This window comes from Nicotiana sylvestris, chromosome 4 (genome assembly GCF_000393655.2).
Source record: "Nicotiana sylvestris chromosome 4, ASM39365v2, whole genome shotgun sequence".
NCBI lineage: Eukaryota > Viridiplantae > Streptophyta > Magnoliopsida > Solanales > Solanaceae > Nicotiana > Nicotiana sylvestris.
This window is the reverse complement of record NC_091060.1, coordinates 158,172,815-158,244,903: the sequence shown is the minus strand read 5'-3', so window position 1 is coordinate 158,244,903 and position 72,089 is coordinate 158,172,815. Positions and strand designations below refer to the sequence as shown.

Sequence of the window (72,089 nt, the reverse complement as noted above, 5' to 3'; positions counted from 1 at the left end):
CCAGTCCAATTTTAAACAAATTGGCCCAAACAACTCAGCCCAAAACCCGTGCTTGCCCCGGTCCAGACCAGCCTACTTCAAGAACGTCCAAACGACGCCGTTTTAATCCAGTCTGATCTGGGCCGTTGATCTCAGATTGATCAACGGCCAAGATCACTTCCCCATAACCCACTGATGAACCCGACCCATTCCACCCGGACCGACCCAACCCCTCTAGTTTTGAAACGACACCGTTTCCTATTAGTTGAAGGATCCTGGCCCTTCATCGTGTCTCATCTGACGGCCAAGATCCGTTCATCCACTCCATATATAAACTCCCACTCGTACCCTGCCCCCTATCCAATACCCCAGCTTTCATCATCTTCACCCTTCCCCTCCAAACCCTAGCCGCCCCTGTATTCTTCACCATGAAAGCCGGCGGCATGAACGCCGGTGGCCTTCACCTTAACACCATAGGACCATCTCACCCCCCTGAACATGGATCTGTGGACCGTTTAGTTCGAATCATCCTCTAGGTCCTCGAATCTTCATTTGAAGATTCGAGCAAAACTCGATCTACACCGATCTGCCCTAGATTCATACCAGACAATCCCCGGACCCCCTCGTGACCAAACCATGCTTGGTTTGGTCCTAATCTAACCAAGAAAGCCCAAAACCCAAATCTGCCCCCTAGAACCCTAGGTTTCCTCGTGCATGTTCCGTGCCTGTTTGAACCAAGAGATTAGGGTCTAATGGACTTTAATCGAAGTGTTTCTCATTTTAGAAACACTTCGATTAAATTTCGTTCAACCTTGAGAAGGGTCTGTTCAAACACGAGTTGATTTTTCTATTTTCAAAGTTTTTAAGGTAAGTTTGTTTTCTCTTTGTTATTCAGTACGTGTGTGGTTTAAAGGTCTGTTCGTATGGCCGAATGTCTTGTGTAATTTGTTATCTTTGAATTTTTTATCAACTGTTGATTGTCCACCTTGCCTGTACCCCTTTTGTTTGATCGAATGTTTCCTCATTCACTGATAATGTGTGTGTATGTGAACTGCCTAATTGAGTGAATTAAAATTGTTTGAGTAATCAATCCCCAAGTTAACTTCTGTATTGACATGTGCAATCTGACCCCTAGTTGATACTGTTTGATTCTAATCCTTGGTTTTGATTGTGTATGTTGTAATTAGTATAGTCGATTCGATACATGTCGTCAAATAGTTTTAGCTGTTTGAATGGTATCAGCTTGATTTGTCTTGCTGAACATTGTTTGAATTAAAATTGAGAATCAACTATAGCTACTTACCTTTGATATATTTGAATCAGAAATATAAAGGGATTGGTTTTGTTTAATTGCAATCTGAATTGATGGCATGTGCACAGCATGTGCATAAAGGCCCTTTTTGAATTAAAATAGTTTGACAGCATATGCTGTCAGACTACATTCTTCTGCCCATACTCTGCTTTAGCTTCATAAATAATAAACCTTACTTAAAAGTGAGTTTGCCAGAGAATATCATGGGGGTACGTTATACTTAAATAGCTAAGTGGAAACTGAAAAAGGACAGCACATGTGAGGTGTACTGATTGTCTAACAGGCTGTTAAAGGGTGGAATTTAGGCTATAAAAGGGGGGACTTCCATCAGTTAGAGGGGAGATTAATACATCTGATATTAGGGAGGGAGAACTCAGACTGAATTTTGGGAACTGGATGTTCTGGAAAAACAGTAAAAATTGGAAAAGGTTTCTTTCTGATAACTCAAGTATAATCTCAAAACTGAAGACTGATATTGGATTTTGAAAAGAAAGGAGATAGGGAGAGGGATATACAGAAAGCAGAAACTGCTTTCTTCTTCTTGCTGTTTGTTCGATTCCCAGTTTGTTTGAACCTGTTCAGTCAGTTTTGTTTTCTTTTAAGTATCAGCTGAGTTTATTGGTTGGTTTGCATTGGTTGATTCTCTTGGAGTTGGTTTGTCTGAGTCCTGATCCTGCTCCCCTGTTTATTGCTGTCATTTTGCTGCCTCTTCCCTTGTCTATAATTGCATCTTGCATTGGAATTGGTCCTGCTGTTGTTCATCTGTTACTGCTGCTGTTTCGTTTACATTGCTGCTCAACTGACTCCCCTGCTTATTTCATTGTAAGCATCTCCTCAGGTACACACTTCGAATCTGTCTGATGTAACTGATGTCGCAATGAAAGTTGAATCGAAAGATCTGAAGAATTTTCAATCATCTGTTGCCTTACTTATAGCTTTGCGAATATTGTTAAAGTTGTATAAATCCTTTAATTTGTAGCCTAATAAAGAATACATTAGTAAGTTTGTACTTAATTAATGTTTATGTTGATTTGAAACTGTGGTATTTGATTCGTTTAGTAGCATACAGGATGTAAATATAACTCATGGAATGTGAACTATTTAGTGCGATTGTTAAAATTTAATTTACTCTTTCAGCATGCTTTGAATAAGTAGGGGAAAATGGTTGTTAAATCTAGCCAAATATAATACAGTTTTGAATCACCCAGTTTCGATTTCTTTAGGCAGTTTATAGGACTAGTTTTGAATATCATCGGTAACATTCTTTAATAAGGAATTCTATTAACCCTGTTTAAGCAAGTTAATCTAAATTCGACTTAAAGATGTTTATTCGGATTAAGTGTTGTATTTCGTTAGCTCGTATGTGATTTCTTTGTCAAATTAAAGCATTTTTCCATTGAAGTATAATGTTTTCTCAACTTTGTAAATAATTAATCATAAGAATCCGGATTAGGCCAAAACATATATTTAAATTAGCATGTACCTTTTTTCTTCTAGTTTTAGAGACAAACGCATTAGAAATGTAGCCACTTTAGGATATCCTTTCTAAAATAGAGACGAGCCTCGCCAAATAAAAACGCAAAATTGCGGGGCCCTCAATAACTGGCCATAATAAATACTTAGAATTCAGGACAGGCCGGTTAGTGAATTTCATGGCCTTCCCCAAGAATTATAACGCGTTAGACTCTTTAGGCGCGACTTAATTAAATTACATTCTTAAACTCGGGTGCACATTGATGTGACCCTAATCCAAATCTCAACGGAGCCGAAATGTGTTAACAACTACGGGTGCATTGATTGTGACGTGGTTCGAGATGCATTTTCACGATGTTGCAATTCTATAAAAATAGAAGATAATAATAAAAGCGATTTAAAATAAAAGCACATAAGTCACGACATGCGTTTAAATCAGATATTTAGCCATTATAACAATTTAAGTGACCGTGCTAGAACCACGGGATTCGAGGGTGCCTAACACCTTCCCTCGGGTCAACAGAATTCCTTACTTAGAATTTCTGGTTCGCAGACTTCATGTGGAAAAGTCGAAAATTTCCTCGATTTGGGATTCAAGATAAACCGGTGACTTGGGACACCGAAAGCCAAACCTTTCTCAAGTGGCGACTCTGAATTAAATAAATAATCTCATTTCGAATATTGTCACTTAAATTGGAAAAACTCCCTCGCGCATTTAACCCTTCGGGGCGGGCACGCAAAAAAGAGGTGTGACAGCTCTGGCGACTCTGCTGGGGAATAACCCAGAACCACTGGTTCAGGGTTCAAGAATTCGAGCTTAGAATAATTGTTATATTTGGCTTTATTATCTGATCTTTATTACATGTTCTTGCATAACGTGCTAAATGTTGTCTTTTACCGCTTTGATATTATCTGAACTGTATATAAACTGTGCCGAAACCCTTCTCTTCTTACCTCCGGGGAGAAGCTCGCTGGTCGAGACTCCCTATTCTGTTAGTGTCGATACCTGAAATAAGAAAGAGGTCGGACAAGTTACAAAGCCGGACGATCTCGCGGGTCCCCGGTATGTAGCCCCCTCCTCGACTCGAGTTGTCCGCTCGGGTACACAGTCTAGAACAAATACCCAGGGTATAAACCTAGTACAACGAAACTTCATGCCGGATCCCTAGTAGGAACGTTTATTTGCATCGTGTTGCATTTGACTTAGGGGGCTCAACACAGGGGTTGGGTCCGTCTAGGACAAGCAACCTGAAATGAAAAGACCACCCTACTGCATCCTATTTGTTTTGCGCATTTATTTGCTTCGGTTCCGCATGCTGACCGGTTTCTAAAAAAAGAGGAAAAATAGCAGCGTAGGGAGATAATTACTTATTTTGGGAAAATAAAACCAATGTCCAAGTAGTTTCACAACCTCGCCGGAATTTTTCTAAAAAAAAGAATAAAACCAACATTTGTCTTTTAGTTTGATTTATTAAAAAAAAACATATAAAATTTTTTCGTTTCTTTTAAAATCAAAAAGGGTATTTATTTAAAAGTAAAAAAAAATTTGGAAATTAATAATTCAAAAGAAATGTGTTGTTTCTTTCGTAGCACCTCTTTTTCAGACTAATAGTCCAAATACTTCCTTAAAAAAAAAATTTAGTCTTTATCTCTTTTCGAAAGAAAATAATAAAAAAAATATTCTTGCTTTCTGGGTTTAATTGATTTTCTCTATACATGATGTACCGAACTACGCCGGTTTGATTCTCACCGGATGTGAGATACGTAGGCAACCCTCGTCGGGTTCAACCCCATTTTTGCTAAAATAGCCAAAATCAATAAATAAAAAAAAAGAAAAAGAAAGGATGTGTCAAATTTTAAAAGAGTCATAAATAAGTCAAGTGATGCTGTTTTGTCATAGCCGAATGTTCCCGAAAGGGACGCCGGAAGGCTGACTTTGCATAAACGGCCACCTTTGAGTCATTTTTTAAAGGTTTGGTCCCGTTGACCCACACAGCCTTAAAATCTTCGTCACCGAGGCGTTGAAAGGTCGTGTTGGCAATATTTTGAGTTTTCTAATTTGAAAAACGATAAAAAAAAAGAGTCATAAATGAGTCAGGTGATGCTGTTTTGTCATAAATAGCCGAATGTTCCCGAAAGGGACGCCGGAAGGCTGACTTTGCATAAACAGCCACTTTTGGGTCTTGTTTAGTATTTTTGTCCAGTTGACCCACACGGCCTTAAAATCTTCGTCCCCGAAGTGCCTAAAGGTCGTGTTCAAAGCTTGGTCCCCTTTGAAAAATATTATTGAGTCAAGTCATTTTGTTAAAATCACCTTAATAAATGTGCAGGATGAGCACGATGCAAAATGAACATTTTTCAATAATGACCAAAATCCCTGTCAAGTTACGGCTATGGTGGAATGATCTAGGTGCTGAAGGACAAAATGAGGTCAAGAAACATCTGAAAGGTCTCGTGGGTTTGTTGGAAATCCAGCCTCGGGGAGATATCATAAGAGCTTTGGTTACCTACTGGGACCCGGCGCACAATGTTTTCCATTTCTCTGATTTTGAACTCACCCCGACTTTGGAAGAAATGGCCGGGTACATCGGGAATGCTGAACTTCCGTTGAGGCAAAAATACTTGGTCGCCCCAAGAGTTGTCACGGTACATCGGTTCCTAGATTCATTGAAGATACCCAGAACGGTCCACAACCCGGATCTGGCAGCCGGATTTTGTACTCCATGCTTCATATATGATAGGTACGGTCATGAGGGGGGATTCAATAATCCAATCAACAAACTGTGCAGCAAAGGTGTTCGTCAGAAGTGGGACAAACACAGACGGGTAGCTTTCATGATGATGTTCCTGGGCCTTCTGGTATTTCCAAGGAAAGACGGAAACATTGATTTGAAGATATCCGGGATCGTCAGCACTTTACTCACGCAAAGTGACAGCACTCTCGTGCCTATGGTGGTATCTGACATTTTTCGAGCTCTCACAGCTTGTAAAGCTGGGGGAAATTTCTTCGAAGGCTGTAACTTGCTCCTACAAATGTGGATGACCGAGCACCTCTGCCATCGTTCCGAGATTTTAAGCCATGGTTCCCCGGAAAAGACTTGCATAGAAGAATTTTACACGAGAACCAAAGAGGTCAGTTTGCCCAAAGGAGTCCTGGCATGGACCTCGTTCTTTCAAGCTCTTACTGCCAGCCAAATACAATGGACGCTGGGATGGTTGCCTGTTGAGGAAGTCGTATATATGCCGGCAGCTGAAACTCATTTCTTACTGATGGGGCTTAAGAGCATTCAACCGTACGCACCCTGCCGAGTTTTGAGACAGCTCGGAAGATGCCAGACAGTACCTTATGAGGAAGATCTTAGCACTCAAGCAGTTGAGATAAGTCCTAACGGACAGTTTCCAGAAGCGAAAATTCGCCAAATCTGGAGTGAGTGTCAATATTTGAAATCAGATACTTGCGTGCGGGATCGAGCCAAAGGAGAGACGGCGCTAGGTTACCTTGCATGGTATAGAAGGTAACTTGAGCATGAAAGGCCGGCTAAGAGACCCCACATCCTGAATTTCGCCGAATCGTCGCAAAAACAGTGGGATTGGTTAGCGAAAGAAAGAGGCTATTGCGCCGAAATCAGCAAGTTGAAGCAACAAGTGGAAAGCTTGAAATATGAGCATAACATGCAAGTTGCTACCAATCTGGGAGAGCGGAACAGGTTGATTCAGGAAAATGAAACACTCAGAGCCCGGATCAAACAGATAAGGATGGATGCGGATAAGCAGCCAAGGCGTCGATCAGATGAGTAGTTGATAAAAAGGCTAAAAGGCAAAGTCGGGGAATGGCAAGTGGATTTAGAGAAATCCAAAAACGTCATAGCAGAGCTCAGGGCACAGTGGAATACAAGAGCAGATAAGCATCGCCGATACTTGAATCAATTGGAAGGTGACCACGAGAAAACTGTTGCTAAAATAAAGAGAGAGATGGCTACACTTGAGATCAAAACAGCTAATCAGGCCAAGGATTTCCAAATTGAGAGCAGATACTGGTACGATTCATTGGCCCAGATGAAGTTAGAAGTACGGCAGCTAAAGCATCAGCATATACAGGATGCTCAGGTGTTCAAGATGTGTAGCGATCAGATAAAACGCCTACTCATAGAGAAGAAGCAAACCAGAGATAGGATCAAGGCCATTGCCCATGCCATCACCAGACAATGTCTACGATGTGAGAACATGACCAGTGTTACCGTCCTCTCGGCAGTGATGAGTTATGTCAAGCAGACCATGCATGAGCTGGAGCAACTTGAGAGGGATCTCACACCTAGGACCGCGGCGAGGCCGAACGATGCCCCGCGGACACAAATTGTCAAAACCATAATGTACTCATAAGTCGAGTCTGTATCTTAGCATCTTCTGCCTGTTTTCCCATCAGTTTGTTTAGTCTAGGATGAGTCTAGGTTTATCTTTAAAGTTTGCTCTTTCTTTTGCAAAATGTAGTTTTGTAATAGACCGTTTCAACAATAAAAGGTGTGTTTCTTTCATTTGTGTTTTGAACTACGTAACGATCTGATTCACGTGGCGTCGTGATACGTAGGCAATTCTCATCGGATCCGGTCGCATTTTTACCGCAAAAATAAAAAAAAACATAAAAGAAAAACAAAAAGAAAAAATGATAAGAAAAGGGAAGCCTAAAAAAGGAATGCCGGAATGACGCATGCTTTCGTCGCAAACATGTAGAATTCACTTAACTGTATAGGTGCATCATGCTCAACGTGAGGTTGCCTATCTGTTATCTTGTTTCAAATTAACCGTGCGTTTGTCGTTGAGTATCTCCAGGTTTTTTGGGAAAGACGGTTGGTTTGGTGAAAGTCTGGCCTCGCACTCATACTTCACGAGGTCAAAGAGGGGTGTTCAACTACCTTTTGTTAAGTCGAGAAGCAGTGCTCACTCTTACTTCACCAGGTCAAAAGGAAGTGTGGAAATGTCTACAGATATTCCGTTCCAAACGATCCCTGTTTCCGAGGAGAGCTCGATCTCAGCCGTCCTCACACCTGAATCCGCAACTGCGGAGGAAAATAGAATCCTATGGCTCCGCATGTTGGAAATGCTGGACGACTGGAATAATGGGAAAGAGCCGCCAAGCGTCGTCCCCGGATTCCCTGAGTTATTCTCCAGGTCAAGTGGGACTTCTAATGTCCCCATAAATTATCCTGCTACTCCATTCGGGTACCCGGCCACCTTAGCCTTCTCTGCTGGATCGCCTTCTGAGCCTCATCCCCGAATGTCAGCCACCGATGCAAGCATGAACATCTTTACTGCACCGCCCTACCCGATTACGGCACAGCCTGCTACGTACAAGCCAAGCTTTGACTCATCCTCGTTTACATTCCAAGCACCCTCGTTCTCAATGGAACCAACCAGGTTCACTACCAACACTAATCCTCCACCGCCTCAGTGCGAGCTTGCACCCGGGCAGGATCAGAACCCCAGAATTGCAGAACAAAATGAGATTGCCAAAAGAATGAGAAGCCTTGAACAAAGTTTGAAAAATATGCAAGGATTGAGCGGACAGAAGAGCGTCTCTTATGCCGACCTATGCATGTTCCCTCACGTTCACCTGCCAGTAGGTTTCAAGATCCCAAAGTTTGAGAAATACGATGGGCACGGTGACCCCATTGCACATCTTAAGAAATATTGCAACCAATTGCGGGGAGCCGATGGAAAAGAAGAACTGCTAATGGCATATTTTGGAGAAAGTCTAGTAGGGATAGCCTCGGAATGGTATATGGACCAGGAAATGTCCCGATGGCATATATGGGATGATCTCACCAGAGATTTTGTGAAACAATTCCAGTATAACATCGACATTGCACCAGATCGAAATTCTCTGTCGAATTTGAAGAAGAAACCTTCAGAAAGCTTCAGAGAATATGCTATTAAGTGGCGTGAGCAGGCGTCAAGGGTGAAGCCTCCCATGGATGAAGTGGAAATGGTCACTACCTTTCTCCAGGCTCAAGAGTCTGACTATTTCCAAAACATGATGTCAGCCATGGGAAAGCCATTCGCGGAAGCGATTAAGATTGGAGAGATGGTGGAGAATGGTCTGAAAATAGGTAGGATTCTGAGTCAAGCAGCCATAAGGGCGACCTCCCAAGCCGTCCAAAGCGGGTCCGGAGGAATGACAAAGGGGAAGAAGAAGGAAGAAACGACCATGGCAGCCTCGGAAGCAAGGGAATATCGTAATCCCAGGCCCCGTTTTCCGGAAAGAACCCCACAACACTACTATCCCCATTCAAATCTGGCATATGCTCATCAACCTTATATGGTCATGAATGCCCAGCCTTATGCCCATCCACCGCAACAAGATAACCGAGGCCCGGCTCCACCTTCCATAAATCAGCCTCCTTACCGCAACCACTATAACCCACAACCCCCGCAAAATAACTTTCGCCCTCAGGAGCCACCTCGAAGGCGGACTTTCACGCCCATCGGTGAGCCATACTCTACTTTGTTCCCGAAGCTAGTCCAGTTGGGTTTCTTGCAACCAATCCCTCAAACAAGGCAAAACCCGACGTCACCTTCTTACAAAGCTGGAGTCAGATGCGCCTATCATTCAGGGGCCGAGGGACATGATACAAATGACTGCTGGTCGTTGAAAAGAGTGGTCGAGAATTTGATAGAGCAAGGGAAAATAGTGCTAAGGGACGAGGAGATCCCAAATGTGACTAACAATCCGTTACCTGCTCACAATAATGGGCCGCTGATCGGAATGATTTGCGAAGACAAAGAATTCGACCCTGCTCTGAAAGCTATAATCGCCATTGTCGACACGGGGAAAAGGCCTGAGACAGACCAGAAACCAGAAAAGGGGGAGGAGGCCAAGGCTATAAAGAGCGAGCCTGAAAAGAAGGTGGAGAAGAAAGTGGTACCGGTAAAGGATGGAGTTCTTTACATACCACGAGGTCGAGCTGAGAAGACGCAGAACTTCGGGATCAAAAAGACAAAACCTATGTACGTGCCAAAAGGGGCCTATGTGGTCCGGGGGACGATTCAACCACCTCGGCTGAATGAGCAAGTGGTTATCGGACGCGTGCCACAAAAGCCGATGACCAACTCGTCCACAGTACCGTGGAATTATCAGAAGACTTTGGTAATGTACAAAGGTAAAGAGGTCATGGGAGAACTTCCAGAAAATACTTTCATTGGAAGGTATTCAAATACCCAAGAACTGAACAACGCCACACAAAAGCGCTTCCCACCAAAGAAGCCTGTGAGCGCTGAAGAAGCGGAAGTGTTCTTCCAACAAATGAAAATGCCGGATTACGAAGTGATAGATCAACTGCGCAAGTGCCCCGAGCAAGTGTTCATGCTGTCATTGTTGATGAGGTCGGCCGAACATCAAAAGATCTTACTGAAGACCCTGAATGAAGCATATGTGCCAGTTGAAACCTCGGTAGAACAACTGGAGCGGATGACAGAAAGATTCTTCGCCGTCAACCAAATCTCTTTCAGCAAGAATGATTTACCCCCGGAAGGAGCGGCACACAACAAGGCCTTGCATCTAACAGTTAAATGTGAGGACTACTATGTCAAGCGAGTAATGTTGGATGGGGGCTCAGGTGTTGATATTTGCCCGCTCTCCACGCTACAAAGAATGGAAATTGGGACCGGAAGAATCCGACCCAATAATGTCTGCGTAAGAGCTTTTGACGGCATCAAAAGAGATACCATGGGGGAAATAGACCTGTTGTTGGTCATAGGGCCAGTCGAATTCGAAGTGACCTTCCAGGTGCTCGACATGGATACATCCTACAATTTTCTCCTCGGCAGACCTTGGATCCATGCGGCAGGAGCCGTGCCTTCCACTCTTCACCAGATGGTGAAGTTCGAGTACGAAGACCGAGAGATCGTGGTCCATGGAGAAGATGAGCATGCTATTTATCGGGACCCATCCATCCCATATCTTGAACCAAGAGAAGGAAGCGAACATACGGTTTATCAAGCTTTCGAGATTGTACTGGCAGAGCAGCACGAAGAGGGAATACCCTGCCCCCAGCCTTTCTTGTCTAACGCCTCGGTTATGGTAGCCAAAGAGATGATCCGGCACGGATTTAGGCCAGGGAAAGGGCTTGGACGAACCCTGCAGGGAATAACCGAACCTATCACCTTACCGACCACCAAGAAACCTTTCGGACTAGGTTTCAAACCCACTCCAAGAGATGAAGAGTGGGCAAAGAAAAGGAGAAATGAGGGTTGAAAGTTACCTCAACCATTGCCGGATTTGTATGAAACCTTCATCAAGCCAAGATACACCGAAGAAGAGGACGACGAGGTCTTCACGGCTGAGGAAATCGAGGAGATATGTGGGGCAATGAGGGAAATGCTCTACGAGACTCACATGGTTCAACCAGGTGAAGGCACAAGCACTGCTGAGATGCTGTACGTGGGGCCGAACGCCAAACTTCGAAACTAGGAGGCCACGCCATTCCCGACTAGACGGAAGTCCGGGTAGACCTGTCCTGTCACCTTTCCTGTGTCGCAAGTTATCTCCAGGACATAACTTGAACGTTTTCTTCCTTTCAATTGTTGTTTTGAATTCCTAAGTTGTAAACATTGTTGTCTTCCAACTTCCCAAAGAAAAATAAAAAAATCATCGTTGTTTTCCCATTTTTTCTTTTGTTCTGATTTTTGTTATTTTTCCTTTTATCTTTCCTTTCAGTTATAATAATGCGGCTTTAAATATGACATGCTTGCGGACTTCACGCCTAGATCACAACGAGCTATTTAACTGTGAATTAACGAATCCAGAACCAGAATATGATGAAGAAGAGGCTTTTAGGAAAATAAACCGAGAGTTGGAACATTTTGAGAATAAACCTAAGCCCAATCTGAATGACACCGAACCGGTTAATTTAGGGACTCCTGAAGAAATCTGGGAGACCAAAGTAAGCATTCACACGGACCAGAAAACGCGAGATGTGATAATTCAACTTCTTTTTGAATTTAAAGAAGTGTTTGCTTGGTCATACGATGACATGCCGGGACTAGGTGTTGATCTAGTGGTTCATAAATTGCCAATTCATCCTGATTGTCCTCCAGTTCAACAGAAGCAACGAAAATTCAAAACTGAGATCAGTGACAAGATTAAAGAGGAGATCACTAAACAACTGAAAACGGGAGTGATTCGGGTAGTCCAATATACAACATGGTTGGCGAATGTGGTTCCAGTACCAAAAAAGGACGGGAAAACTCGGGTATGTGTAGATTACCGAGATTTGAATAGAGCAAGTCCCAAAGATAATTTCCCACTGCCTAACATCCACATCCTCGTTGATAATTGCGCCAAACACGAGATACAGTCTTTCGTAGATTGTTACGCTGGGTATCATCAGGTATTGATGGATGAAGAGGACGCCGAGAAAACTGCCTTCACCACGCCTTGGGGCACCTACTGTTATCGGGTCATGCCATTTGGTTTGAAGAATGCTGGGGCTACTTACATGAGGGCCATGACTGCCATTTTTCATGACATGATGCATCAGGAAATAGAGGTGTACGTGGACGACGTGATAGTCAAGTCCAGGACGCAGGATAATCACATCCAAGATTTGAGGAAGTTCTTCGAGAGACTAAGGAAGTATGACTTGAAGCTGAACCCAGCCAAATGTGCTTTCGGAGTTCCGTCGGGCAAACTTTTGGGCTTCATCGTAAGCAGGAGAGGTATCGAACTAGATCCAACTAAGATAAAATCTATCAGAGATTTGCCTCCCCCGAGAACAAAGAAAGACGTGATGAGTTTGTTGGGCAGATTGAACTACATCAGTCGATTTATTGCCCAGCTGACAAGCACGTGTGAACCCATATTCAAGCTGTTAAGGAAAGATGCGGCGATCAAATGGACAACTGAGTGTCAAGAAGCCTTTGATAAAGTCAAAGAATACCTTTCGAATCCCCCAGTTTTGGTCCCTCCAGAGCCAGGGAAACGACTTTTCTTGTATCTGACAGTCCTGGAGAACTCTTTCGGTTGCGTCCTCGGGCAACACGACATAACCGGAAAGAATGAGCAAGCAATCTACTACTTGAGCAAGAAAATCACCGGCTACGAGGCCAAATACACTCTGCTGAAAAGGACATGTTGCGCTCTGACGTGGGTTGCCCAAAAGCTGAGACATTATCTCCAAGCCCACACTATTTTCCTTATAAGCAGGCTGGATCCTTTGAAGTATATATTTCAGAAACCGATGCCTACTGGGAGACTGGCCAAGTGGCAAATCCTGCTTACTGAATTCGACATAGTCTATGTCACTCGCACGACAATGAAAGCCCAGGCGCTAGCAGATCATTTGGCCGAAAATCCGGTCGATGAGGAATACCAGCCATTGAGTACCTACTTTCCAGATGAAGAAGTAAACACCGTAGAGGTGGTCTCGGAGGACGCTCATGTTTGGAAGATGTTCTTTGATGGAGCCGTGAACGCCAAAGGTGTGGGGATTGGGGCAATTTTGATCTCGCCTTCCGGTCAGCATTATCCCGCCACAGCTAGACTACGTTTATTTTGCACAAACAACACAGCTGAGTATGAAGCCTGCATCATGGGCATGCATATGGCAATCGATCAGGATGTCAAAGACTTACTGATTATGGGAGATTCTGACCTGATTATCCGGCAAGCCCAAGGCGAATGGGAAACTCGGGATGTCAAACTTATCCCTTACCGACAGCATGTGGAGGACCTCGGCAAGCGCTTTACATCAATAGAGTTCAGGTATATCCCGAGGTGTCACAATGAACTGGCGGACGCACTTGCTACTCTGGCTTCAATGCTACCCTACCCGGGCAACGCCCACGTCGATCCTTTGGAAATCCAAATCAAGGAAAGACACGGTTACTGCAATGTAATCGAGGCGGGATCAAATACGCAGCCTTGGTACCATGACATCAAGAGGTTCCTGAAGACACAAGAATACCCCGAGCACGCTACTGGAGATCAAAAGAGGACCATTAGGCGACATGCAAGTGGTTTCTTTCTAAGCGGTGAATTGTTGTACAAGAGAACCCCGGACCTCAATCTCCTAAGATGTGTCGATGTCGAGGAGGCAAGAAAGATCATGCACGAAGTACACGCAGGTGTGTGCGGACCTCACATGAACGGGTATGTCTTAGCAAAGAAAATCCTTCGAGCAGGTTATTACTGGATGACCATGGAAAAGGATTGCTTTAGCTTCGTTCGGAAGTGTCATCAGTGTCAGGTGCACGGTGATTTGATTCATGCACCTCCCACGGAGCTGCATCCCATGTCTGCACCTTGGCCATTTGTCGCCTGGGGCATGGACGTCATTGGACCAATCGAACCAAAGGCTTCGAATGGACACAGGTTTATACTGGTTGCCATCGATTACTTCACAAAATGGGTAGAGGCTGTCACTCTCAAGTCGGTCACTAAAAAAGCTGTAGTGGATTTTGTACACTCAAATCTTATCTGTCGTTTCGGTATTCCTGCGACTATCATTACAGATAACGCAGCAAACTTGAACAGTCACTTGATGGGAGATGTATGCGAGCAATTCAAGATAACGCATAGGAATTCTACTCCTTATCGGCCGAAAGCCAATGGTGCTGTGGAAGCGGCGAACAAAAACATCAAGAAGATTTTGAGGAAAACGATCCAAAGTTCCCGACAGTGGCATGAGCAGTTACCATTTGCATTGTTGGGGTATCGCACTACGGTACGCACATCAGTAGGAGCGACTCCTTATCTTTTGGTTTATGGGACCGAGGCTGTAATACCGGCAGAGGTAGAAATTCCTTCGCTTCGAACCATTGTCGAAGCAGAAATCGAAGACAGCGAGTGGGTCAAGACTCGGTTAGAGCAATTGACTTTGATTGATGAAAAGCGAATGGCCGCGGTTTGTCACGGACAGTTGTACCAACGAAGAATGGCCCGTGCTTACAACAAGAAAGTCCGACCCAAGAATTTCGAAGTAGGTCAGCTGGTACTGAGGCGTATTCTGCCACATCACCAGGAAGTAAAAGGGAAGTTTGCTCCAAATTGGAAAGGCCCATACATCATAAGGAAGATATTGCCAAGAGGAGCATTGTATCTAGGTGATATCGAAGGAAATGACCCCGAAACAGCAGTAAATGCAGATGCAGTCAAGAGATACTATGTCTGATTTATACTCCAGTGGTCCGGACACATTTGAAATAATGAAGGTTTTATTCCCACTACCCCCAAACACTACCCAATTCTCTCCACAAGCCTTTGAGTCGCTTACAAAAAAAACAAAAAACAAAAAAAAACATTGATTGAGGCTTGAACTACGTTTGACTTGATTCCGAAAGGATACGTAGGCAGCCTCTCCCTGAGGTTCAGTCACACCAACAATAATATCCCATTTACCCTGAAATTGAAACCGGGGCACGTCGAGCAGTTTAGAAGTTAGTATCATCTACCTCTCTTTACCAAGCACAAGCCTTCAAAACAATTACCAAAGATAGTGGGAAGCCAATAAGCGTCACAAATGGAGACCGGCACACTCTGAATTGAGAGAGATAAAATGAGAGAGTCTCGTCGGTGAAAACCTTCGGGCACCACGAGGCGACGGGAGTAGAGAAACCAAAATGAGAGAGCTTGTTTAGTAAAAACTCGCAAAGAGTGCTATCAAGCGATGACAGGAAGAGAAATGAGAGAGGTCAGCCAGCGAAAACCTGCAAAGGGCGCTGCTGGCCGAAAGAATGACTCCATCCCAAGGAAGTTTCGGCAAAGTCCCACCGGTTCCGAATCACAGATCCGTTTTGTTTCGGCAGGAAATGCAAGCTCATTGAAGATCAGGCGTCCAGTCCAAAAAGCATGTCATGTCCATGTAAAGCCAGCATTGTCTTCCTCAGATAAGTCTTTCTCGTCCCGAAGACGATACTCCTTTTCTGAAATCCGTTTTCTCTTTTCTTTGTTTTTCTTCAAATCTCTTTCATGTTTAACCCCAAGTTCTAGATATACTGGAAAGGACAGGTGGCAGGTTTGTTTGCACGGAATTCTGTTTCATGAAGGAAAACACCTCGTTTCGTTGGTACGTTTGTCTAAACCTGAAGAATCATGTTGGCGGCGTTCGAAGTAAAGAGAAAAGAGAGAAGTTTCCCCAGCAAGACCGCTTCGGACAAATCCCCCACAGAGTTCCCCCTTGTACAATCCCCCACAGAGTCTCCCCAATATATAATATATATAAAAAAAAATGGAATCTCCCCAGCACATCCCCAGCGAGTCCCTTTGTAAAAATTCCCCAACAAGCTTACCCCAACAAATCCTAGAAAGCCCGTTTTGAAACAAATCCCCAGCATGCCCCATTGTACAAAAATCCACACAAAGAATCCACTTTGTAAATATTCCCCCATAGAGCTTCCTTTTGTACAAATCCCCACAGATTACCTCCAATAAAATCCCCGTCGAGAATCTGCAAGCAAAACGGGACACAAAAAAAAAAGGCCTTACGAGGCAAATCATCGCAGAATCTGGAAATACAAGCTTGAGCAGTCTAAAGGGTTTCGCCATTCGAATCAAATCAATGGAGGGACTTCATAATAGAAATAAAGACGCAACAAAGCAACTGGGAACGATCAAGGTCACCGAACCGACCGTCATTTCCGAACTAACAATTGTTTTCTTTGTCTGAAAAGTTGAAACAGGTATAATCCAAGACAACCGTGCAAGAAGCAGGTGTCGCCCAAAGAAGAAGGTACACGGGTACAAGAAATACTTTGGCAATGATGAATTCACTCGAAAGGTAAGTTTTCACGAAACTCCCTTTTATCTTCTACTAAAACAAGAAAATTCAAAAAAAGAGGTTGCTTAGTATTCTCGAACTTTATCCCCAGCCAGCCAGCATTAGGGTTTTAAACCCTAAACTGAGCTTTTCCATGCAATCAGCATTAAGGTTTTAAACCCTAAACTGAATTTTTCCATGCAGTCAGCATTAGGGTTTTAAAACCCTAAACTGACCTTTTTTCCTTTAATCAGCATTAGGGTTTTAAATCCTAACTGAACTTTTTTCCGTTCAGTCAGCATTAGGGTTTTAAACGCTAAACTGAGCTTTTCCATGCAATCAGCATTAGGGTTTTAAACCCTAAACTAAATTTTTCCTTTAGTCAGCATTAGGGTTTTAAACCCTAAACTGAGCTTTTCCATGCAATCAGCATTAGGGTTTTAAACCCTAAACTGAATTTTTTCTTTAGTCAGAATTAGGGTTTTAAACCTTAAACTGAACTTTTTTCCATTCAGCCAGCATTAGGGTTTTACACCCTAAACTGAGCTTTTCCATGCAATCAGCATTAGGGTTTTAAACCCTAAACAGAATATTTCCTTTAGTCAGCATTAGGGTTTTAAACCCTAAACTAAACTTTTTTCCTTCAGCCAGCATTAGGGTTTTAAACAATAAATTGAGCTTTTCCATGCAATCAGCATTAGGGTTTTAAACCCTAAACTGAATTTCTCCATGCAGACAGCATTAGGGTTTTAAAACCCTAAACTGACCTTTTTTCCTTTAATCAGCATTAGGGTTTTAAATCCTAACTGAACCTTTTTCCATTCAGCCAGCATTAGGGTTTTAAACCCTAAACTGAGCTTTTCCATGCAATCAGCATTAGGGTTTTAAACCATAAACTGAATTTTTCCTTTAGTCAGCATTAGGGTTTTAAACCCTAAACTGAACTTTTTTCCATTCAGCCAGCATTAGGGTTTTAAACCCTAAACTGAGCTTTTCCATGCAATCAGCATTAGGGTTTTAAACCCTAAACTGAATTTTTCCTTTAGTCAGCATTAGGGTTTTAAACCCTAAACTGAACTTTTTTCCATTCAGCCAGCATTAGGGTTTTAAACCCTAAACTGAACTTTTCCATGCAATCAGCATTAGGGTTTTAAACCCTAAACTGAATTTTTCCTTTAGTCAGCATTAGGGTTTTAAACCCTAAACTGAACTTTTTTCCTTCAGCCAGCATTAGGGTTTTAAACCCTAAACTGAGCTTTTCTATGCAATCAGCATTAGGGTTTTAAACCCTAAACTGAATTTTTTCTTTAGTCAGCATTAGGGTTTTAGACCTTAAACTGAACTTTTTTCCTTCAGCCGGCATTAGGGTTTTAAACCCTAAACTGAGCTTTTCCATGCAATCAACATTAGGGTTTTAAACCCTAAACTAAATTTTTCCTTTAGTCAGCATTAGGGTTTTAAACCTTAAACTGAACTTTTTTCCATTCAGTCAGCATTAGGGTTTTAAACCCTAAACTGAGCTTTTCCATGCAATCAGCATTAGGGTTTTAAACCCTAAACTGAATATTTCCTTTAGTCAGCATTAGGGTTTTAAACCCTAAACTGAACTTTTTTCCATTCAGCCAGCATTAGGGTTTTAAACCCTAAACTGAGCTTTTCCATGCAATCAGCATTAGGGTTTTAAACCCTAAACTGAATTTTTTCTTTAGTCAGCATTAGGGTTTTAAACCTTAAACTGAACTTTTTTCCATTCAGCCAGCATTAGGGTTTTAAACCCTAAACTGAGTTTTTCCATGCAATCAGCATTAGGGTTTTAAACCCTAAACTGAATTTTTCCTTTAGTCAGCATTAGGGTTTAAAACCCTAAACTGAACTTTTTTCCTTCAGCCAGCATTAGGTTTTAAACCCTAAACTGAGCTTTTCCATGCAGTCAGCATTAGGGTTTTAAACCCTAAACTGAACTTTTTTCCTTCAGCCAGCATTAGGTTTTAAACCCTAAACTGAGCTTTTCCATGCAATCAGCATTAGGGTTTTAAACCCTAAACTGAATTTTTCCATGCAGTCAGCATTAGGGTTTTAAAACCCTAAACTGACCTTTTTTCCTTTAATCAGCATTAGGGTTTTAAATCCTAACTGAACCTTTTTCCATTCAGCCCGCATTAGGGTTTTAAACCCTAAACTGAACTTTTCCATGCAATCAGCATTAGGGTTTTAAACCCTAAACTGAATTTTTTCTTTAGTCAGCATTAGGGTTTTAAACCCTAAACTGAACTTTTTCCATTCAGCCAGCATTAGGGTTTTAAACCCTAAACTGAGCTTTTCCATGCAGTCAGCATTAGGGTTTTAAAACCTAAACTGAATTTTCCTTTAGTCAGCATTAGGGTTTAAACCCTAAACTGAATTTTCCTTTAGTCAGCATTAGGGTTTAAACCCTAAACTGAACTTTTTCCATTTAGCCAGCATTAAGGTTTTAAACCCTAAACTGAGTTTTTCCATGCAGTCAGCATTAGGGTTTTAAAACCCTAAACTGAACTTTTCCTTTCAGTCAGCATTAGGGTTTTAAACCCTAAACTGAACTTTTTCCTTCAGCCAGCATTAGGGTCTTAAACCCTAAACTGTACTTTTTCCATTTAGCCAGCATTAAAGTTTTAAACCCTAAACTGAGTTTTTCCATGCAGTCAGCATTAGGGTTTTAAAACCCTAAACTGAACTTTTCCTTTCAGTCAGCATTAGGGTTTTAAACCCTAAACTGAACTTTTTCCTTCAGCCAGCATTAGGGTCTTAAACCCTAAACTGAACTTTCCCTCTTATTCAGCATTAGGGTTTTAAACCCTAAACTGAACTTTCCCCCAGTTGGTCAGTATTAGAGTTTTCAACTCTAAAACTGAACTTCTCCCCAGCTAGTCGGTATTAGGGCCCCAACCCTGAACTAAGCATGCATATCCTCTTTCATCAATTTTATGAACTTCCTGGCGAATAATTCACGAAATTTTCCTAGAGAAACTGGGGCAGAAAATTTCGTTCGTTTGTTTGTTTTCTCCCGCAGGTCTAACCTCTAGCCACACGGATCAAAATGACCCACGAGATGAGTCTCAACTCAGAATCAAAGAAGAAAAAAACAAAAAGAAGATGTCCCGAGATATCGGAGTAAATGAAAGACGGATCGACTCCAACATTTGATTAAGGTCCTGAACTCTGCCAGTCACGTCTCACTGAGTATCCCAGAGTGAGAAAGCACCTACAACTCGCAAGCATCAAGATTCGGATCGAAGTCTACAAGCAAAATCAGCTAAGACCCAAGATCAAGTCGCAAAAGAACCATAGATAGGAATCTTGTAACTAGCAGTTGACATGCATATAAGTATTTAGTTCAGTTTCAATTTTCCTTTGGTTGTAATAAGGCGGTCAGTAAAGCAACGGTGACAACAGCAACAGCAGTAACGGCCTGCATTGCAATCCCATGGTAGTCCCAGCTGCCAAAATTTTTCGAACTACATTGACCTGATTCCTGTTTAGCCCAGGATATGTAGGAAATCTTTGAAACAAGATTCGGTCAAAACTTTCAAAACATGCTTCACACGGAGTAGTCCATAGGCAAAAATAGCTCATACCCGCTCACTTTATCTTTGCACGAAAACTCTTCATGTTTCCGAACAAAGAGGGGAAGCTGTGAGCACGTGATTTTTGTTTCACGCGACAATCACTCCAAAAGAAATAAAAAATGTGACAAATGGTCCTGCTGTACAAGTTTTGGATTTTGTGTGGCATATTCGTTAGTTATCTGTAATCCCGTCCGTGTTTATTTTATTCAATAAATAAATAAATAAAAAATGTGCATCTTTCATTTTTATTTCTGTCATTAAAGTGATGTTAGTATAATTAATGTCAATTGTATGTAAAATGTTGTTTATGGTTTTATATGGTATTATTTGGTAAATTAATTCAAAAGAAAAAAATAATAATAAAAGAGAAGAAAGAATTCTCGGACTTGGGCCAGTCCAATTTTAAACAAATTGGCCCAAACAACTCAACCCAAAACTCGTGCTTGCCCCGGTCCAGACCAGCCTACTTCAAGAACGTCCAAACAACGCCGTTTTAATCCAGTCTGATCTGGGCCGTTGATCTCAGATTGATCAACGGCCAAGATCATTTCCCCATAACCCACTGATGAACCCGACCCATTCCACCCGGACCGACCCAACCCCCTCTAGTTTTGAAACGACACCGTTTCCTATTAGTTGAAGGATCCTAGCCCTTCATCGTGTCTCATCCGACGGCCAGGATCCGTTCATCCACTCCATATATAAACTCTCACTCGTACCCTGCCCCCTATCCAATACCCCAGCTTTCATCATCTTCACAAGAACCCCGGAACCCTAGAGCCGCCCACATCTCCCTTCACCAGAAACCCGGCGGCATGAACGCCGGTGACCTCCACCTGAACACCATAGGACCATCTCACCCCCTGAACATGGATCTGTGGACCGTTTAGTTCGAATCATCCTCTAGGTCCTCGAATCTTCATTTGAAGATTCGAGCAAAACTCGATCTACATCGATCTGCCCTAGATTCATACCAGACAATCCCCGGACCCCCCTCGTGACCAAACCATGCTTGGTTTGGTCCGAATCTAACCAAGAAAGCCCAAAACCCAAATCTGCCCTCTAGAACCCTAGGTTTCCTCGTGCCTGTTCGAACCAAGAGATTAGGGTCTAATGGACTTTAATCGAAGTGTTTCTCATTTGAGAAACACTTCGATTAAATTCCGTTCAACCTTGAGAAGGGTCTGTTCAAACACGAGTTGATTTTTCTGTTTTCAAAGTTTTTAAGGTAAGTTTGTTTTCTCTTTGTTATTCAGTACGTGTGTGGTTTAAAGGTCTGTTCGTATGGCCGAATGTCTTGTGTAATTTGTTATCTTTGAATTTTTTATCAACTGTTGATTGTCCACCTTGCATGTACCCCTTTTGTTTGATCGAATGTTTCCCCATTCACTGATAATGTGTGTGTATGTGAACTGCATAATTGAGTGAATTAAAATTGTTTGAGTAATCAATCCCCAAGTTAACTTCTGTATTGACATGTGCAATCTGACCCCTAGTTGATACTGTTTGATTCTAATCCTTGGTTTTGATTGTGTATGTTGTAATTAGTATAGTTGATTCGATACATGTCGTCAAATAGTTTTAGCTGTTTGAATGGTATCAGCTTGATTTGTCTTGCTGAACATTGTTTGAATTAAAATTGAGAATCAACTATAGCTACTTACCTTTGATGTATTTGAATCAGAAATATAAAGGGATTGGTTTTGTTTAATTGCATTCTGAATTGATGGCATGTGCACTTGTGCACAGCATGTGCATAAAGACCCTTTTTGAATTAAAATAGTATGACAACATATGCTGTCAGACTACATTCTGCTGGCCATACTCTGCTTTAGCTTCATAAATAATAAACCTTACTTAAAAGTGAGTTTGCCAGAGAATATCATGGGGGTACGTTATACTTAAATAGCTAAGTGGAAACTGAAAAGGGACAGCACATGGGAGGTGTGTTGATTGTCTAACAGGCTGTTAAAGGGTAGAATTTAGGCAATAAAAGGGGGGACTTCCATCAGTTAGAGGGGAGATTAATACATCTGATATTAGGGAGGGAGAACTCAGACTGAATTTTGGGAACTGGATGTTCTGGAAAAACAGTAAAAATTGGAAAAGGTTTCTTTCTGATAACTCAAGTATAATCTCAAAACTGAAGACTGATATTGGATTTTGAAAAGAAAGGAGATAGGGAGAGGGATATACAGAAAGCAGAAACTGCTTTCTTCTTCTTGTTGTTTGTTCGATTCCCAGTTTGTTTGAACCTGTTCAGTCAGTTCCGTTTTCTTTTAAGTATCAGCTGAGTTTATTGGTTGGTTTGCATTGGTTGATTCTCTTGGAGTTGGTTTGTCTGAGTCCTGATCCTGCTCCCCTGTTTATTGTTGTCGTTTTGCTGCCTCTTCCCTTGTCTATAATTGCATCTTGCATTGGAATTGGTCATGTTGTTGTTCATCTGTTACTGCTGCTGTTTCGTTTACATTGCTGCTCAACTGACTCCCCTGCTTATTTCATTGTAAGCATCTCCTCAGGTACACACTTCGAATCTGTCTGATGTAACTGATGTCGCAATGAAAGTTGAATCGAAAGATCTGAAGAATTTTCAATCATCTGTTGCCTTACTTATAGCTTTGCGAATATTGTTAAAGTTGTATAAATCCTTTAATTTGTAGCCTAATAAAGAATACATTAGTAAGTTTTTACTTAATTAATGTTTATGTTAATTTGAAACTGTGGTATTTGATTCGTTTAGTAGCATACTGGATGTAAATATAACTCATGGAATGTGAACTATTTAGTGCGATTGTTAAAATTAAATTCACTCTTTCAGCATGCTTTGAATAAGTAGGGGCAAATGGCTGTTAAATCTAGCCAAATATAATACAGTTTTGAATCACCCAGTTTCGATTTCTTTAGGCAGTTTATAGGACTAGTTTTGAATATCATCGGTAACATTCTTTAATAAGGAATTCTATTAACCCTGTTTAAGCAAGTTAATCTAAATTCGACTTAAAGATGTTTGTTCGGATTAAGTGTTGTATTTCGTTAGCTCGTATGTGATTTCTTTGTCAAATTAAAGCATTTTTCCATTGAAGTATAATGTTTTCTCAACTTTGTAAATAATTAATCATAAGAATCCGGATTAGGCCAAAGCATATATTTAAATTAGCATGTACCTTTTTTCTTCTAGTTTTAGAGACAAACGCATTAGAAATGTAGCCACTTTAGGATATCCTTTCTAAAATAGAGACGAGACTCGCTAAATAAAAACGCAAAATTGCGGGGCCCTCAATAACTAGCCATAATAAATACTTAGAATTCAGGACAGGCCGGTTAGTGAATTTCATGGCCTTCCCCAAGAATTATAACGTGTTAGACTCTTTAGGCGCGACTTAATTAAATTACATTCTTAAATTCGGGTGCGCATTTATGTGACCCAAATTCAAATCTCAACGGAGTCGAAATGTGTTAACAACTACGGGTGCATTGATTGTGACGTGGTTCGAGATGCATTTTCACGACGTTGCAATTCTATAAAAATAAATGATAATAATAAAAGCGGTTTAAACTTAATAAAAGCACATAAGTCACAACATGTATTTAAATCAGATATTTAGCCATTATAACAATTTAAGCGACCGTGCTAGAACCACGGGATTCGAGGGTGCCTAACACCTTCCCTCGGGTCAACAGAATTCCTTACTTAGAATTTCTGGTTCGCAGACTTCATGTGGAAAAGTCGAAAATTTTCTCGATTTGGGATTCAAGATAAACCGAAGACTTGGGACACCGAAAGCCAAACCTTTCCCAAGTGGCGACTCTGAATTAAATAAATAATCCCATTTCGAATATTGTCACTTAAATTGGAAAAACTCCCTCGCGCATTTAACCCTTCGAGGCGGGCGCGCAAAAAGGAGGTGTGACAGGACTCCCCAACTATATAAAGGGGGTCTGATCATTTGTAAGACATATTCACGTTACATAAAGCAATATATCATCTTCTTAAGCTCTCAATACTATGTTATTCTGTTCATACTTTCCAGTAAAATATTTGTTTGATTCGAAGGTGACTTAGCTCAAGGATCAAAGCTATACATCTCATTTGGTTTGCTTTACTTTTATTTAATTTCAATATCAATTCAGGTTTTCTCTCAGTTTGTGCCAAGTAAAATTACACGTCCTTAAAATCACTGTATAAATTCAATTGTTATCCGTTTTTAAGGTAAACAACCATTAATATGAATGTTGACGTTTCTAACATCTACTGAATAAGGTTTAACAGAGTCTTATCCTATTTGATCAAGTTGACTTGTCAATGTCCAAAATTGCTACTCCCATGATCTTCCCCCCAAAAGATTGCACAAGGCATTATCCCCGCCATACTTCTATTTTATTTTTTATTTTCCGGCGTATTAATGTCAATGGCAAGGAAAGTACTGCCTGTAAATTTATAGAATATTCATGACTCAAAATATGTTCCTTAATTGGAAATTGTGAATTCGGAATTTAGATGCAAATGTTTTTGAGTTAAAAGATAGGTCGGTTTTGAAATGTACATAGATGCTACCTATTGTAACCTTTTATAGGTGGAAGGTGTGAAAAAATTATTACAATGCCACCTTTTATTATCTGATACTCATTGTAATAAATTTTTCACATCATGGTACGTCTGCTTTTGAGGTTCGAGGTGGTATAGCGTGAAAGATAAATTCGTACGGGCTTAAGCCCAAAACTGACAATATGTACTATGGGCTTGGGTCATCTTTTGACAAACATGGTATCAAAGCTGAATCTCCCTCAGTATAATGATGGGGTAAATCTCAGGATGCTGAGTCCCAAGAGGGGTGAATGTAATGCCCATGATGGATAGCGGGTCAAGTAAGATTTGCAGACTTCTAGGCTGGTATGCCATTGAAGAAGGGGTGCACATGTCACCTTAAGCGAATCCCACATCGGAAAGAGAGAGAAAAGCGAAAAGCTTTAAAATGCATGACACAAGTTCACATGATATATGCATTTTTGGGATTCGAGGAAATTTGAGGTGGCATAACCCAAAAAATAAATTCGTACGAACCTAGGCTTAAAGCGAACAATATAATGTATGGGCTTGGATCTTCATAATAAGCGACTTGGTGTGTAATTTTTCTTACAACATTATCACTTAAACTTTAGTTTTGATACATATCACTTGGACTCTTTGCCTAAATGGTTTCTTTCCTTTTTCCTCTCCACCTCTTCCTTAAAGAATAATTAATTGGGGAAATTAAAAAAATAATAGCTTCTGTCCACCATATTTTATTGAAAAGAAAAGCGGACCAATTATCAAAGGATAGATACTAGTATTTATATTCCATATACTTTGTTTAAGATAGGCTGATTTGACCAAACTCTTAAGTTTAATAGTGGTCCAAATACTGATTCAGCTGAAAACTAATAGAGCTTAGCCGACCATAGCATTAGTTTAATCTTTATCAGCAGAAGTGTATCATCGGGCGGAGCTATCATTTGATTTATGTGTGCGGGAGAATTCAATAATTTTGACTCAAATTTTTATATTTATATTAAAAAATTATTTAATTTATATAATAAATAAATTATTTTTATAAATGAAAACTCATAAATTTAAAATTTAAGATTCGGCATTCATTGTCTTGCTCTAATTAATAATTGGTTGAATCTTTCTCGTGCCAACCGCATTGCATCATTCCATACATTAAAACTCAAAAAAGAGAAATGGGAATGGCTGACCAAAGCATTGGACAAATGGAAAGATCCTGAAAGATATCTCTGCTGTACTGTTTTTCTTTTTTCTCTGCTGTATTTAGATTTAGTATTGGTAACTAAAAGCAATCATATACATTACCAACTGAACCTCCAACCACAAACATCAAACATAGATACCAACACCACTTTATAATTAACTTGCACAAAGATATTGTTAAAAAAAACTCATATTTGGTGGAAAATCAGAACATTTTTTGGATTACTCACGCGGTTTTCGGTATTTATATTAGGGTTCGACAAAATTCGAATTCACGTTGGGAAGTCCCACACTGGGAGTAAAGCGCTTCCTAGCAAACAAGACTCCGTACCCAAGGACTCGAATTCAAGACATCCGGTTAAAGATGAAGGAGTACTTACCACTCCACCACCACCTCTATTCGTGGAAAATCAGAACATTATTAGACTCCAGCGAACGGTTATGGTTTATTCTGCGTTGAAGAAACAAGACAAAAGAAACCTGACCACTGAAATGGTATTATAGATACTATCATGTTTCCATTGTGTTTACATTTTACCATCAAATGTTAGGACAGTAATAAGTATGCTTCCATTTTTAATCCAAAATCTCGGGTTCAAGTTTTGAGAATAAAACTCTTTTTGATAAGAACAAGTTTACCCCAAAATAGAACATTATGGACTTGGATTAATCGAATTAATATATCAAACGCTAAAGACGTTATTGAAAACAGGGGTGGAGCTAGAAGATCAGCTATGAGTTCGGCAGAACCTAGTAACTTTTGCTCAACAGTGTATTTGTGTTAGAATTTTTTTTAAATATATATAAATATTAACTTTAGAACCCAATTATTAATACTTGAAATCGTTATTCTAAAATTCAGAAATATAAGCTGAAATCTTGGTTCCGCTTCTGATTGAACACAAGATGAAAAGAAAAAAAAAAGATACATGTTAAGCTAAGTCATTCCTCTTAATTAGCTCATATCTCTTTAGATTCTAATCTATTCTTAAACTTGAGGGGCTGTTGCAATTTCATAACCCTCGTACTTATCTACATGTTCCTAATTTAATAAAGGAAACAACTTGTACAGCTAGTTTATTTAGTTTAATTAATTGACATTATTGATTTAGAATCCTGTACTTTCATAGGAAAAGCAGCAATAAGGAATCCAGATGTGCTTCAGAATCATGTACTTTCATCTGACAAAGCAAATAAGAATTCCAGGTCTTCATGTGAAAACAACTGAAACCCATCCACACTTTTAATGTACAGGAAAAAAATGAATATATTAATCATTAACTCTGTTTTTATGTAGATACGCCGTGATTGTACTGAGTTGTGAAATCCAATCAGAAACATCGGTTGGCTCCACCAATGAACAGAGGAAGTGGCAAACATTGCATTTAGGAGTACAATTTAGTACATAAACTCATTTAATAACAATCCCAGTCCTTCAATCCAAACTAATTAAAATCAGTAAGCTACTTCCAATTGCAAACAAAATCGATCTATTTCTATTTAAATCATGATCATGAACTAGTGCATAAAATATACTCGTAAAAAATAAGTAAATATAAAAAGTTGTGTTGTTGCAATTTATCTAACTATATATCTTTATATTTCTTTCATTAAAAATTCGATTTGAACCAAAGATGAAAGATTTTGAAAGTTACGACTATGAAAAGAAATAGAATAATGGTTACGACATCAGTTTATCAAGTTAGATATCGACTAGATGAATTCTCGTATTCAAGTCGTTTTATTTAAGCTCATCCCAAACAGATGTAACATGCTCAGATCACCGCTAAGCCAGAGAGAGCAAGCTCACACAAACGCAGCTATAACTCCAAAATTTATTACTACTAGGGGTGGTAAACGGGCGAGTTGGATCGGATGTGGGTCCGATCGAAATGAGTAATGTAAAAAGAAATAAATTATTCGACACGATCCATATCTAATACGGATAAAGAACGAATTAACCGGCGGATAATATGAATATCAATATTATCCATGACTTTTTGAATATGATCACTTTGGGAGAATTTTTAGTTTCCCAAATCTGAGAAATCCCCAATTTGAGGTTTTACAAATATAAAAAATTAAATTTATTAGTTATCCATTTAGTAATATAATTTTTATTCATATTTGATATGTTTTTAAAAAAATTCATTCTTCGATCTATATGTTAGTGATTCTTATTCATATTTAATCATTTTACCACCACTAATTACTACTAATATAAATGAAAGAGGAAAAAGATGAGCACTGCCCAGCTTTGGCATCATACGCTACCGAATTAAACAAGGAAGAAACCTTTCCTTCTCAGCGTCAATCCATCATTATAATGCCCACCCTTGACAGTGACTTTGGACCACTACTTACTTTCTCCTTTTAAGTTATTGATATTTCTTCGTTAATACAATATGGCTCGCGTGGGGCGCTCCATCCGATCCTGTAGCGGTGGTGGTGCCCAGATCAACGTCACTTATTTTACCGGTTTATACTGAACCTCATCTCTCTTTCTTCTCTTATCTTCTTATCTACTTCTATTTTTCGACAACTCGTTTAGCAACTGATTTTTTTGTAGGCCCATATCGGTTGGTTTTTGCTTTATCTATATGATCACGCGATTCAATCCCATCTTGGAAATGATACCAGATAGCCACTCTAAAATATTACTATTTTAAAATAAAATAATAATATTGATTAATATCTAAATATCGGTCCGAAAAATAACTATGCCCCTTCAACATCTCCCTAATTTCCACATTACAACAATATAACATATTCGATTGAATCCCACAAATAAGGTAAATAATGTCTGAAAACCTTAAAGATAAAAATATTATTTCCAATAGTCAAAAAAGTTATTTCCAGTAAACATTAGCTCAAGAAAAGCTAATAGCTAATTTCCACACTATCGTTCATTTATTGGTCTTGGTCTATCCCAAACTCCCTTAAACCACATATGACCATCACCCAATGGAACAGTAACAAAATCGGAAACTGAAGTTAAAATTAAAGAACACGATTTCAAAGAAGAAAGGAACAAGTAACAATCAATACTGTCGTAATTTAGGATTTTCTAATTAACAACTACCAAACTGAATATTAACATATAATCCCTTTGGATTATATTCATAACAGCATGGATATATCTTCAATATCTATCACCATAATAATTAATACTTCCTTTTTTCCCTCTATAATCGCCGCTTGTGGCTTGAAGAAGCAGTATTGGTCCGGTCCAATTGAGAACTTATGTGAACCTTTTTGCCAGTAATCTTGAGATCGAACTAATTAAAAGCTGCAGATTTCAGTTATCTTCCTCGCAACTTTCAGGGCTAGGATATTCATTCAAATCCGGCTTAATAGTAACCCTTCTCGGGTTAATATTTGAATTACTGTTGGATTCAGTAGAACCTGCAGACGAATTATTATGAAGGGCGGCAGTTTGCAAAGCATCAACTCTAGCACCAACTTCAGTAGCTTTTTTGCGAATAGAAGCAGCAGATAGATCGTGAAGTTCACGGTCATCATTAACTATACATTCAGGGAAATTAAGCCTAGCCGTAGGACCTCTGAGATAAAATACGGCGGTGTCATAAGCTCGAGCGGCGGCAACAGGGGAAGAGTAAGAACCAAGCCAAATTCGAGACCTTTTATTTGGTTCTCTAATTTCAGCAACCCATTTACCCCACTTCCTCATCCTTATACCTCTATATGGCTTATCTTGTTGGTGTTGCCTTTGCTTTCTCTTTTCTCCTTCCATCATCGAAACCATCAAAATTACAATTCCTCCTTTTGGTTTTCTCTTTCCCAATAAAGGAACCTCTATAAGTATTGATGAAAATCTACCCTACACAAAAGGAAGGAGAATCTAAGACAAAAATCAAGTTACTAACAAAGAACGTTTGATATGAGAACAGCTGTCGTATTTATATGCAGGTGGGAATATAGAGATACAATTTCTTTTATATATATATATATATATAGAAAGAAAAAGGAAAAGAAAATACCTGAAGGCAGGGCCGGAGGTAGTTGAACCTATTGATTATTGGGTTCAATTGAAGTCGGAACTTTAAATATATAATATAAATTTATTTATAAAAATTTATTAAAATTATTATAAATATTAGATTTGTACTTAATAATAATATAATAAATATAATACTATAAAATTTAAAAATTAAATTTATTAAATTTAAATTTTGAATCCGCTTCGGCCTAGAAGTGAGGGGAGATAGTGTGGTGTGGTGTTGTGTATGATATGGGGAGTTGTGTGTGTGGATGATTGAGGAAGAGAGCATATGGAGCACGCATAAGGGGAGGGGAGGGGGGTTAATGTTTTTTTTTTTCTTGAATTGGCTGCTAGTGTGTCGTCTGGGAACGGCCGCCACGTTGATCTTCCTTAAAGATAAGTACAAATTCGGCCGACATATTCCATCGACACACACATTTCCCCTTCTTTTGTAATTTTGTTCCGCTTTCTTCTCAGCACTCGCACTAGGAACTACCAATTTTATTCTTGGATTCAATTAATATACTCTGTATGTTTTTCTTTACATTATTTTTTTATACATTTACATTGTAGGAAGTAAAAAGACTTTAAATTATATATAGTGAAGAATTTTTTATCCTATTAGATTATTCAAAAAATAGTTATAAATAAATCAATTTTAATTCTATTAAATTATTCAACAAAATATTTATAAGTAAAGTTTTAAAAATCCTGACAATATATATAACTTAAACTCATTTAAGAATACAATTGTTTGACTTAAAAGATATTGGAACCTTTTTGAATAAATCAATTAAAGAAAATTAAGGGATAAATCTTAGCTAAGTATAATAAACTTTAGAACCAAAGTTATAAAAGATGAATATAATGGATGATATTTCTTGATCTTGTGAGGATGAGTACTCGAAAGTAAAGAATGCCAATCGTTTATGTAGAAAAATATTACAGTCAGTGTTCTTAGCTAGAAAAGTAGAAAAAGTCCCCTTACAAGGTTGTTTTTCCGCTATATATAAGGGACAAACCCCTTCTAAGCCCTAAAAGACATATCATAGGGAATATTCGAAAGAATATTCTTAATGTCCCCTATTGGGCCTACACTACTGTAAAAGTCGTGCAGTCTCTGTTCGCTTGTTTGTTGTCCTCCACAGGACGTCGAGCTACGAGGATCTCGTCGTTTGTCGTATTCGTCAATTGTCGTTTGTCGTCTTTGGCACTGTTCACACTTCCTGACATAATCCGCGGCTTCTTTTTTCATGGTAAGCCAGTAGTATCCTGCGCGGATGAGGCATATGAAGAGGACACGATTTCCCGTATAAGCGCTACAGTGCCCATCGTGTACTTTTTCTCTTACTCGCCTTGTTTGATTTGGCCCAAGACATTTGGCCAGGGGGCCACCGAACGTCCTTTTGTAAAGATCATAGTTTACAAGGCTGTATCTGGCCACCTGTATTCAAAGTTTTTGGCTTCTTTCTTATCTTGCGGGAGCGTCCCTTCTTGCAAATATGTTACGATATGGTTGCGCCAGTCCCAAGTTAGGTTTATAGAATGTACCTCGACCTGGTCTATTGAGGAATGGAGAAGGGTGACCACGTTCTCCTTGTTGATATTTCTGGTGGCTGCTGCTAGTTTGGCGAGACCGTACGCTTCGATATTCTGCACCATAGGTATTTGGTCGAGGCGGCATTCGTCGAATTCTAGTAGCAGTTTTTGAATTTCTGACTGGTAATTTTGTAGTCTCTGTTCTTTGATTTGGAAAGTCCTAGTGACGTGGTTCACCACGAGTTGAGAGTTGTAATGGAGGATGAGTCGTCGAACGCCATATTTGAGGGCTAATTTTAATCATATAATCACTGCTTCATACTCAGCCTCGTTGTTAATCATCTCGAGACATCGTATGGACTAGCGAATTACTTCGCCCGTAGGGACTTCGAGGATGAGTCCCAGTCCCGATCCTGATGCATTAGATGCGTCGTCGGTGTAGAGGACCCAAAGGTCGAAATGTGCGGAAGCGCGGAGCGCTTCCTGCTCTACTTCAGGCAATACTTCTGCGCTGAAATTGGCGACGAAATCGGCGAGCACTTGCGACTTTATAGCGGTTTGCGGTTGATATATTATGTCATGCTCGCTTAATTCTATGGCCCTTTTGTCCAACTTACCGGATAGTTCAGGTTTGTGTAGGATGCCCCTGAAGGGGGAAGGTTGTCACCACCTTTATGGGGTGACATTGAAAATATGGTTGAGCTTTCGTGAAGCTACGACTAATTCTAGAGCTAGTTTCTCAAGGTGGGGGTACCTTGTTTCAGCATCAACTAAGGTTTTGCTGATATAATAAATTGGAGATTGCGTACCTTATTTTTGCAGACCAAAACTGCACTTACCGTGACTTCGGAGATTGTTAGGTACACCAGGAGGCATTCGCCCGGGTCTGCCTTGATGAGTAGTGGCGACGAGGACAGGTACGCTTTCAGTTTTCTTAAGGCGTCAACGCATTCTGAATTCCATTATAGCCCGTGATACTTCCTTAGTACATTAAAAAACTTATGGCATTTGTTCGATGATCGTGAGATGAAACTCGACAGGGCGGCTATTCGCCCTGCCAATTTCTGTACCCGTTTTTTGCTGGTTAACGTCTCCGGTATTCCTTCGATGGCCTTGATCTGATCTGGGTTGACCTCGATACCCCTTTACGATATCAAAAAACCAAGGAACTTTCCCGAGGTTACGCCAAAGGCGCATTTATCGGGATTTAATTTCATTCCGTATCGCCTCAATATTTTGAAGGCTTTTTTCAGATGACCAATGTGATACTCCTTCCTTTCTACTTCACCAGAATGTCGTTGTAGACCTCCGTAGTCTTTCTAAGTTGTTCTTTGAACATTTTGGTGACTAACCTTTGATACGTCGCCCCTGCATTCTTGAGTCCGAACAGCATGACTCTGTAGCAGTATGTTCCTTGGTGAGTGATGAAGGTGGTATTTTCTTGGTCTTCTTCTGCCATTAGAATTTGGTTGTAACCAGAATAGGCATTTAAGAAGCTTAATAGTTCGTGTCCCATCGTTGCGTCGATTAGTTGGTTGATATGTGGTAACGAAAAGGAATCCTTTGGGCGTGCTTTGTTCAGGTCGGTGAAGTCGACACACATCCGCCACTTCCCATACTTCTTTTTTACCATGACCACATTGGCGACCCACTGAGGATACTTTGATTCTCAAACGGAGCCATTAGCGAGCAACTTATCAACTTCTTCGCTGACTGCATCGTTGATTGCAGCATTGAACGTTCTCCTCATTTGCCGCACTGGCGGGTAAAGAGGGTCGTCATTCAGCCTATGTGTGGCGATGTCCCATGGGATTCCCGTCATATCTAAGTGGGAAAAGGCAAACAAATCGGCATTGTTAGTTAAGAACTCATGAACTTACCTGGTTCTGAGAGGTTGTGTCCGATATAAGCTTTTTTTGTGTTGTCGGTGTTATCTAATTGAATGGGGTTGAGGTCTTCTACAGTTGCCTTGCAAGCTTCTACGACATCTCGGTCTTTGATGGCCTCTATTTGTATGTCGGGTTTGGTTCCCGATATGGCTGATTGTTATGCTTCCGCACTTGCCCCCTTTAGTTGTTAGGTGTGCGTGAAGTCTTGGGCGATTCGGTAGCATTCTTGGGTGATGCGTTGCTCGCCCCAGATGCTGAATATCCCCCATGGGGTAGGAAATTTGATTACTTGATAGAAACTTGACGGGACGGCTGGCGTGTATCCATGGACGCCCTATGATAGCGTTGTAGGCCGTTTCCTGGTTGATGACGTGGAATGTCATTTCCAAGGTGACTCCTCATGCCTGAATGGGCAGCACTATTTCTCCAAAGGTTCATTCTACTGCATTATTAAAACCCGTTAGTGTTATGCAACGCGGTACTATCTTATCCTCGAGTCTCATATGTATGAGGACTCGTGGGTGAATAATACACACACCGCTTCTGTCATCTACCATTATTCCTTTTACATAGGTATCCACGATACGTAGAGTTATAACCAAAGCATCATAGTGAGGGAAAGACAAACCATTGGTATCCGACTTATCAAAGGTGATACTATCTTCGAGGTCGTCATACCGTTCGTGAGCGACTGTCCGCTTGAGTTTGTGTGTGGTAGTGAATTTCACATGGTTGATTACCGTATCATCGCCTCCGCCAATGATCATTTGTATGGTAAAAGTTGGTGAGGGTGGTTTTGGGGGTCCTTGAGTTTGATCGCGTCCACGAGCGAAGTTAACTCGTCCTCGATCGCTCAGCAGTTCTTTTAGGTGTCCCTGGTTTAGCATTCTTACCACTTCCTGTCGCAGGCGTATATAGTCTTCGGTCTTGTGACCCTTTCCCGGTGGAATTCACACAGGACGTTCGATCTCCGGGTGCTCGAATATGACTTCATCTTTTGTGGCCACTGCATCATTGTACGGTTGCTCGACTAATCACGCTCAACTGTGTCTATTAAAAGACTAAGCGGGCATTGCAAATATAATCCGGGGTATTATGCCCCATGTCGAATCCCACAATGAATTAACGTATCAAGAGAATCTTTTAAAGTACTAAATTTTTATTAGTCAACCTTCTCAAACTTTGTGAATAACAAGTGGTGTTATGGTCACTACTACAGCTAATAGAATTAATAAACGAAGATTAACTAACACACAGTTGTAGACAATTGGAATAAGGTCTAAGGTAATGGTTTCCCCCATTGTTGAATTCCTTAGTTGTATGTTTCTTATAGCTTCAATTTAGTTGCCTCTATCGATCATGAACTCTCCAGCTACTATAAGTCTCTCTCAAGCAATTATGATAATTTACTAGACGCACTCTCTCAAGCTACACTAATTAGATTTGCATTACAGCTCACTTAGATCGCAGCCGAGGTATCGTTATCTCTACTCCAACCTCTAAACCGCTGGTTATGACTCTCACCTATACTCTGGGAGTGATGTTGTTCAAACAATTACCTAAATATACACTCTCTCTCAAGCAGATACATAATAAATAGGAACGGCTAATTGAAGATCCTTTCAACTAACCAAAATCAAAACGTAGTTGAACAAATAGAGATTAACAACCAACTCAAAAAGTATATTAATATAACAACAAGTTCATCCACAACTGGTTCCCCCAAAACCTTAGATTAAAAGAGTTAGATACTCATAACAATGATGTTCATCACAATAATCAAATTCATTACAAATCATAAAAATAAAAGGAAGAGGAGAAGAACTTGATGTAGAATACTCCTCCTTGCCTCTTGCCTTTCCTTTTCTTGCTCTCTGCTATCAAAAGCTACACACACACCCTTTTGGGCGAGCTTGACCTTCTATAGGTTAAGTGAATTTGCCCCCAGACTTCCAAATTTACCCCTGAGAATTATTTTCCAGAACTGGGCTAGCGCGACCATGCATGTGGGCGCGCTAATGGCCGCGCTAGTAGCTACCATTCTGCCTCGACCATCTGGGCTAGCGCGGCCGCGCTAGTCCAGTCCTTCATTTGTTCGATTCTTTTTCTCGTCTTCTCGCTTACTCAGCTCCTAAGGGTCTTTCTTGCTTCAATGTAGCTCCAATCACAGCTTTAAGGCCTCATACAAGCTCCTCATTCCTGCAACACAATTTAGAGCTCATTTTTCATCATTTAATTATATTAGAGCATTGAAACATAATCAAGTTGGGGCAAAACAATCGTCAAATAACATAAATCTAGCCTAATATCAACACCCCACACTTAAATTTTTGCTAGTCCTCGAGCAATCCACCACCCTTTATAGAGGTTCTTTCACTAAGCATTCTCCCTTAACGCATCACACCGAGAACAAATCACATGAGTTACACCTAGTAGTGAACAATCCTAGCCTCAAAAGTTGACTCTCACGTGCCGTGCAATATTCATACTTTCTCAAGCTACTCTACACAGAAGTCAAGACTTGTCTTTTCTTCATGAATCACATGCCCTCACATTCACACAAGAGAGTAGTTCCACATATAATGATATTTAGAACAATTAGGAACTTAGATAGATGAAATTCACTCACTTTAAAAAAAAGAACATTCACATGTCACAAAGATGCACCATAAGCTTGCCCGTAGTGTACTACTCTACTGATTGAGCCACTCAGTCTAAGATCAATAGGACTTCACTTGGTTGTAATGTAGGCTAAGGGACGAGTATGATATATTTGGTATAGTGACTAACCTCCCTAAGCACTTTTGAATACAATTACATTAACATTCAAAACCATACTTTTGTCAACCAAACATTTCACCACCGTTCTTTTATTTACAACAACCCCATCCATTAGGGGCAATTACAGCAAACCACCACTTCTCAACCACTATATTATTCTCTTTTTTTTTGTGTTGCTTTATATTTTATGCGACAAAATTCTACACCTTTTTTTCCCGATTTCAGTGGTTCCACTCAAAAACCAAACCCCACCCCACACTTTTGCCTTTGCATAATTCTCAATACCATTCAAGTACTTATGTGAGGAAAGAGGGTTCAAACAACAGGCTATTCAAACAATTGGGTAAGGTTTGCAATGTGGTTGCCAAAGAAATAGGCTTATAGGCTCAACGAGGTTAACTAAGATGTATTGCAGTTAGGTGGGTTTACTTTATAAGTCTGGCTCAACAAGGAATTGCCTATATCACTTCTAAGACTGAATGAAACTACTATTTCGCATTGCAAACACGCAGGGCAAGTTCTAGGCATCAAATGTGAATCATGGAATACCGTAAAACCCACACATATGACACATGACTCATTCAAGATTGGCTTATCAAGACACTCTCTTCTGAGTATTCAAGTCAGTGACAAATATACAATTTAAGGCACTTTAGCAAGAATCAACTACTGAGAATAAGCGTTACACTCTGGTGTCTATTGTGTTCAGGTGTAATAACGCTAGAGGCTTTTCTTTTCGAATTCAGCTCCTTAACCTATTAATCCTAATTTAAAAACTAACAAGAAAACAAAATGAATAAAAACTACCTATACCCGGTTCAAGCTAAACCCTTGGAAAAGAACCGTGGCCCAAAGAATAACCAAGGGGGAGTTACTACACTACCTAAAAAGAAAATAAAAAATATTTTTGTATTTTTTTATACTAACTTCCCTCAAGAAAATTATCTAAAGGATCCGTCACCAGGAAGAGTTTTCATTTTCATTTTTTTTTGTTCGACTTAGTCCAAGCTACTTACCTACTTTAAACTAATTAACTCTTACTTAACACCAAAGCAATCAAAGCTAAACAACCAAAACAATCAAAACAAAACAAAACCAACCAAAATCAACTAGTCAAAGGTTACAATTACATATATACAATGAAGTATCTCTAGCCCACACTTATATTGAAGACATGTCCCCATGGCTTTAAAAATTAAAAGAATAGTGAGGTAGAGGTACTTCCCTGAAGGCTCACTCCTGGTCGGAGATGGTGTCTGGGTTCACGTTGCACGCACGTCCCAGAGCTCTCAACCAGCCCAAGAACTTTTTTTCAGACTTCACCTGCCTGTCAGCCACCACCTCAACACGGGCACCTAAATCTGTGACTGAAGTACGTAACCCAGCCATCTCTTGTTCCAAATTGGTCATGCAGGTGCTCCTGCGTGGCTGTGAAGATGTGGATGCCCTAGATGGTACTGCAACTTCTACAGCGTGCTATGGGGCCTGGGGTTCGGCCCTCACATTCTCTGCTTCTTCATCCTCGTCGTCTGAGTCGTCAGAGCTACCACTACTCTCTTTCTTTGCTGCTGCTGGCTCCTTACCCGTGGTTACTTTGTTCGCTCGGAACTTGCGGTCCTTTTTAACGAGCCCATTCGCAGCTAGATTTTCGGGCACTCGAGCATCCCTGCAAAGCTGAGTTATTAAAGAAGGGAAGAAGAATCCATACCTTTTTATTCGGCTGTGAATGAACATCTCATCATATATTACTTTAGCCACGTTGAAGTTGTGTCCATTGACGAAGCACAGAATCAAAGCAGCTCTGGGACCATTTACCTCTGTAGTATTGTGGGATGGAATCAAACGGTTGTTGATGAGATACAGCTAGCATTTTTCTTCAAAAGTGAGTGCGGAGGAGTGGAATTTCTCATCATATTGCATCCAAACCACATCTTGCCCCAGTACACAGATTATTTCAAAGAATCGCTGCCACTTTTCTTGTGTTGGGTTACGGCCATACTCATAAAAGTCATCATAATCAATCACAGAAGGGGGTAGCTGGTATGCCGTCCTTATCGCCTCAACAGAGGGATTCATCGCTTTCCATCGTACTATGATGATGCCATTGTCATGCTCAGGCGCGTTGGCGTAAAATTCCCTCACAACCATTACATTACCCTTACCGGGCTCATTAATGAATGTTTGTATCCCCCGTCTTATCAGCTCATCGTACATGTGAGGGCAATTTCGCTAGAGCGATCGGACGTCAATACCCTTCTCAGGAATTGGCTTTTTAGAAGCCTTCTTAGCAAAGCGGTCCTGGGCTTTAGCCGAGACAAATTTATTATTATCAAAAGGGCATTCAGGGGTAGCCCTGCGTGTCCTGGATGAGCTGGATTGTCTGCTAGAAGATGTACCGGTGGTGCGGCGTTTCTTCGATGGAGCCATGGTGCCTGAAAAACGGGAACAAATAAGTACCTCCCAACACCAAAAATTGTGACGCACTGCGGTTACTCAGACTTCATACGCATACGTGGTCACAATTACATAATTATACTCATTAAGGCCTTTTTACAAACACCTTGGGGGCACTAGGTACTCACAACCCATTCAAAGCAATTTACAACATGAACCCACCACCAAATCTTCCAAAGGTCACAATTAAAGTAAAACAACACTCTATAATTTGCACCACCCACAAATACTACAATAATTATTACCAAATCTACTACTAATAAATAAAAAAATAACCATATAAAAGAAAGCACACTTAAACACACAAAAATCTACAGAGATTATGTGAAAACAAAGAAAGAAAATTAAAACAAGAGTAATATACCTGTAGTGAGAGTGAGGAGTAGAGAAGAGGGTTAAAGGGGAATGTTTTTGGAGACTTAGAGAAACTTGAAAGAGATGAAAAATTTCTGGAAGAGGGGAGCTGAAGAAGAAAAGAATTTGAGTTGTGAGAGATTGGGGAGGGTTTCTGAAGTTTTTAGGGCGTGTGGTTTGGTGGGGGGTTGTTAGATGTGGGTTATTAGATAGGGGGAGGGGGGAGGTAATTTAGACTAAAGAAAAAGAGGAAATTGAATCATAAAAAAATTAGAACAAGTGAAAAATCGTCAGTTATAAGGGCTTAAATCATGCCTTTGTAGCGCGGCCAAATGTGCGATCGCGCTAGTCTAGCGCGGCCAAGGCAGAAAGTTTTGCCAAATTAGCGCAGCCACTAGCGCGATCGCACTAGTAGCACGGTCAGTAGCACAGTCCAGGCAAAATGTTTTGCCAAATTAGCGCGGTCTTAGCGCGCTACTGGGCTTCGAATATTTTTTACACTTTTCACCTGATTTTTCCATTTTCCATTGCCTTATCACCCGCCCATTGTCACCTGCATTGGTTCGTATTTTCAAAAACTCACAATTAACCACTACTACTACCGTCGGGTTGCCTCCCGACCAGCGCCTTAGTTAACGTCGTGGCACGACGTAGATCAAGCGCATTTAAGGCTCGCTCGACCTTTGTGGTTCAACGATAAGTATGACAGATAACTCTTTCGTTATATCCATCCCCACATACAGTTTGAGTCGTTGTCCGTTAACCTTGAAGGTGTTAGTGCTATCTTCACTGGTTATCTCTACAGCCCAGACGGGAACACTTCGGTCACCCTGAACGGCCCAGACCATCAGGACTTAAGCTTACCAGGAAACAATCTCAACCTTGAATTGTACAATAATACCTTATCTCCGGGTTTGAAATTTCTTTCCACAATGTGTTTGTCATGCAGCCTCCTCATTCTTTCCTTGTAGAGTCTCGTGCTTTCAAAGGCGTGATATCTGAATTCCTCCAACTCATGCAACTTTTTCAGTCGATTTTCTCTAGCCTCGTCAGGGTTCATCTTCAATTGCTTTAGTGCCCACCAAGCTCGATGTTCTAGCTCCATAGGCAGGTGACAGGCCTTCCCAAATACCAACTTGTATGGTGACATACCAATAGGTGTTTTGAATGCAGTCCTATAGGCCCAGAGTGCATCGTCAAGCTGTTTCGCCCAATCAGTTCTTGTGGCGTTTACAGTTTTAGTAAGCACACTTTTGATCTCATGGTTTGAGACCTCTACCTGCCCGCTTGTTTGAGGGTGATACGGGGTCACCACCTTGTGGTGCACGTCATATTTAGCCAGCAACTTATCAAAGACACGATTGCAAAAGTGTGTGCCCCCGTCACTAATGATGGATCTCGGAATCCCGAATCAGGTGAATATATTCTTCTTCAAGAACCCCACTACCACTCTCGAATCATTGGTGGGGAATGCTGCAGCTTTCACCCATTTGGATACATAATCTACCGCAACAAGTATGTACTTATTGCCGTAAGAACTGACGAAGGGACCCATGAAATCAATTCCACAGACATCGAACACCTCAACTTGCTGAATTGGATTCATTGGCATCTCATGTCTACGGGATATGTTTCCCGTTCTTTGGCATTCGTTGCAGCCCTTTACCCATTAGTGAGCATCCTTAAAGATTGTTGGCCAGTAAAACCCGACCTCTAACACCTTCGCTGCTGTCCGAAATCCTCCAAAATGTCCTCCATAAGGTGACGCGTGACAAGCCTGCAAAATAGAACATTGTTCTATCTCGGGGACGTATCTCCGGATCATGTTATCAATGCAAATTTTAAACAAATGCGGTTCATCCCAGTAGTAGTTTTGGCAGTCACGATAAAATCGTTTCTTTTGAACATAGGAGAGTTCATATGGTTCAATGCCGCAGGCCAAATAGTTTGCAATATCAGCATACCATGGCACATCTTCCACACTTGTGGCTAGCAGCTGCTCGTCTGGAAAGGTTTCCAGAATATCCTCAGACTCAGTTGCATTTTCAGCACCTTCAAGGCGTGACAAATGATCAACGACTTGGTTCTTCATGCCCTTACGGTCACGAATCTCCAAGTCAAACTCTTGCAGAAGCAGCACCCAACGAATTAGGCGCGGCTTGGACTCTTTTTTATCAACTAAATACCGAATGGCTGCGTGATCTGTGTACACGATCACCTTCGACCCGATCGAGTAAGATCTGAACTTATCAAAGGCGAACACAATAGCCAATATTTCTTTTTTAGTTACCGTGTAATTCAGCTGAGCTCCACTCAGTGTCCTACTTGCATAGTAAATAGGGTTCATTACCTTATCCTTGTGCTATCGCAACACGGCTCCCATAGCGTAGTCACTAGCATCACACATGAGTTCAAACGGTTGCTCCCAGTTGGGAGCAACTATAATCGGTGATGTGACTAGCCGCTTCTTTAGTTCCTCAAAAGCCACCCTGCAATCATCAGAAAACACAAATGGGTTATCTTTTTCGAGCAACTTACAGAGGGGATTGGTAATCTTGGAAAAGTCCTTGATGAATCACCGGTAGAAGCCGGTGTGTCCCAGGAAGCTACGAATAGCCTTGACTGATGTGGGAGGTGGAAGTTTTTCTATCACGTCGACTTTGGCTCTATCCACCTTAATCCCTTTACTCGACACTAAGTGCCCCAAGAAGATTCCTTCTTGTACCATGAAATGGCACTTCTCCTAATTCAACACTAGATTCGTCTCGATGCACCTCTTCAGTACACTGGTTAAATTTGCTAGGCATTCATCGAACAAAGTTCCCACCACTGAGAAGTCGTCCATGAAGACCTCATAATGTCTTCCACCATGTCTGTGAAAATGGCCATCATACACCGTTGGAATGTTGCAGGCACATTACAAATGCCAAATGGCATTCTCCTGAAGGTAAACACTCCGTAAGGGCAAGTAAATGAAGTCTTTTCCCTATCCTCCGGGGCAATAGAAATCTGGTTGTACCCCGAGTATCCATCCAGAAAACAGAAGTGTGACCTCCCTGCCAATCTATCTAACATCTGATCGATGAAAGGTAGTAGGAAGTGGTCCTTACGGGTGGCTAGATTTAGCTTTCTATAATCCATGCAAATTCTCCAGCCTGTGACAGTTCTTGTAGAGATCAATTCGTTGTTATCATTCTTAACTACCGTTATGCCACCCTTTTTAGGTACACATTGAACTGGGCTAACCCAGCTACTGTCAGAAATTGGGAAAATGATTCCCGCATCTAACCACTTGATCACTTCTTTCTTCACTACTTCCTTCATATTGGGGTTCAACTTTCTTTGGTGTTCCTTGGAAGGTTTGTGTCCCTCTTCCAGTAGAATTTTGTGCATACAGTATGCGGGGCTGATCCCTTTTATGTCTACCATGGTCCATCCAATGGTAGTTTTACACTCCTTGATTACCTGCAGAAGTTGTTGAGCCTGCACATCTAACAAACTAGATGAGATAATAATAGGTAATGTGGAGTTAGGTCCAAGAAACTCATACCTGAGATGGGCTGGCAATGGCTTTAACTCTAGCTTTGGTGGTTCTTCGATTGATGGCTTGGCTGGAGGAGTTTCTCTGTTTTCCAAGTGCAAGGGCTCAAATTCAAGATTTCTATCCCAGAACCCTCTACCCTCTAATTCTATCACCCATCCAGCCAGTTCTTATCCCTTTAACTCATCTAAATTCATTAGGCACGCAGCGAAGGGGTCTTCAATAGTCAGCAATTCATCATCAGTCTCTACGATTACATCCACGACATCAATAAGAGAGCAATTGGAGAATTCACTTGGTTGCCTCATAGATTTCTGCACGTTGAATGTTATCTCTTCATCATTTAACCTCATCTTTAACTCCCCAGTTTCACAATCAACTAAAGCTCTACCCATGGACAGGAATGGTCTTCCCAAAATTATGGAAATCTCTTCATCCACTTTACAGTCTAAGATTACAAAATCTGCAGGGAACACAAATTTTCCTACCTGAATCAACACATCATCCAGAATACTAGAGGGTCGCTTTACCGTCATGTCAGCCAGCTGCAACAACTTAGAGGTGGGTCTAGCTCTTCCAATGCCCAGCCTCTTATAAATTGCTAGGGGCATAAGATTAATGTTGGCCCCTAGATCACACAGTGCTTTAGCAAAGGCAAAATCACCAATAGTGCATGGGATTGTAAAGCTCCCTAGGTCAGACAACTTTTCCGCAATTGGTCTAGTCACCACTGCACTACAGGTTTGAGTAAGAGTAACTGTGGCCAAATCTTGGAAATTAAATTTTCGGGACACTAAGTCCTTCATCATTTTTGCATACCCAAGCATCTCTTTCAAAGCATCAATTAAGGGAATATTTACCTGGATTTGTTTTAGCATCTCTAAGAACTTCTTGTATTGCTCCTCTTTTTGGTACTTAGCTAGCCTCTGAGGGAAGGGTGCAGGAGGTCTCTTCTTCCCAATCATTTGGGATCGATCTTTATCAGCTGCCACATCAACCACTGGTTCATGTGCTATCTTAGCTTCTTTCTCGGTCTCCATTTGAATGTTACTTTCTTTCTGGTCAGGATGGACTGTCACCTCTGTCAGTTTCGTTGATTCATCCAACTCAATGGGCACTGATATGAGTGTCTCAGCCTCCTTGGCTTCTCGAGCCCTTTCTTGCTCGATATCCAAATCACTTCCATTACGTAGGCTCACCGCCATCAACTGCTTCGGGACTTGATCTTTTGGATTTACCTGGATATCTGTAGGTAGTGTTCCATGAGGGCGATTGTTTAGAGACATCGAATTTTGGCCCATCTGCATTTCAATATTCTTGATCGTTGAATCATGTGCATCTACTCTCTCACTAATCTTTGCATTAGACACAATAACCTATTGCATCATTGCTTTAAGTCTAGCAAACCCATCTTTCTGCCTTCCACTATACTACTGTTGAGGAGGGTGATACCCCTGTTGTTGATTCTGATTACTGTATCCCTGTGGCCTTGGGTAATGTGCTATATTATTGGGGGGGTCTCATACCTCCCATATTCCCACTGTTGAACTGTGATGGGGATGGCCTGTACTGCTGATTCTGCTGACCCCAACTCTGACCACCCTGTCTCTGACCTCCATAATTAGACACATAATTCATATCTTCAGGGTAGTGCTGATGATCGTGTTCTGCATTCCACTGGTTACCAATTGGTTGACTAATGCAATATGTGCACAAGACCCCATTAGTAGTATCTACAATATGTACCTGCTATTTTTGCCGTGACTCTTCCACTTTTTTGGTGAGTATGCTCATCTGTGTCAATAAGGTGGCCATATTTTCAGCCATTGAATTGGATGGATCTAGAGGCACTGAGTGCACCACTGGAGTGATAGGTGCATTTCTGGTTATCCATCCCGAATTCTGCGCCATCTTGTCAAGCAGACCTTGACCTTCTCTCCATGTTTTACTCAAAAATGCTCCACCAGTTGAAGCATCAACAATGTTCTTCACGCTATCTGACAATCCTATGTAGAACCACTATCCGAACATCAAATCTGGAATGCCATGGTGCAGACATATGACCAGCATCCCTTTAAAACGCTCCCATGTTTCATGCAATATTTCCGTTGGTCTCTGTTTAAAACTCAAAATGTCATCAATCTATTGCGCGGTTTTGTTGGGGGGGGGTGGAACTTGTTCACGAATTTCCTCACTAACTCCTCCCAAGTTGTTATGGAATTTATGTGGAGTAAGTTTAACCATGTGTGGGCAGCTCCTGTCACTGAAAATGGGAATAATAGAAATTTGATTGCTTCCGGAGTTACATTGGGCTGCCTTTGGATTTTGCAGATTGACAGAAAAATTTTCAAGTGCTATTGAGGATCTTCGACTTGTGACCCCGAAAATAGTCCCTTGTTTTGCAACAAATACATCATGTTATTCGTGATTTGGAATGATTCAGCTTGTATCTGCGGGACTAAAATTGATACAGGTTCCATTAGAGTTATTGGTACAGCTGGGTGTTCTTCGTGATCTCCCATTGCTGTTTCTAATGGGTTAGTTGTTTGTTGTTGTTTGTTTTTTCGGTTGGCCCGGTTCAAGGCCTTGAAAACTTTCTTAGGATCTGATAATGCTTCAAATACTTCACCAGTTCTCGATGAGTTTCTAGGCATGCACCTATGCAACCAAGTCGACAAACGTTAAAAATTTCAATGTAAAAATTGGGTATAGAGAAAACTAACTACATTAAGAATTTTTGTACTTCTCTCAATCGTAATTGATAATACAGTTAATTCCCAGGCAACAGCGCCAAAATTTGATCATGCCCAACTGTGTCTATTAAAAGACTAAGCGGGCGTTGCAAATATAATTCGGGGTATTATGCCTCATGTCGAATCCCACAAGGAATTAACGAATCAAGATAATCCTTTAAAGTACTAAATTCTTATTAGTCAACCTTCTCAAACTTTGTGAATAACAAGTGGTGTTATGGTCATTACTACAGCTAATAGAATTAATAAACGAAGATTAACTAACACGCAGTTGTAGACAATTGGAATAAAGGTCTAAGGTAATGGTTTCCCCCGTTGTTGAATTCCTTAGTTGTATGTTTCTTATAGCTTCGATTTAGTTGCCTCTATCGATCATGAACTCTCCAGCTATCATAACTCTCTCTCAAGTAATTATGATAATTTACTAGACGCACTCTCTCAAGGTATGCTAGTTAGATTCGCATTACAGCTCACTTAGATCGCACTCGAGGTATCGTTATCTCTACTCCAACCTCTAAACCCTTGGTTATGACTCTCGCCTATACTCCGGGAGTGATGTTGTTCAAACAATTACCTAAATATGCACTCTCTCTCAAGAAGATACATAATAAATAGGAACGACTAATTGAGGATCCTTTCAACTAACCAAAATTAAAATGTAGTTGAACAAATAGAGATTAACAACCAACTCAAAAACTATATTAATATAACAACAAGTTCATCCGCAATGGGTTCACCCAAAACCTTAGATAAAAGAGTTAGCTACTCATAACAATGATGTTCATCACAATAATCAAATTCATTACAAATCATAAAAACAAAAGGAAGAGGAGAAGAGCTTGATGTAGAATACTCCTCCTTGCCTCTTGCCTTTCCTTTTCTTGCTCTCAGCTATCAAAAGCTGAACACCCCCCCTTTTGGGCGAGCTTGACCTTCTATAGTTTAAGTGAATTTGCCCCCAGACTTCCAAATTTACCCCTGAGAATTATAGGTTAAGTGAATTTGCTCCTAGACTTCCAAATTTACCCCTGAGAATTATTTTTCGGAACTGGGCTAGCGCGGCCGCACACGTGGCACGCTAATGGCCGCGTTAGTAGCCTACCATTCTGCCTCGACCATCTGGGCTAGAGTGGTCGCGCTAGTGGACGCACTAGTCCAGTCCTTCATTTGGTCGATTCTTTTTCTCGTCTTCTCGCTTTCTCAGCTCCTAGGGGTCTTTCTTGCTTCAATGTAGCTCCAATCACAGCTTTAAGGCCTCATACAAGCTCCTCATTCCTGCAACACAATTTATAGCTCATTTTTCATAATTTAATTATATTAGAGCATTGAAACATAATCAAAATGGGGCAAAACAATTGTCAAATGACATAAAACTAGCCTAATATCATCGACGAATCGGCCTACGTCACATTTTGGTAGCAACTTCGGAGCGCTAGGTATTTTATCGACCCTTTCCTGATGCTCCTTCATCTGATCAAGGAGCGTTTTGTTCTCATTTTCCATTTCTTCCATTTTCTTTAAGATTGTCGTAAGTGCATCGTTACCTGCATCAATGACAGTATGAGTGTTACTTGTGCATGGAGTTTCTGGCTCATCGGCGTCAGTTGTAGTTTCTACGTGTATTGTGCCTCCGATATCCCTTTGAGCGGGTTTGTCGAGTAAGTTGCTCAAGGTGTTTGTAAACCACTCTTCTAATAGCCTTTTCACAGCCGGTGGTGCTTCTCCGGCTGCGGATGTTGAGGTTTCCCTCTCGCGTGAGACAGTCACGCTTTCGTGCAGAGGGGGGGGGGAATATCTCCCTCAGGTGTAGCACTTGGCGTTGTATTTCCCTAACGGCTTCGTTGATGGAATTTAGAAGGTTGTTCGTGACACCTACTATTGTCTTTAATCTTGCTTCCCCATTTCCTGCCATTGTTGGCCTTTGCGAGGCTAAGAAGATGCGATTATCCCTTTCAAGGATCTAGACGAAACTAAATCTCAGCTATAGAAATCCCCACAGACAGCACCAAATTGTTTGACTCAAAAGATATTGGAACCTTTTTGAATAAATCAATTAAAGAAAATGAAGGGGTAAATCTTAGCTAAGTATAATAAACTCTAGAACCAAAGTTATAAAAGATGAATATAATGGATGATATTTCTTGATCTTGTGAGGATGAGTACTCGAACGTTAAGAGCCCATTGTTTATGTAGAAAAATATTACAGTAAGTGTTCTTAGCTAGAAAAGCAGAAAAAGTCCCCCTTACAAGGTTTGTTTCCCGCTATATATAAGGGACAAACCCCTTCTAGGCCCTAAAAGACATATCATAGGGAATATTCGAAAGAATATTCTTAATGTCCCCTATTGGGCCTACACTACTGTAAAAGTCGTGCAGTCTCTATTCGCTTGTTTGTCGTCCTCCACATGACGTTGAGCTAGAGGATCTCGTCGTTTGTCGTATTCGTCAATGGTCTTGGTCGTCCAAATTTGAATCCATACAACAATAATTGTTTGCCTTTAGCATTTAACAGTAGCAAAGAAAGGAGTGATACAACAGTTCACTACTCGAAAATACCATAAATCATCTTAAAATCAGTTCAAGAACATTATATAAATAATTGAGAAGAAAAAGAAAAGACAAAAAAGGAGGAAGAAGAGGTGGGGGAGGAGGAGAGGTAAAAGCAGAGAAGAAACAACTCGTCTTAAGTTGCTTGTACTCTCGATACTAATTAAACTTTTTTTTAAAATATGTACAAGTTAAATGCGGACGACAAAATAATTCGTGAATTTTTTACGTTTTTATCTCAATATATCGGGTGAGGGTCGGTCCCACCACATTTTCACTACTTGTCAAGTAGTTTCTCTAATTAAAAGATATTATGACACCAAAGGAAAGCCGATTAGGTTGCTTTTAGTTGTAGCTTTCAAGCAAACTTCCGAATAAATTAAGTCAAGAGGTATCGCTATTCGGCCGATGTGGGCATTGAACGGCTTCTCATTGTCCAGTTTAATTTTTATAATTTTTCTTTTAACTTCTATGATTGGGCTAAGGTCTTTATTCTTTTATTTTGTCAAACCATAACGACAAAATGCGAGAAAACCTCTTCATTTAATTCCATGAAACATCTTCATCTAAGTATAAAAAACTTTAATAATATGAAAGCATGTAGGCCAAGAAATCTCAATTCAGAACGGAATGATTGTGGATTTTAATTGGTGATTTAATTTATAGATACTGGTAAGTATTCTACTATAGCAACTAATCGGCAAAAGAAAGAAAATAGAAAAACAAAACATCTCTATATGTAGCTCCTGAGATACAATAAGAAGAAATAAACCTTCTTCTCCAACCAAATAATGTAAAGAAGTAAATACTAATAATTTTTACAATATATTTTCGCTTTCCTCATTCTTATTTGGCCTCCCTTTCTTTTCCGATCTACTAGTAGTATATATCTTTTCAAACCCAGCGTAAAGTTAGAGCTCAGAGGAGAAATATACAATGAATTTTGACCAAAATGGATTACTAATAATTAAGATGAGGATGACTTTAGCTTATTGTTGACAAGTTGGTGGAAGTTTAGGAAGGGTGGTTAATATTTTAATTGCAAATATACCATTGGTTATATCACAAATGGAAGAGAAAGGTGTGAAATTAAGTCGGTGGTGAATGAATCAACTTATTGTGGCGTTTGAGAGTGACTTTATGTCCACGCAATGACATATCAAATTTTCAAGCACATCGAGTTCCAAACACATGTACATTACATAGAGAGATTTCAGCTTTTATACCTTTAGTTCCGTTTCAAATTCAAACTGTGACTTACTGCCAAAAAGCCTTGTGTATATAATACTCTGTATGTATATAATATAATATTTTCATCTCAGGCACGACAGCCTGTATATTAGTTACTCGGTTTAAAATTAATTCCATACAATAGCTTGTTTAATAGAAGGCGCTTTGGCGTAACTGGTAAAGTTATAGCTACGTGACAAAGAATTCCCGAGTTTGAGCCATGAAAACAATTTCTTGCAGAAATATAAGGTAAAATTACGTACAATAAACCTTTGTAGTCCGACTCTTCTTCGAACCCCACACGTAGCGAGAGCTTAGACCGAGCTGCCCTTTAACTTGCTTGACACTGAATTCTTAAGTAACCCAATCAAATCTCTTCTACTTGACACTTGGTTAAGTTTAATTAAGTGAATGTATTATTGTTGTCTAGCTAGATTGGCTTGTGAATATTTGAGCCAGATATGTCCAATAAACGAGCCAAGCTTGAACGTTTAAGGGTCATTTGGTACACATACTAGCTATACAATATAATAACTATTATTTTGTGGCTTCAATTATTTTTTTATATTTTTAGGAAACCCATAATCCCTATAGGTTTAGGAAAACTCATTGTCCTAATGGATTTGGGAAAGGAAAACATATAGTCCTTGTCAAACTAGAAAACCTTTCTCTTATAGGCTTGGGACCTTTTGGGATCTATATATAGGGATTGTAGTTGGGGATCCTTGAGATTGTATAGTGGATTGCCCCGAGGATTAGGCTTAGCCGAACCTCGTTAAATCATTGTGTTGATTTTCTTCTCTATTTGCTTTGTGTATGATTGTGTTCTAATTAACTCACGATATTCCGCAACAATTGGTATAAGAGCAAGATTCGGGTTTCTAAATATAATCTAGGGTTAAGATGTCTTCATCATCTTCAACAAAGTACGAAGTAGAGAAATTTGATGGAGGTTCTAGTTTCAGTCTATGGAAGATTAGGATAAAATCGTTCCTGGTGTTACAAGGGTTATGAAAAGCAATTGATAAGGATTTTCCTGAAGAGATGAAAGAGATAGAGAAGACAGACTTGAAGGAGAGGGATTTGAGTGTGATCTTCATGAGCGTTACAGATAGTGTTCTTTGAGAAATTGCTGAAGAACTTCTGCAACAACGACATGGAAGAAGCTGGAAGATCTGTATTCTAAAAAATCGCTAACACACCGTCTCTACCTGGAAAAGAGGTTATACAATCTCCGTATGAATGAAGGTACACCTGTTAAAACTCACATTGATGAGTTTAATTCAATTATAATGAACCTGAAGAATGTGGATATCAAAATTGAGAGTCAGGATCATGCTTTGATTGTGTTATGTTCTTTACCACCGTCTTATGATACTTTTGCTGATACGCTGCTCTATATGGGAAAGACAGTATTTCACTGGAAGATGTTAGTAATACACTAAAATCTGAAGAGTTGAAAAAGAGATTTTCAGACAGCAGAATTGAGGGCGGGGGTCTTGTGATTAGAGGAAGAACACAACTAAAGGACTTTAACAAGAAAAAGTCAACCGCCAGATCAAAGTCTAGAGCAAGGAAGCAACACTGTTATGAGTGCGGGGAGTAAGGTCACTACAAAAGAGATTGTCCTAAGCTGAAGGTGAAAAGAGGGAAGCAGAAAATAGATAATTTGTCAAATATTATTGACATTGGCAATATTTCTGATGATAGTGACTATGTAGGGAAAGTCTATGCTATGAGTTCCAGTCATGGGCAAAATTCTTGGGTTCTTGATTCTGGTGCTACTTTCCACATGTGTCTACACCAGAATTGGTTTGCAACTTACAAGCAAATGAGTGGGACTGCCTATATGGGAGATGATAATCCATTACCAGTAGAGAGGGTTGATAACATCTAATTGAGAATGTTCGACACAACTATTAGAAACATTGAGTATTGGCATGTTCCTCGGATAAAGAGAAATTTGATTTCTCTTTTGACTTTGTATGATCAAGGGTATAAATTTCACTACGAGAATGGAATACTTAAAGTGTGTAATGGCTCCATGGTACTAATGAAGGGTAAACTGCATTTTAAATTGTATCATCTTCAGGCTAGTGTAGTTGAAAGGGAAGCTGTTGTAGCTTCTGGAAAAAGTGATCTGAATCAGTCTCAATTGTGGCACTTGCGACTTGGTCATATGAGTGATAATGGATTGTCTTTGTTGAGTAAGCAAAATTTGTTGAATGGGTACAAAAATCAAGTTTTGAATTTTTGTGAGCATTGTGTGTTTGGTAAACATACAAGGGTAAAGTTCAGCAAGAAGGCCGAGCACAAGACCAGAGACAAGTTAGATTATATACACTCTGACTTGTGGGGTCCAAACAGAGTTCCCTCCAAGAGTGGTGCCATATATTTTATGGCTTTGATAGATGATTACTCAAGGATGGTGTGAGTGTATTTTCTGAAAACAAAAGATGAGGCATTTCCGACATTTGTTAAATGAAAGACGTTGTTTGAGAGGCAGAAAGAAAGAAAATTTAAGCATCTTCGAACTGACAATAGGTTAGAATTTTGCAATTCTGAGTTCGATAATTTTTGCAGCAGAGAAGGCATAGTGAGACACCGCACTTGTGTCGGAATACCACAACAAAATGGTATTGCAGAACGTATGAAAAGAACGCTTTGTGATAGGGCATGAAGCATGCTTTCACACTCATGTGTTAGCAAAGATTTTTTGGGCTGAAACCATCAATACAACTTGTTATTTGGTCAACAGATCTCCATCCACAGCTATTGAGTTTAAAACTCCTTTTGAGGTATGGTCCGGTTCGCCTGCTGATTATTCAAATTTAAGGATATTTGGTTGTCCTGCTTATGCTCATGTGAGGGATGAAAAACTTGAGCCGAGGGTAAAGAAGTACATATTTATAGGGTATATGTTATAGGTTGTGGTACACATGTCAAAAGACTCCAGGGCTAATTATCAGTAGGGATATAACATTCAATGAATCTGCCTCTCTGGACAGTCAAAGGGAGAAGGCGATAGCAGAAACATATCGTGGTGTCAGTGACCGCATAGAGCTAGAAATTAAATCTTCACTAGCTCAGCCAAGTAGTTCTAAGTAGAGGAAGTGGAGGAGGTGCAAAATATTAATTAAGATGATAATGTTGATGCACCTGCACAACAACCCTATAGCATTGCAATAGGCAGAGAGAAGAGAATGATCAATCCACCACAAAGGTTTGCAAACGTAGCTGATGGTAATTTTCTTGGATATGCAAATTTTGTGGAGTTTGCTTTGTCTGTTGCAGAGACCATTGATGTGCTTGAGCCTAATAGCTATAAAAAAGTCATTTCTTGTCCAAAAGCAGATCAGTGGGCTGGTGCTATGAGTGGAGATTGAGTCTCTTCATAAGAGTCAGACATGGAAGCTTGTTCCATTTCCAAATGGATAGAAGGTACTAGGCTGCAAATGGATTTTCAAAAGAAAAGAGGGAAATCCAGGGGTCGAAGCATCAAGGTACAAGGCAAGATTAGTAGCTAAAGATTTTACACATATGGAGGGGATAGATTACAATGAAGTGTTCTCTCTAGTGGTAAAGCACAACTCTATCAAGGTCTTACTGGCTTTGGTGGCTCTTCATGATTTAGAACTAGAGCAGTTAGATGTGAAAACTGCATCCTTGCATAGTGAGTTAGATGAGAAGATTTATATAAGTCAACCCGAGGGATTCATTACCCAGGATAAGAAAAATCATGTTTGCTTGCTTAAGAAATCTTTATATAGCCTGAAACAGTCGCCTAGGCAGTGGTACAAAAGATTTTATACATTCATAATTCAAAATGCATTTTTTCAAAGTGCATATGATGGTTGTGTGTATTACAAAAAGCTTGAAGACGGTTCTAGTGTATATTTGTTGTTATATGTGGATGACATGCTTATTACTGCTAAAAACATGTCATATATTACCCGATTGAAGAAGCAACTAGGTGAGGAGTTTGAGATGAAGGATTTAGGTGCTGCAAATAAGATATTGGGGATGGAGATTACTCGAGATAGAAGGGTTGGAAAGCTGATGTTGTCCCAACGGTCCTATATTGAGAAGGTTCTCAAGAGATTTAATATGACATGTGTTAAATTTGTGTATGTTCCTTTTGCTTCCCATTTCAAGTTGTCTGCAGACATGTCACCAAAAACAGACTAGGAGATGGAGCAAATGTCTAGTGTTCCATATTCGAGTGTTGTAGGTAGTATTATGTATGCTATGGTTTGCACTCGTCCTGACATTTCACATGCTGTTAGTGTTGTGAGTAGATACATGGCATGTCCTGGTAAAGAATATTGGCAAGCGGTGAAGTGGATCTTGAGATACTTGAAGGGTACTACAGATGTAGGCTTGACTTTTTACAAAGACAAGTTGAGTAAATCCTTAGTTGGCTATGTCGATTCAGATTATGTAGGGGACTTGGATAAGAGAAGATCTCTGACAGGTTGTGTTTTTACTCTTTATGGTAGTGTCATCAGTTGGAAGACGACTTTGTAGTCTGTCATTGCTTTGTCTACCACAAAAGCTGAGTATATGGCGATTACAGAAGCAGTTAAAGAGGCTATTTGGCTACAAGGCTTGGTAAGTGATCTTAGACTAGCTCAGAAGAAGACACAAGTTTTTTGTGACAGTCAAAGTGTCATTCATCTTACTAAGAATCAGATTTTTCATGAGCGGACGAAGCATATTGAAGTCAGACATCACTTTATTCTAGACATTATATCAAAAAGGGTTGTTAATGTGGAGAAAATGTCTACGCATGATAATCCAGCAGATATGATGACCAAGGTAGTCCCGACTATTAGATCTGATTTTAATGATACAAATAATATATCTGTGCAGGAAATCAAGGAGTTACTACAAGATTGAAGAAACCAATCAGGAAGCTTAATGAAAGAAATCAATCAGGAAGCTTAATGAAAGAAATCAATCAGGAAGCTTAATGAAAGAAATCAATCAGCAGAGATCACGAAGATAAATGGACAGCTTCGATGGAAAGAATCAAGCAAGCCTAAACTTAAGGCACCAATCAAGTCCAGATCATTAGCATCAAAGATCCTGAACTCTTGGATTGGCGGAATCATTGATAAAGGAACGTATGGATTGAGTTGCAAGATTGATGGAATATAGGTGCGATTAAAGGAAGACAAAATCATAGAAGATACAGATGGAATTAATCATAAGCTTAACTCAAGGAATCAGATAAATCAAGATCTCACTACATATTCATCAAGTTTCTAAATATAGAAGATCAATATTCTGAGTTCAACAGAGTCGTTGAAGAACAACTTTATTCTTAGAAAGAATCAATCTCTCTCCAAGGATCAGATCTCTTGGGTTGGCAAATCTCTTTAGAATTCAAGCCTCTCTCTCAAAGTATTTAAACTTGTAAATCACACCTAGCTAGATATACTTTGATCAAACCAAACACACTCTCTTTGTTCTACTACAAACAAACATTGTGGCACTCTAAGACCTGCTGTGTAACAAGTTAGAGAAGAAAGTGAGAACAACACTGGTGAGGCATTGTATCAAAAGAGACGAATGATATAGGAACTGAGCTATCACATCATTTCCATTGTACTCGAAGAAAAGCATTCACTAAAGAGAACTCCCTTGCAACCCAAGGGGACTGAACTAGGATTCACATTGAATCCGAACCAGTATAAAAATTTCGGTGTCTTTAATTTCTGCATTTACTTTCAGCATCTTATATTCTGTTATTACAACTGTTAGTTTACTACATCTAGTCGACTAATTGAAAAACCAGTCAACTAACAGAGATTAGTTTAAAATATACAATTCACCCCCCTCTTGTAGTTTCAATTGGTATCAAAGCGAGGCCCACATTTTTCTTTTGCTTAACAGCTTGTGAGAAAAGATCATGACAAATCAAGTTATCATAGGAGCTCTCTTCCAGGAAGGAACGTCACAAGTTATACCACCATACTTCAATGGACAACATTTCTCTCACTGGAAAGTGCACATGGAGATCTATGCCAAGGCATATGATGTTAAATTTTGGAGAGTCATCAAAAAGGGGAACGATCCCCTGCCAGTTGCTACTTCACCACTTGCTGATCATGAAGATATAGACTCATATACAAAAGAACAAATGAAAGTGGTACAAGTTAACAATAAAGCGAGAAACATGCTTTATAATGCCATAAGTGGTGAAGAGTATGAGAAAATCTCTAGTTGTGACATAGCCAAAAAAATGTGAGACAAGCTTGAGGTTACATACGAAGGAACCAGCAAAGTAAAGGAAACACATATCAACATGTTGGTCCATGATTACAAAATCTTTTCAATGAAAGAAGGAGAGTTTATTGAAGAGATGTTTGTCAGATTCAGCAAAATAATTAGCGATTTAAAAGCATTTAACAAACCATATATGAGTGGTGATCAAGTCAGAAAAATTCTCAGAAGCCTACCAATTACTTGGCAGACCAAAGTAGTCACACTTGAATCTCAGGATCTAGATAAGTTATCCTATGATGAACTATGAGGAGAAATCATAGCCTTTGAAAAGACACATCTCAAAAAGACTAGTCAAGAATAAAAAAGGAAAACAGTCGCATTCAAGGCCTCAACTGAAATAGCTGAAAATGAAATCGATGATGATCCTGAAGCTCTACAAGAAGAGATTGCTATGCTATCAAGAAACATGTATGGCTTAATGAGAAGATTCAGAAATACGAAAAAAGGAAGAATTCCACGTAGGCGATCCAGGCAATACAACGAACAAGACAAGAATGATGGAAAATGCTATGAGTGTGGAAGATTTGGACACATTCAAGCTGAGTGCCCAGATCTAAAAAGAAAAATTTCCAAAGGTTTTAACAAGAACAAATACTTTGGAAGTTGGAGCGATGAAGATAGTTCAGAACACAAAGAGATAGCAAATCTTTACTTCATAACAATTCTGGAAAACGAGATGAACAAATCCTTAGGATGCTGGAAGGATGAGGACACTTAAGATGATGAATGCAAAGATGACAATGAGAACCGTTTCATGGTACGAGGTGAAACAAGTGAGGTAAGATCTTATGACTGTGAAAGATGTAATGAATTGCAGGATATTCTTGATTTAACTTTGAAAGAGTCTCAAAAAATGATGAATGAGCTTAAGAGACTCAATAAAGAAGTTAAAGACTGGAAACTCAAACATGAAGCATGTGAAATCGAAAAAGAAGTACTTCAAGAAGAGATTGAGGAATTGCAAATGCAACTCAATGACATGCGCAAATCCACCAGTCATAGTTCTGTTAGGTTAAACCAGATGACTTACAAATCAATTGGAAAAGGACTAGCTAGAATAAAGTTCACTAGTACTAATACTAATGAAAGACCTGAGAGTGGTTCAGGAGTTACATGTCACTATTATAACAAAAGTGGACATAAATATTCGTTTTTTCGCTTTCATAAAGCAAATGTTTCAGGATAGGTTTGGAAACCAAAAAACAATTTTGAATCTAGTAATACTAACCCTCCAGGACCCAAGCAAGCTTGGGTACCTAAAAGAAAGTAATCCCTATGTTTTGCAGGAACACCACAGAATAAGCCGCAAAGGAAAATGGTACTTAGATAGTGCGTATTCCAGTCACATGACAGGTGATAAAAACCTGTTCAAAAAAGTTACAAAAATTGATGGAGGAAGTGTTAAATTTGGGGATGACTCAAAGGGAAAGATAATTGGCACTGGAACAATTCCCTTCAATAACAATTGTGACATCGCTGAAGTTTATCTTGTCAATGGACTCAACTACAATCTCTTGAGTATAAGTCAACTATGCGACTCATGATATGAGGTAAATTTTAAGAAAATAGGTTGTTCTATTGAAGACGAGATAGGTAAAACAATCCTCCCAGGAAAAAGGTGAAGCATTAAGAAATTTCGAGATTTTCTACAAAAAGGTTGAAAGAGAAAAGGGATATCTGATTTCAATAATTCAGAGTGATCATGGAGGAGAATTTGAAAGTAGAGCATTTGAGGACTTCTCTAATGATCAGGGATACACTCATAATTTCTCTGCACCCTGATCACCTCAGCAAAATGGGATTGTTGAGAGGAAAAACAGAACCCTCCAAGATATGGAAAGAACCATGTTACTAGATCATTCACTGCCAAATCACTTTTGGGTAGAAGGTGTAAGTACAGCATGTCACATTCTCAACCGATGTCTCATAAGGCCTATTCTGAAGAAGACTCCTTATGAACTATGGAAATATGATGAAGATCAAGCTCAAGAAACTCAGGAGACAAGGTAATCGCAAGAGTCAACTGATAAATCTGCTACAATAGAGTCAACTAATGAAATCAGCAGCAGTGTACCAGATCAACCGATTGAGTCAACTACAAATGTAGTGCGTCCAAATGAATGGAGAAGCGAACCTGAATATCCTCAAAAATTCATCATAGGGGATCCAAATGAAGGAATGAAAATCAGGGGAGCTCTCAAAAAGAAAGAAAATTTAGCATTGATCTCTCAAGTTGAACCAAAAAAGATAGAGGAAGCACTAAAAGACTCAAGTTGGGTACAAGCAATGCAGGAAGAGTTAGATCAGTTTGGTAAAAATCAAGTGTGGAAATTGATACCCAAACCTGAAAAATGTTTCTGTAATCGGAACAAAGTGGGCCTTCAGAAATAAATTAAATGAAGATGGAAAGATCATAAGGAATAAAGCCAGATTAGTTGCTCAAGGATATTCATAATAGGAAGGAGTCGACTATGACGAAACTTTTGCTCCATTACCTCGCTTGGAGTCTATACGAATCCTTCTGGCATATGCATCATTTAAAGGATTTAGGTTGTTTTACATGGACGTCAAAAGTGCCTTTTTGAACGGATTTATTGAGGAAGAAGTATACGTAAAACAATCGCCTGGGTTTGTAGATTCAAAGTTTCCCTATCATGTATATAAGCTCTCCAAGGCACTATATGGACTAAAGCAAGCTCCACGGGCATGGTATGTTAGACTTAGTTCCTTTTTTATTTATCATGGCTTTAGAAGAGGTAAAGTAGACACTACCTTGTTTATTAAAAGATCATCAGAAGGTAATCTCATTATTCAGATTTATATTGATGATATTATATTTGGTAGTGCTAACCCTTTTATGTGCAAGGAATTTTCAAATCTTATGTGAAGGGAATTCGAAATGAGCATGATGGGAGAGCTCACGTTCTTCCTTGGACTTCAAATTCAACAATCTGAAGAAGGAACCTTTTGTATGTCAGACCTAATACACAAAGGGACTGATTCAAAAATTTGGCATGAGCAATGTAAAATCCAGTGGCACACCAATGAGTCCTTCAACGAGTCTAGACAAAAATGAACGGGGAATCTCTGTTGATGAAACTAAGTATCGTGGAATGATTGGCTCATTATTATATCTGACTGCACGTCGACCGGATATTATGTTCAGTGTGTGTAAATGTGCCATGTTTCAGTTAGCTCCCAAGGAATCTCATCTGACTGCAGTAAAAAGAATCATTCGATATCTCATTAGGACTGTCTCCTATGGACTATGGTATCCTCGCTCTAATTCTTTTAAATTAGAAGGTTTTTCAGATGCTGACCTTGCAGGTGATAAGGAAGATAGAAACAACACAAGTGGTACATGTCAATTATTTGGAAAGGCATTGATATCTTGGAACAGTAAAAAACAAGCATCAGTTGCATTATCTACCACTGAAGCTAAATACATTGCTATTGGACAATGTTGTGCACAATTACTGTGGATGTCTCATCAACTGGGTGACTATGAGCTTTCTTTTAAACCTATACAATTTTTTTGGTGATAATTCAAGTGCTATTTGTCTGTCAAAAAATCATGTGCATCATTCTAGAGCAAAGCATATAGATATCAAGCATTATTTTATTAGAGATCATGTTCTTAAGGGAGACATAGAAATATCTTTTGTCGGAACAACTAATCAGTTAGCAGATATTTTTGCTAAGCCATTATTAGAGGACAAATTTTGTGCTTTAAGAAAATTACTTGGCATTACTTGCTTGAATAATTACCTGTAGGACCTATGTGTAATACGATTACTTTTGTAGGTCTAATAATTACCTTCTTATGCTTGCATTAATTATGCCTCCATTTTTCCCTCTCTTTTCTTCTTCTTTCACATTAGTTTCGTCGTTCAAAGTTGGAAAGCCAATCATCACGTCTATTCAACTGGCGCCTTTTCCTTTTTTGTACTTAACCGTTAGAAGGTTCTCTTCTTAAGGCAGAGATCTCTTTTCAATCACTTTCATCCCTATCATCTAGAAAACCTTCTCCAAAGCTCTGCTCAAACCACTATCCTTCAGTGGCCAAACAACCCAAGAACCCATCCAGTTCTACTAGAAAAAGTACCCGCTCTAAAGCAAAACTCCCTTCTATGCCCCCAGAACAAGTAGACCTAGGGTCCGACCACTCTGAGGGTTTTGCCTCTTCACAAGGAGATTTGTGTGATCATTCTCAAATCTTAGGAGAAAAAGCCCTAGGAAAACGACCTATGGAAGACCCCCCTTGTTTCCTCTACTCCATAGAAATCCAAGATAGACCTTTCTGGATCTCTAGAATCTGACCTGAATTTCTGGGATTCTCCAAACAGGGACCTCTTCATTGCCTTGAAAGACAAACCCATTGCTCATGGAAGGGTAGTCGACCTCGATGACATGGAAGCCCTAAATTGCAAGGTAAAAAATCTTTTTGTTCATCAAAGGTGGTATAAGTTCCTCTCTCTTCCTCCGCCTAAGGTCTATGAACCCCTGGTCAAGATGTTTTATGCAAATCTTTGCTCTAGTAAACCTGATAAGTGGGAAACCTTAGTGTTAGGTAAGCGCATTGTTCTTTATTGTGCCTTGTTTGATTCCCTCTTTCAGTGTAAATGTTCTGGTTTTCCTATGCTTTTAAAAAATACCGGGCCTGATGATTTTGAAATTTCCTTTGATCAAGCTAAATGATGTATTGCTGAGTGTCCCTCTAAATCCCTTCCCAACCAGTTAGGCCCCAGTGATGTTAGTTTCGAAACTCGAGTCCTGGATCACATTGTAGCAACTACTCTACTTCACTGCACTGGTTCCTTTTCCACATTCTCTCAAAAAGACAACTTCTTAGTATACAGCCTTGTGACCAAGCTCAAAGTCAAGTTATCCACCAGTCTACCCAATGGCATGGCCATCACTCATAACCTGGAAGCTCACCAAATTTCCCTATTCGCGTATTCCTTTTTCACTGTTTCAAAATCGTACAATTCTAGAGCCTTTGCAAGTATGGTATATGTGGTGTGAAGGGCTCCTGGGTTAAGAAGCACGAAGGTGATGTAAAGCATGCTCATGTAGATCCCAAACCTAAACCCTCTACCTCTCATCCTAACCTTGGTGATCCTGATCTTGGTTAGCAACTTCGTGCCATTGACATTCAACTATCTGAAATCAAAAATCTCCTCACAGTTACTCAGTCAACTGTTTGTAACATTCATGCCATCTCCAAAGAAACAAGGTCTGCTGTGTCCAAGATAAGAGTTGTCGTTCTCAGAGTAAGGGAGAATGATGTCAAGGCTTTCAGGGAAATTCAAGACATGTTGGATGGAGTGAGCATCTCAGCCAATGGTAGCTTTGAACAACTGAAGGAGGCCATCTGCAACACTTTTACCTATTTTCTGCGTCGTTAATATGGTTGCTTAAGACATTTTTTTTTTTGTGCTGTTTTTGGGCTGTTAACTCAGCCATTAGACAATTTCTATTTTTGTTGTTTTGGTTTTTTCTTTTGGACTATAACTCTGCTGCATAATACTATATGTTCTGTTTTAGTTCATCGTTTGTTCTTTCTATTCCCTCTTTACTGATGCCAAAAAGGGGGAGATGAGTATATGTATTTGTATACAGGTATAGTCGACTGAAGGGTAAATGTATGCTAGCATCCCTTACGACAGGAGTCGACTACAACATATATAACCATGGACTAGTCAACTACATGAACTGGGGGGGGAGTACCATGTAACTGTAATCCGCATACATTGAGGGGGAGTAAAACACAGGGAAGTCAACTGTTGTTTATACATATATATTATTTTGTCATCATCAAAAAAGAGGAGATTGTTAGATCTGATTTTAATGATGCAAATAATATATCTGTGCAGGAAATCAAGAAGTTACTACAAGATTGAAGAAATCAATCAGGAAGCTTAAGGAAAGAAATCAATCAGCAAAGATCACGAAGATAAATGGACAGCTTCAATGGAAAGAATCAAGCCAGCCTAAACTTAAGGCATTAATCAAGTTCAACTCATTAGCATCAAAGATCTTGAACTCTTGGATTGACGGAATCATTGATAAAGGAACGTATGGATTGAGTTACAAGATTGACGAAATATAGGCACGATTAAAGGTAGACAAAATCACATAAGATACAGATGGAATCAATCATAAGCTTAACTCAAGGAATTAGATAAATCAAGATCTCACTGCATATTCATCAAGTGCCTAAATATAGAAGATCAAGATTCTGAGTTCAACAGAGCCGTTGAAGAACAACTTTATTCTTGGAAAGAATCAATCTCTCTCCAAGGATCAAATCTCTTGGGTTGGCAAATCTCTTCAGAATTCAAGCCTCTCTCTCAAAGTATTTAAACCTATAAATCACACCTAGCTAGATATTCTTTAATCGAACCAAACACCCTCTTTTTGTTCTACTACAAACAAATATTGTAGCTCTCTAAGACCTGTTGTGTAACAAGTTAGAGAAGAAAGAGGGAACAACACTGGTAAGACATTGTATCAAAAGAGACAAGTGATATAGGAACTGAGCTACCACGTCATTTCTATTGTACTCGAAGAAAAGCATTCACTAAAGAGAACTCCCTTGCAACCCAAGGGGACTAGACTATGATTCACATTGAATTCGAACCAGTATAAAAATTTTGGTGTCTTTAATTCCTACATTTACTTTTAGCATCTTATATTCTGCTATTACACATGTTAGTTTATTACATCTAATTGACTAATTGAAAAACCAGTCAACTAACAGAGATTAGTTTAAAAGTATACAATTCACCCCCCCCCCTCTTGTAGTTTCATCGGCCAACAAGTTTAGGTATTGCTTAGAGTTGATTGGTGTGTGCACTACTCAATAGAGCCCTCTCAAGGGCTGAGGGCAAGGTAGAGAGATGTTGTTCCTGTTGATGAAGAGAATTCAAGCCAAGGGGAGATTTGTTAATTTGTGGCTTGAATTATTTCCTTGTATTTTTAGGAAATCCATAATCCAATAGGTTTAGGATAACTCATTGTCCTAATAGATTTGGGAAAGGAAAACCTATCGTTCTTGTCAAATTGGGAAATCTTTCTCTTATAGACTTGGTATCTATATATAGGGATTGTAGTTGGGGATCCTTCAGATTGTATTTTGTTTTTTTTCTAATTCATAGTGGAAAACTCTCTCTTCTTTTGCCCCGAGGATAAGTCTTAGCCGAACCTCGTTAAATCCTTATGTTGATTTTTCTTCTCTATTTGCTTTGTGTGTAATTGTGTATTAGTTAACCCGCAATATTCTGCAACAATCGGTATTATAGCAAGATTCGGGTTTATACATTTAATCTAGGATTAAGATGTCTTCATCAAATTCAACAAGTACAAAGTAGAGAAATTTGATGGAGGTTCTAATTTCAGTCTATGGAAGATTAAGATGAAATTGTCCCTGGTATTACAAGGGTTATGGAAAGAAATTGATGAGGATTTTCCTAAAAAGATGAAAGGGACAAAGAAGGCAGACCTTAAGGAGAGGGCTTTGAGTGCGATCTTCATGAGCGTTACAGATAGTGTTCTTCGGGAAATTACTGAAGAAACTTCTGCAGCAACAACATGGAAGAAGCTGGAAGATCTGTATTCTAATAAATCCTTAACAAACCACCTCTACCTGTAAAAGAGGTTATACAATCTCCGTATGAATTAAGGTACACATGTTAAAACTCACATTGATGAGTTTAATTCAATTATAATGGACCTGAAGAATGTGGATATCAAAATTGAGAGTGAGGATCAGGCCTTGATTGTGTTATATTCTTTACCACCGTCTTATGATACTTTGCCGATGCGCTGCTATATGGGAAAGACAACAATTCATTGGAAGATGTTAGTAATGCACTAAAATCTAAAGAGTTGAAAAAGAGCTTTCCAGACAGTAGAATTCAGGGCGAGGGTCTTGTGATTAGAGGAAGAACACAACAAAAGGAGTTTAACAAGAAAAAGACAACCACCGGATCAAAGTCTAGAGCAAGGAAGCAACACTATTATGAGTTCGGGGAGCAAGGTCAGTCCAAGAGAGATTGTCCTAAGCTGAAGGAGAAAAGAGGGAAGTAGAAAATAGATAATTCGGCAAATATTGTTGACACTGGTAATAATTCTAATGATAGTGACTATGTAGGGGAAGTTTGTGTTGTGAGTTCTAGTCATAGACATAATTCTTGGGTTCTTGATTCTGGTGCTAATTTCCACATGTATCCACACAAGAATTGGTTTGGAACTTACAAGCAAATGAGTGGGACTATCTGTGGGAGATGATAATCCATTACCAGTAGAGGGGGTTGATAACATCAAATTAAGAATGTTCGACGGAATTATCAGAAACATTGAGTGTTGGCATGTTCCTCGGATAAAGAGAAATTTGATTTCTCTTTCGACTTTGTATGATCAATGGTATAAATTTCACTCCGAGAATGGAATACTTAAAGGGGTTGTTTGGTATAAGGTATAAGAAGGTATAAGGGTGGTATAAAAATTTAATACCACCTTAATACTCTGTTTGGTTAGAAAACCAAGTGTAAGTTATCCCGGTGTTAATTTTAACACCGGGATAACTTATACCTTATAGAAGGTGGGGTAATTAGCATCGATATAACTTATACCTTCTTCTTAGAAATTATGCAATTGTCATTCTTAATACAACATACCAAATAATGAATAAACAACAATCCCAGCATAACTAATCCCAATATAACTTATCGCAATATAATTTATACCGGCATAACTTATACCGGTATAAATTGTATTCCAACCAAACGACCCCAAAGTATGTAAAGGCTCCATGGTACTCATAAAAGGTAAATTGCATTCTAAATTGTATCATCATCAGGCAGTGTAGTTGAAAGGGAAGCTATTGTAGCTTTTGGGAAAAGTGATCTGAATCAGTCTCAATTGTGGGACTTGAGACTTGGTCATATGAGTGATAATGGATTGTCTTTGTTGAGTAAGCAAAATTTGTTGAATAGGTACAAAAATCAAGTTTTGAATTTTTGTGAACATTGTGTGTTTGGTAAACAGATAAGGGTAAAGTTCAGTAAGAAGGCCGAGCACAAGACCAGAGACAAGTTAGATTATATACACTCTGACTTGTGGGGTCCAAACAGAGTTCCCTCCAAGAGTGGTTCAGGGTATTTTATGACTTTGATTGATGATTACTTAAAGGTAGTGTGAGTGTATTTTCCAAAAATAAAAGATGAGGCATTTCCGACATTTGCTAAATGGAAGACGATGGTTGAGAGGCAAACGGAAAGAAAAGTTAAGCGTCTTCGAACTGACAATAGGTTCAAATTTTGCAATTCCGAGTTCCATAATTTCTGCAGAAGAGAGGGCATAGTGAGACACCACACTTGAGTCGGAACACCAAAACAAAATGGTATTGCAGAACGTATGAACAGAATGCTTTGTGATAGGGCACGAAGCATATTTTCACACTCATGTGTTAGCAGAGATTTTTTGGGCTGAAGCAATCAGTACAGCTTGTTATTTGGTCAACAGATCTCCATCCACAACTATTGAGTTTAAAACTCCTTTTGAGGTATGGTCCGATTCGTCTGCTGATTATTCAAATTTAAGGATATTTGGTTGTCCTGCTTATGCTCATGTGAGGGATGGAAAACTTGAGCCAAGGGCTAATAAGTGCATATTTCTAGGGTATGCAATTGGAGTGAAATGTTATAGGTTGTGGTGCACAGATCAAAAGACTAAGGGCTAATTATCAGTAGGGATGTAACATTCAATGAATCTGCCTCACTAGACAGTCAAAGGGAGAAGGCAATAGCAGAAACAGATCATTAAATCCCTGTGTTGATTTCTCGTCTGTATTTGCTTTGTATGTGATTGGGTGCTAGTTAATGAAAGTACAATAGGGGTGAATTGTTTATTTTTAAACTTAATATCTGTTAGTTGACTGCTTTTTCAATTAGTCGACTAGATGTAATAAACTAACAGTTGTAATAACTGAATATAAGATGCTGAAATTAAATGCAGGAATTAAAGATACCAGAATTTTTTTACTGGTTCGGATTCGATGTGAATCCTAGTCCAGTCCCCTTGGGTTGCAAGGGAGTTCTCTTTAGTGAATGAGTTTCTTCGAGTGCAATGGAAATAATGTGATAGCTCAGTTCCTATATCACTCGTCTTTTTTGATACAATGCCTCACCAGTGTTGTTCTCTCTTTCTTCTCTAACTTGGTATAACAACATGTCTTAGAGAGCCACAATGTTTGTTTGTAGTATAACAAAGAGAGGGTGTTTGGTTTGATCAAAGTATGTCTTGCTAAGGTGTGATTACAGGTTTATATACTTTGAGAGAAGCTTGAATTCAGGAAAGATTTGCCAATCTAAGAGATTTGATCCTTGGAAAGAGATTGATTCTTTCCAAGAATAAAGTTGTTCTGCAACGGCTCTTTTGAACCCGTAATCTTGATCCTCCATATTTAGACACTTGATTGAATATTCAGCGAGATCTTGATTTATTTGATTCCTTGAGTTTAGCTTTGATTGATCCCATCAGTATCTTCTGATTGATTTCTTCTTCCTTTAATCGCATCTTTTGATCCAGTCAGTATCTTCACTACTAATTTCTTCTTCCTTCAACCGCGCATATATTCCGTCAATTCTGTATATCAATCCATATGTTCCTTGATCATTGCTAATTGATTTTGCCTATACAAGAATTCCTATACAAAGAGCAAATATATTATTTTCATCATTAAAATTAGATTTAACAGTTAACCCACGATATTCCGCAACAATAACTAAGTTTTAGTCCCATAACTGATATAGCATACTAATTATGCAAAAAATTATAACGCATGAATTATTTTGTGCTGATTAATGATATAAGGATTGTTATATGATGATAAATAATGGTAGACTTATTTTTATACACTAGTTCCTATGTACGTGCGTTGCACGTATATCTTAGTCAACGTAATACTTAAATTTAAAATGATTAAATAATGTTTGAACTTGCAAAAATAAATTAATTAAGTTAGTTAAACGCTTTTGTTGTTGTAGTTACTGTGTCATGTTTAATACTCTTTTCTCAATAATGATATACTTCTTGAAAATGCAATATAAAGTTGTTCAGATAGAAAACATGTCGCCGTAAGTATACTACATTGAGAATCATATGAGCATTTGTTGTTGAAAAAACAAATATACTTATTTTCAAATAAATATAAAAGGATATCCACTTTTTAGAGGAGAAAGTTGAATTCTTGGAATACACATGTTTGGAGCCATATTGGTTCAACATGCATGTATCACACATGTTATTAAAATCTTTACATACTATCTTTATACGATTACTTAAACTGACTTTTTCCTCATCTAACAGGATATAAAGAACACAACTATCATGGTCTTTGTATAAATTATATAGATACTTTACTATTTATATACTCCTGGAGCAAGTTTCTACATTAAAGTTGCAATTGTATCTAGTTAGTAAAGAAGGATTATATGGCTCAACTCATTTGGTTATTCATTTCATGCTGAAGAACATTTGTAATTTTCATATCATTTCTTTTCCTATAAATAGTGTACAACTGTACATCATTTTGTTACATTGATTTATTATTACATACCGGAGGATGGTAACTCTTACATTGTTCATCTTTCATCTATGGACATATTTCATAAACTAATCTCACTTTGATTTTGAGGTAACATAGCAGTTACAAAGTTTCCCCATAATGCTAAATCTCGTGAGTTAATTAATTAGTTTATGAAAATTGAATGACCAATCACTTTTTAATTTACAATTGCTTCAAAAGTACCTATAACTTATTACAAATAATCTTCCCTATTAGGTATCACCATTCACAATACTTTGCCGTATTTCTAACCGAATGAATCCCTTTCCTTATCTTTAACTAGATTTATCACTAAATGCACAAATATAGCTGCAAACTATAGACTGAGAAGAACATAATTTTTTTAAAAAGAGTAAAAACTTATTAAAACCATATAGTCTTGTAGAGTTGGCTTCCAAGAAAGCCAAAAATCTATAACAACTCAGAACTCCACAACCTAAAGTACAAAGGAAAGCATATAGAATGGATAGTAACTTACAGATTCATATATCATATTTGCTTTTGTTGATTGCACCTAATGATTTTGATGAGTTCGTCCAGACGGTTCAACGTAGCATAAATATATTGTTAGTTTGTATGAGTCCACCAAACAGTAGAGTACCTGGTCCTCTACAAGATTCTTCTGAGAATGCTAATAAAACAGTACGTAAATAAGGCATGGGATTATTACATAGAAAAATCCTACACAAGGGGATAAAACAAATACGACCTACACCTGTAGGCTTTCAACTTCACTAACTTGTAAAAAACCTATTACAAGCCAAGCCACTTTGCAATGACTTCATTACAAAGAATTACTCAACTAACTTGTGGTACTGTTACCACAAGCCACTTTGTGACTTCCTAGTTACAAAGGCTTTTACTAACTTGTGATGCTCTCACCACAAGCCACTTTGAAACTCTACAGTTGCAAAGGCTTTTGCTTATGACTAAACCTACTCACAACATAAACTCAAAGAGTTTACGGATTTACAAGAGGATTCCTAATCAAACGCTTCTAGCTAAGCAATTTAGGAGATACAATAAGTACAATCGCAAAGTTACAACTCAACTAGGACAATAACAAGCTATGTTTTAGGAACTGGTCTGTAGTTGCATTAAACTTTGTTCTTCAAGCTTGTGAGGATTGATTTCTCTATTTTTGGCAAGAAGCTTGAATGAGAAACTGAAACCTTCAAGTGATGTTTTGTATAAACTCATTGTAGGTACACCTTGATCACATCACTTGAAATGATGTGAGCACTTTATTTGGTTAGAGAATGAGTGGGCGCTGGAGGCAGTGCAGTGCGGCAGAAACAATGCAGTTAGTCACTTCATTTCCAGTTGTGACCAATTGACTTGTACTGTGATGAGGGAACCACAAGGGTATCAGATCCTTGTTTGGGTTCCTAGCTCCTGAAGCTGTAGCAGTTCACCTTTAGCTGGGATTCGTTAAGCTTGCAGTATAGTTCAAGTAGGTCAGGTTCCCTATCTGATTCTTAACAGTAAGTTTGTTAGATCATCAAAACATAAGGCAAGAACATTTAAAACCTATCAATTTCTCCCTTTTTGACGATGACAAACTTAACTTTTATAGAGTGGATTTAGAGCAGTAAGAACCAGATTAAGTAATAGGGGAACAAATGTTCCCCCTGACTCTATGCCTTTCGTAACACATGTGTTCCCCCTGAGTTGATTATTTTTCCCCTTTTGGCATCATTAAAAAATAGACAGAATAACAGCACAAAGAAGTCCAGCTAAGCTAACTCATGCCACATATGTGCACACAATCATGATAGAGAATAGAAACATAGAAGGAGAGTACTGACATAATAAAACAAGGATTGATATTAATAAAGCTTTAATATGCCTTTGCCTTGAAAAATCGAAAGGCAACATTGGACTTGTTAGAACGGGAGCAGTAGTGTTTCATCCCAACCACATAAAAAAAAGAAAACAAAAACATCTGCCAAAACATCAAATAAAACTTAACAAACATTTCCAGAAACTGGTCATTGAAGGGGTACTTAGAGGGCAGTAGGAGTAAAGGGCTTGGAAGCTGCAGCAAGTGTTTGGAGAACGAGGTCTATTCGGGCATTTGGCGACTTTTGCTCATTGAGCAGTTCTGCTTTCAGGTTCTCTACTTGCACCCTGAGATCATTATTCTCCTTTGTCAAATGAGCCACTTCATCATTTAACACCGGAACCCCTTGGGCTTGCTAACCTTCCAGGATAGTATTCCTGGCCTTCAACCGACAAATCTCCTCAGCTGCACTGTTCTAAGCATTAATAAGCTGTGAGACGGTTGATGTACTTCCTACCCCCCCCCCCCACACACACACACATTCTTTTCCATGCACTCGCACTCTTCCAAAGTTGTCTGTGAGAAAGTCTTCTTCCTAGTCCCCACCTTGCATGTCCCTAGTGGGACTTCAAAGAATTTGAACACTTGTGTAAGCAGGAACCTATAGGGAAGGCCATGATTACCATATTTTAAGGTGACAACCTTTTACATGTGTTCAATCATAATAGCAGGCAGACTCATAGGAGTAAAACTATCAAGTTGCTCCATCAAGAATAGGTCAGACTTAGAAGTCACTGACCTCCTCTCAGCTCGAGGTAATGGTACTTTGTTAACCAATTCAAACAGCAGCTAATAGACAGTGAGTAGCGCTTTCTTATGGATCTGGTCCCCCTTCTGGTTTGCATTGTCTTTTACCACGATATTTCTGAAGTTAAACTGACACACATCTTTTACACTAGACACACCAGTTGTAGGAACTTTTAGAATCTCTCCAAGCAACTTTACATCGAACACGATGTGTACCCCATTGACCAAAGCACAAATGTGGGCAGTCTCAACTGGAAAGAGGCTAGCAAAGAAGCTTTGTAGCTCATCCTCATATACCTTAGTTGCGTCAATTTGAAATAGATGCGCCCAGCATTGAAACTCGACCATTTCCAGAATTTGGCGCATTCCAGCCATTTCAGAGATTGCTGGGTCAAACGTACGACCCAGTAGAACTTTTTGATGCCTCAGGTGCTAAGAGCCAAGGCTGACTTCACTTCTCATTCTTTTCACAGAACCAGGTTCTTCAAAAGGTTCAAACTTGTGTTTGCCGAACTTCTCTCCACTGAATTTTCCTTTTCCCTGGGATTTGACTAACATATCCTCATCAGACATTAAAAACTCACTCACCACCTCCTTCATCTTGGACATAGATACTGACCCCTTCTCTATTGAAGTAGGCTTTATCTTTTTTGAATACTGTGTAACAAGTGAACCAGGTTCATCTGGGGTTTCCTCTTCCACCTCGACTACAGGGATCGCCTTATCACTTACAAGTACACCGTCTTTCACCAACATTCTTATTTTCTTCTTACTACTCTTCTTGCACTTTTGAAGGGCAAAATCGTAGGCAACTTTAACTTGAAGCCTAGTAGTAGGTCGTTTGGTTTCAGACTCAGGGGTGGACACAACCCTCCGCTTACTTATGAATGCATCAATAGCCACATTATCTAGGTCTTCTTCATTACTGGATCTCATTTCAGGTGCTTGAATTTCCAGGGGCACAACATCGAATGCAGGAACAACACTGTCCTGGGAATGAGAGCCCTGAACTGGGTCCTTTGGAGAGGGATCAGGTTCCTCATGTGATGCCCTAGTAGTATCTACTAGTTCATCCCCTTCAACAGTTACAATGGCCCCTTCTTCCCCAACACTTTGTGCCTCATTTTTCTAAGAGGTGATCTCATGCAGTACACCATCATCAGACACCACAAACACGGTTACAACATTTTTCTCTTCCTCAAATGGTGCTACCACCACCATGAAATCAGTAACAGCGATGGCAGAACTCTTTGTGACCTCAGGGTGTTGACCTTGTTCTCCACTTGGTTTTTGACTAGTAGGAGCCTCAGACGATGGGGAGAACGGAGTATCATTTTTAAGGGTTTCTGAATTAGGAGGAGACTGGAAAACTGGGTGAGGTGTGAGTGTAGTGGCAGGAGTAATAGTGGGTGAGGAAGGCTCAGTGGTAGTGGAAGGCTCCATAGATTGATCAGTAGTAGTTACGACTGAGGTAGGGAGATCGGAAGTTGTCTCAGCCATAGAAAGAAATGGTGTGATGATCCTTTTGGGAAATTCTAATGTAAGACTTATAGTTAGGAAGAACTGAAAATAGGGGTTTTAAGAGGAGAGGATAATTATGAAGAGAGAGGAATAGGCATCGGTTCTGAAATAGCGGTTGGGCGTGGAGAATTACAATATTTCAAAGGGAGATAGAACGATTTGAAAAGAAGAGACGTGACAGCAGGATCTGAAAAGTTGATGACATGGCAATTGTGTTTTGTACCCTTTTTAAGACGTGTATTAAAGGATGCACAGAACTACTAACCTTTGGTATAAGAACCAGGTTCTTGACCTTTTTATTTGAAAGAATCAATCCTCTTTTATCATTCATGCACTGCATCTACAGCTTCTATACTCATTATGTATGTTTACCTGCAATGGTATTGAAGTGAGTTAGACATGGCCAAAAACTCTTTTAGCCAGTTATTTCTTGAAGGTGAAAGCTAGAGAAAGAGGAATCAAGTTCTCAATTGGGCTTTAAAACCCCCAACTTCACTCTGTTTCTTTCAAACTGTTCCCTACTTATCGCCTTGGTGAAAATGTCTGCAATTTGATCTTCTGTGCTACAGAACTTCATACATATCAGCCCTTTCTCCACATTGTCCCTCAGAAAATGATGCTTCACATCAATATATTTTGTCCTTTTGTGTTAAACTAGATTCTTGGCCATGTTGAGTGTACTGGTGTTGTCACATAGAAGGGGCACACTCTCAGTGAGTACCCCAAAGTCCTCCAGTTGCTGCTTGATCCATAAAAGCTAAGCGCATCAAGATGCTGCGGCTACATATTCAGCTTCAGCTATTGAAAGAGCCATTAAATTTTGCTTCCTTGTGACCCAAGAGATAAGACATGAACCTAAGAAGTGAGTCATTCCAGAAGTGCTTTTCCTATCCACAAGATAACCTGCATAATCTACATCAGCATACCTAATCAGATTAAAATTGTCACCTGACGGATAATACAACACCAGGTCTTGTGTTCCTTTGAGATATCTCAGTATTCTTTTGGCGTCCTTCAAGTGAGATTCCTTGGGATTTAATTGAAACCTTGCCCACAGCCCTACACTAAAAACAATATCAGGTCTGTTGGCAGTGAGATAGA

The 72,089-nt window shown here is 39.5% G+C and overlaps 3 protein-coding genes across 3 annotated transcripts in view; all 3 read right to left on the bottom strand.

Moving 5' to 3' along the window:
• Window positions 1-28,876: 28,876 nt before the first annotated feature.
• LOC104242836 (ethylene-responsive transcription factor ERF010-like) lies at window positions 28,877-29,792 on the bottom strand. The gene has a single exon (XM_009797940.2). It carries the CDS (start codon window positions 29,627-29,629, stop codon window positions 29,162-29,164), a length of 468 nt encoding a protein of 155 aa, XP_009796242.1. The 5' UTR covers window positions 29,630-29,792; the 3' UTR covers window positions 28,877-29,161.
• Window positions 29,793-42,594: 12,802 nt separating this feature from the next.
• On the bottom strand, window positions 42,595-44,043 carry LOC138890406 (uncharacterized). The gene is made up of 2 exons (XM_070173789.1): window positions 43,951-44,043; window positions 42,595-43,800 (listed from the first exon to the last, which is right to left on the bottom strand). The coding sequence occupies exons 1-2, from the start codon at window positions 44,041-44,043 to the stop codon at window positions 42,595-42,597; spliced, it is 1,299 nt and encodes a 432-aa protein (XP_070029890.1).
• Window positions 44,044-71,754: 27,711 nt separating this feature from the next.
• LOC138890405 (secreted RxLR effector protein 161-like) overlaps window positions 71,755-72,089 on the bottom strand; it is a 450-nt gene continuing 115 nt past the window's right edge. Inside the window, exon 1 of the mRNA XM_070173788.1 lies at window positions 71,755-72,089. This exon is cut by the window's right edge and continues 115 nt beyond it. Within this exon, the coding sequence (XP_070029889.1) occupies window positions 71,755-72,089 (335 nt within the window).

Excerpts from the sequence above, each read along its gene's own strand:
- LOC104242836 (XM_009797940.2), bottom strand. The coding sequence starts at position 29,629 with ATGGTTTCGATGATGGAAGGAGAAAAGAGAAAGCAAAGGCAACACCAA.
- LOC138890406 (XM_070173789.1), bottom strand. The coding sequence starts at position 44,043 with ATGGAGGTCAGAGACAGGGTGGTCAGAGTTGGGGTCAGCAGAATCAGC. Across the intron at positions 43,801-43,950 it reads CAACAGTGGGAATATGGGAG|GTTATTGTGTCTAATGCAAA; the intron begins GTATGAGACCCC and ends ATGATGCAATAG.